General features: G+C 42.2%; 4 protein-coding genes and 1 long non-coding RNA gene across 6 annotated transcripts in view; all 5 read right to left on the bottom strand.

Annotated features, from left to right (window-relative positions):
• LOC147860663 (meiotically up-regulated protein) overlaps positions 1-97 on the bottom strand; it is a 3741-nt gene extending 3644 nt beyond the window's left edge. The window contains exon 1 of one of the 2 annotated variants that reach the window (XM_087323923.1): positions 1-97. This exon is cut by the window's left edge and continues 61 nt beyond it. The gene's annotated coding sequence lies outside the window, so the exon portion shown is untranslated. The other variant, XM_087323924.1, reaches the window with a different exon arrangement.
• Positions 98-6025: 5928 nt separating this feature from the next.
• On the bottom strand, positions 6026-9358 carry LOC147860662 (protein WALLS ARE THIN 1-like). The gene is made up of 8 exons (XM_087323254.1): positions 9077-9358; positions 8824-8886; positions 8152-8268; positions 7760-7938; positions 7549-7622; positions 7280-7438; positions 6869-7020; positions 6026-6537 (listed from the first exon to the last, which is right to left on the bottom strand). Exons 1-8 carry the CDS (start codon positions 9247-9249, stop codon positions 6138-6140), a joined length of 1317 nt encoding a protein of 438 aa, XP_087179380.1. The 5' UTR covers positions 9250-9358; the 3' UTR covers positions 6026-6137.
• A 14753-nt stretch (positions 9359-24111) lies between these two features.
• Positions 24112-26368, bottom strand: LOC147860661 (uncharacterized). The gene is made up of 3 exons (XR_015530136.1): positions 26104-26368; positions 25800-25823; positions 24112-24237 (listed from the first exon to the last, which is right to left on the bottom strand). It is a non-coding gene; the product is annotated as an uncharacterized LOC147860661 (long non-coding RNA).
• A 9438-nt stretch (positions 26369-35806) lies between these two features.
• On the bottom strand, positions 35807-45990 carry LOC147860660 (putative plant SNARE 12). The gene is made up of 10 exons (XM_087323386.1): positions 45731-45990; positions 39409-39501; positions 38344-38437; positions 38226-38263; positions 38045-38136; positions 37627-37706; positions 37487-37543; positions 36674-36766; positions 36509-36583; positions 35807-36400 (listed from the first exon to the last, which is right to left on the bottom strand). The coding sequence occupies exons 1-10, from the start codon at positions 45814-45816 to the stop codon at positions 36290-36292; spliced, it is 819 nt and encodes a 272-aa protein (XP_087179512.1). The 5' UTR covers positions 45817-45990; the 3' UTR covers positions 35807-36289.
• A 21347-nt stretch (positions 45991-67337) lies between these two features.
• On the bottom strand, positions 67338-69630 carry LOC147860659 (pentatricopeptide repeat-containing protein At1g06140, mitochondrial-like). The gene has a single exon (XM_087323996.1). It carries the CDS (start codon positions 69571-69573, stop codon positions 67597-67599), a length of 1977 nt encoding a protein of 658 aa, XP_087180122.1. The 5' UTR covers positions 69574-69630; the 3' UTR covers positions 67338-67596.
• Positions 69631-72089: the final 2459 nt, after the last annotated feature.

The raw sequence follows: 72089 nt of genomic DNA, 5'->3' as shown, positions 1-72089 counted from the left end.
ATGGCTCCGGCACAGCTTATATACGCAACGCAAACAGTGAAACTCTGTATTTGCTTTTATGTATGCGTCTTCTATTCTTTTTCTTTTTCTTCTTCTTGTATTCAGTTTACTAGAACAAGAAAAATCAAATACCCCTAACGTTTTCGGTATTTACGAGAATAGCCCCCCGGTCTCCTATGTTTTCAAATTCCACCAGACTTTACAAGAAGAGTTTGTGCTTTCCTTTGCTCGCACTAATGTGTGTGTGTGTGTGTGCGCGCGCGCATGTGTGTTAAGTTTTAACAACTTCCGCATGCGTAGACATTGCTCAGAGTACAAGGAACAATCGTGCTGCTTGAAAAAAGAGGCAAATGAAGAGAGCGGCTGATGGGATCCTGTGAAAGGCCTAAATCAATGTGAAATTTGATGAGGATGAGATAGTGGAGGTATTCCTTGGTAGCCTCTCATAGTTGTAGTTTAACATCCTCAAAACCACCATTTTCACAAGAAAAATGTCACTATCATTCTTAGATCTCTAATTACAATTATTGATCATATCTCAAAAATGCACATTCTTAGATCCCTAATTGATGTTGTAGGTAGACGAAGCCATGTCGACACATAGAGCGTGGTCTTTGAGAGCTTAATTCTCTACTCACACTTGGCTGAAAGTAAGAAGATCATGGGGTAGATGGTACAATAGTGGAGGAAGATACTCAATGATTGTTAAGTCTCTGCCATACATTTCTTGTGCCTTTTGGACAGCGTTGACTTTAGCATTGATATCAAACAGTGTCAAGTAAACACATGTCTGTGTGCTACTTGAATGAAAGTTGGGTTTCGAATGGTCGGAAAACTTGAACATTGTGGGGACTCGAACGTAGAAAGGACACAACTTGAACGTTGGAGGGGATTCGCACATAAGCGAAACAATCACTGAGTTGCACTATGCCCCCCCTCCACCAACACACACACACACAAACTTTGACGATTGAGTAGGTGGGGGATTAATGCACCATTAATGGTTTAGCATTCAATCAATAACATACACCAAGTATAAGACCCAAATCACACCATTAGGAAAAAATGAGTTTTTTTTACATATGTCAACTTCCACTTCACGAAATAACGCCACAAATCTGGTGTCCTATACAAGATTAAAACTAGAAAAAACTGAGAAATAAGACAACAATAGGTGACTTAGAGATTCTAGGAAGGGTGAATTGAGTGGACCGTTGAGATCGTGGCTACTACCAAAGGCTACGGTGCCTCGGTGTTAGACTAGTGACCCTAGCCACTCCATGTTCCGTTAAAACAGCCTGTATGCGAGCTAGTTGAATCCCTTCACGTGTAATGAGCTTGTTGATGATGAAGACTGTGACGACCTCCTAAGTAGACGAGGGGGTAGCGAAGAATAAGGGAAGCCAATCATATATCTTCATGTGAAATTGTTGAAGGACAAACATAAAAAAAAAAGTGGAAGAGTTCTTCCTCCCTCTTCCTTCTCCCCAAGCCAACAAAAATACCAAAAACTAAGAAGATTTTTTTTTTTGAACAAGAACCAAATGAGTCCTCTTCCCTTCCCTTTATAGAGAGAGAGGTGCCTCATTTGCATTATAGTGCTCTACTTACATATTTATATTTTCATATTTACATATACAAACTCTATGGCTAGCCTACTTTTGCCTTTTTCCCATGTTTTCCACCTTCGGGCATGCCACATCGCAAGAACATACAAGTTTCGATGCAAGGAAAATGAGTCAAGTCACAAAAAGTAAATCAACGAAGACCTTGTGACCACTATAATGTGAAGGCTTAAAAATGTGAAATATTATTATAAAGGTTAATTATGGTTCTCTTTTGAGTTTCTCATTCACTCATTCATTTCAAGATCTAAAGTCTCTCATCTTATCTCTCTCTAGAACGTATCCAAATGCATTGAACTATCCCCATGGGCCTTGGCACTTGAAGTTAGGTGTGGAGGTAGAATCATCACACAAGCATGAAGACATGCAATATGCGCAATGTATACAATGAAACCCTAGTGGATGATGAATGTCACTATATAATTTCTTGTATGCTCAACATATAATCTATTTTTTTAAAGAAGAATAATAACTTGTTAGACGGGCATGATGTGTCATATTGAAATGTCCACCAAGAAAGGTGAGCACATATGCTTGTTCATTACTTTCACATAGAGAGTTTTTTTACTAAAGAGTAGAAACCCTCCATCTTGGGAAGGACTCACATTCAAGGTGATGTATTTATTTTTGGTCCCATAGGTCAAAATTGGTGTCCTTGTAGACAAAAAAAAATTATTCTATTCCAAGATTTTTTCTAGTAACGTCATTTTAATTTTGTGTTAAGGCGGCAAGCTGATCAAACTTTAGTCATTCATCTTAAGAATCTAAATTGGTCACCTTTTTTTTTAAGCAAAAGAAAAACACTACTTCGCATTAGTTAGCAAACAAAATACAACGAAGTTCAAACACTAAGATTCACAAGGACTAACCTTAGAGGCATCGATATATACAACCCCTCCAAAAACAACAACAAATTCAGCAAAGCTCATGTTGTCCTTCCCCCCACAAATCTAGTAATAATCTCCACCCCCTATATTACAACATAATTATCCCACCTAATCTTTTACAACAAAGATATCCGGGTAACACGACTATGGTAACTTGTACCACAACTATACATATTTACATCCCGTGTACAATATTAGGAGCCATTGGCGGAGACAACCACCTAGGTAGTTGGTAGTTCCACTTAGGCCCTATCGAAGATTTGACCATCATGGGATAACCAAAACATTTCAGTAGAAACTTTGACCTCTCCATTTTTGCTTCATCTGATCCCCCCTGAATCAAGTCATATCGTCTACACACCTAGGCTACCAACTCAAACCAAATATTTAGCAACTCCTCACCAGTTGGGAGCTTTTACTGTTGAAAAACAAACCTGCAACGCCTGGTCCAAATGTGCTAGACCGATAAGCACGCCACCATAAGCCATATCTCCTCAAAATATTTAGAGTTTGTGCTAGGTCTCACCCCAACACATTGGAACACATTGCCACCCTAGACTATAATCCATGACCCCATGACTTTAACTGTTCTGCCTAGCCTTCCCCCATTAACATCAAACCTTGTAAGGAACCCCACACAACTTTCCCATTCACACCACAAGCTGCCATGATCCTGAGATTTCTATACCAAATGCTAATCGCCTATGCACAATTCCAGAAACAGTGACGGATCGATTCCAAAACGTGACCACATAACTTGCAACCAAACTCCCCACCATGGGAACTCATCGACTCCCCTACAGGTACCACCTTATGCCTAAGAAGCTATAGTCAAACCTTTATTTTTTCTGGTATATCCAACACACATAGTCTCCTCCAAAACGACTTCCAGAAGTCATCTAATATGCCTTTATCCTTCCAGCTATTGCGAGTCTAAACTGCAACACTGATTTGGAGCCAATGATTTGTCTTCCTAGCTTAGTATTGTACTAAAAAAACCTTTCCAGTTTGTTCGTTCCTAGTTTCTACCACCATACCTCTAGTGGATCACATACCAAATCACATAGGAGCTTGTTGTAAAAAAGCCACAATTTACAATCATTATCAAGTTTCCCTAGGCCGGGTTCACTTGCTACTTCTTACCCTCCAACAATGCCACCCACTTGGCATCGTCCGTCAAAGCACTTAGGTTGCCCCACAAGCAATCCTCATTAGTTGTGCACCTGCCACAAATCATTTGTGCAACACCCTCACCTACAAACCAACCTAAGCAGACCTCCTCTTCCGTGTTCAACTTATCTAGTCCATCAACGACCTTAAATTCGGTCACCTTTATATCATGTATGATTGATATTAGTATAAAAAACATGAAGATGTTGCATTTTGATTTCTTGAGTTTATTTGCTTTAGGTTATTAAATAAAACACATAGGTTAAGTATTAGAGTAACCCCTCCATCTTCTTTTCTAAACTATGATTGTAGGGAAGATTAATTGAGAGGTTCCCCTAAGCAAACTTATCCCCTCATCGATATACTCGCAGAAGGTGTCTACATTTAACTTGGCATATCTCACCAATAAATATAGGGTGTTTGTGTTGGCTGCTAAGAAGGTGTTTGTGTTGGCATATCTCGATTCTCTACATTTTGGATATTTGAGGCTATATTGTGAAATAAATGGGCATTTAAAGAGAAAGGGTACCTAATTAAGTCAAAGGTGATCATTGGTTAGTTGACCAATTAATCAAACTTTATAACTAGACTAGAGGATCATGGCCTCCCTAAGACACATAATTGATTGTTGCAACTAGAAATAATATAGATGTATGTGTATACTTTGATAGAAGCTTTTACATTCATATAATACTTGACTTCATATTATATGATATAAGTAGTCTATTCATATTTCATGCTCTCACAATGCTCGTATATTCATTCAGTAGAGTTCTTGCATTTCTCTATATGTGATGGCAAGAACCGTGAATCGTGTAGAGTGTGAAAGCTAACAACAAAGAATTTCATGAGATGGTTTCAAGTGTTCATGATGTAATTGTAGAAGAGAAGTTAAGCTTGTGTGAAGTATCGTGGATTATATCTCTTTGATATCCCAATTTGGGGATACATTCCAAACTCCTAATAGAAGTAAGGAGTAGAGTGAGACTACCATTGTAAATGGGGTCATAAATATTTATGCCTGCTTAAGTGTAAAGGACATCTTTCTAAATTAGTTAAATAAGAAAAGAGATATAAAGGTTCGATGTTTACATGCTAATGACAAGGGAGTAAAACAAGGTTCGATGTTTAGCATGCCAAATGTTTTGAAATTTTCGGTAATGAATTTATTCTTTTGAATAATCAAAATTCCTAGATTACAACTAAGAGTAATTTGCATACCTACGAAATAAAACATAAGACTAGACTTACAGTAATTGAAAATGCTTTAAAAACATATATAACTTCGTGTGAATAGTTTCAGTTTGTGTTCCGACAACATGAATTTTATCCAAATATATTACTACCACTAATAGTCGATTCGAGATATATGATTAAATGTCTAATGTATTTAGTTGGTTTAGATAAGAGTCTAGAGTAGTCATATGAGAACGTGAATTTTCTTTGAAGTGGTGTAGGAGTAAGTGAACTAGGTGATGTCAAAATGTCATAAAGATTGGTTTGTTCTGCATATTATTCATAATTTGGTGGAACATGAGACATTTGTACACCATAGTTTAATTACTTTGGTATCCTTGTGAGGAGTCATGACCAATGTTTTTCTCCTTGTCATAAAGGTATGAGGATCTTCTTAATGGAATAAATTTAACATAGTTTTTGCGAGAATGGGAGCATGAATTACAAATGTGAGTAACTTTGGTGTTTTACACCCAAAAGGTTTCTCATTAATATGAATATTTGATGATGATTAGAGATCTCGCTAGTTTGGGTAGGATTAATTTTTTGTAAATTTGGGTCTATGGTTCACTTTGTTGTGATTGTTTGCTTACCATAGGCGAGAAGTTAAAGAGTCATTATTAATGGAAGGAGAAACGTGTGATTGGGCCTCTATAGGTTGAAACATTGACAGAAGGTGCTTATTAAATGGCATAAATGGTCAAATTTTGTGACATGTTGAATTTCTGAAGAAATTGGTGGGTGGAGCTTGACAGGATCATCAAGAATATGGAGCAGCCTAATTGGATCTACATGTGGATCACGGCCTTAGTAATCATAGTTTCTAGAAACAGTGGGGGTAACCAGCAATGCATATTTAAGAGGAATTTGGTCTAGCACTGGCATAATATGTATATACACAGTCTAATATGTTCAGATGAAATTGTTCGAGATGGATGTAAATGATGATATATATGGAAGCCTGTGTAAGCTCGTCGGTAATTAGCAATCAGCTGCAAAATTACTAATTAAAATTTTTTTGATCATGAGAGAGAACTTGTGTACTAATATGTATGATGATATATTGCTGTCTATTAGTCATTTAGGCGAATTAGATGGATCAATCAGAAACTTAACAATATATAAGGCATGCCATGCCGCCATCATCACTAGCCCCTGGCTGGATCATCATAATTAGTTTAATTGATTCATATGTAACATTCTTGATCTAACAAACAAGCTAATTAGTCTGATCACCATCCATGAATACAGCAGCTAGGAGGGGTTGAGTAATTGCAGGAACGTCATGAGACGTCGTCGTTGTTCCTGAGAAGATCAAGCGCTCCTCCTTAGCTGTAGGATTATGGTGAGAACTAATGCTTATATGATTTCTGATTGTTTCTGGGATATAATTATTAGTGTTGTGGCCATGAGTATGGTGAGCATGATCGTGCTCAGAAGGATCCGGAATCGTGGTTGAAGAAGCATCGATCTTTATCCATGATTGTTGAGGGGGCTGCTCCTGATCCTGCTCCTGCTCCTGATCTTCCCTGCTCCTGCTATGGAAAACCTTCGGATCTCCACCTTGACCCCAGATGACGAGATAAACGCCAACAATGATGAGCGACCCACCGATCAAGCTAATTTATAAGAACAGAAGAGGCAAGCAGGGGCCCAAAGATTTTAAAAGCTTGATATTATGCTAATAATCCATGTGCCATATTAAAAATGACTTAATCTATTAATTTGATTCAAATCACTTTCTGTTTTTTTCAACTAATAATAATCAAATTTAGATTATTGCGATTCCACTTGACATCAGAAGCTAATCATGAAATAAATCAGTTTTGCAGGAGTAGTAATCATTGAATTGAATGGCAGGCAGTTTGTTTCAAAAAAGGGGGGAAAAGAATTTAAGAACAGTTTGCAGAAATGATGGAATTGGTTTAGGACAGAGGAGACTGTACATACCTTCCCAGGTAGAAGCTCTCTCTGAGGAAGAGGAGGGTGAGGATGGCGACGATGAGGGTCTGAGCAGGCTGGTAGACTGCCGTTAGCAAGGCGCCGCCCCTCTGCACGCACCACATCTGGACAGAGAAGACCAGCCCCGACACAACGATACCCTACGCACAGACAGTTATTTACAGTTACAGGTTACCGTTACAGGTTACAGGTTACAGTTTACAGGTTACAGGTTACAGGTTACAGGTTACAGTTACAGTTACAGTTATAGCAGCAGAAGATTTTAAGACAATGTGTCAAAAGCTCTCTGTTTTGTCTGTTATTAAGAAAACTTAAAAATTCTGTTTATGATCCATCGCTCTCAGAAGGAGGAGGAGGAGGAGGAGGAGGAGGAGGAGGAGGAGGAGGAGGAAAGCTTACAGCATAGAAGACGCTGAAGAGTTCATAGCCCCATGTGAAGGCCCATTCCGAGGGGTCTCTCACCCTGAACAAGGCCAGCACCAGCAGCTGCAATGTCCCGAACAGCGTCATGATGGCCGTAATGGTGAGGCGAGCAGGGTATAGCGCCACCACCGGCTTCTGCGGATCCAATCCAATCCAATCCAATCCAATTCAATCCAATCCAATCCAATCCAATCCAATCCAATCCAATCCAATCCAATCCAATCCATTCATACATACATACATACCTGAATAACCAGCCAGAAGGAGAATGCAATGCACATGCCCACCAGGAAGAGAGCACCGATCTGCCAACTCTGCACTGCCAATGATATGATCCATATACATGTATATATATATATATATATATATATATATATATGTCATTATAAGAGAGGATCGACAATGCCTCCGATGGATGTAGTAGGCTATATATATATATTATATAGTCAGTGTTACCTGCAGTTAATTGTAGTGAGTTATTGCTGCTGCCATGGCCATGAGGTGCCCACCATGATGCCACTTGGATTATAGCAGGCCCGCTATAGAATACCATCACCGTTGCACCTGCAACACATGTCAATGTGCCTGCGATCTTTGCTTGCCCATGTAAACTCTTGATCCGCACCTTCTCCTGCCTGATGATGGTAATCATGAAATTAGTGCATCATCATCATCATCATCATATCGGATTCATTCTAAATAAACTGGATGTAAACATTACAACCACATATGTTTGTGGATCATTTTGTTTATATATATATATATGCCTTGGATTATTACAGTTGCTTCACATTCTTGCGTTTTTGCTTAGGTTAAGCCTACCTCAGGGGAGGGGAGCCAGATCTTACCCAAATGCAGCAGCGATTATGAAAGTTATTGCCGGAATGGAGTTCTGGATCGCGGCTGCAAATGTCGGAGATGTGTAGGACAATCCTTCCAAGTACAGTGCCTGGCTCAAGAAGACTCTGCGCTAGGACACGCAAATGTGTACGTCTTATAAAACGGATAATAGATACTAACAGAATACATCGTGACCATGCTCTGGTCCTATATCACTTATAATTATAGTTTTCCTGAATTCAATCACAATGTAAGACTGTGTCTATATTCACTATTCATTATAAATGCTTCAAACTCTAATTATTAACAGATTATTTGGACTAGGAAATTTCTAATTATCTTTAGCTATCCTACCAGGGTCTGCATTCTGGGCGAACCAAATCTAATAACACTCGCAATTGCAATATGTATGTGATCATAGAAATTCTACCACAGTTACTAGAATGATATGCATATGTGATATAGCTCCTAATTATTATGCATAGTAGAGATTTCATATTGACGTGAATATAATACACATATAAGGAATGGATATGGCGGAAACCTTAGTAACATTTGGAATGATGATTCAAGTTTACTGAAGATGGCTGTAAATACTGACTAGTAAAATACATATTTAACTAAAAATTCGAACTATTAATGACATGTTGTTAAATGTTACGTTTAATATATGTACAGACCCTGTCAATCCAAGAAGGAAGCAGTGGCCGAGGAGAGCCCATGTAAGTGGAGGCCTTGTATTCCTGCATTCAATAGAAGTAACCTAATTTGAGTAATATATGATGGGATCGAAAATTGCACTAGTCTAGATCAGATCATTAACTGGACATGATATATAATTGAATTGATCATTATAAAGCAAAGGATATATATATATATGTATATATGTGAGTGAGGGCTTAATAGTTTCATGATAATGGTAACATTTGTAACCTCTCGACAAAGAAGGCAATGGGGATGAGGAAGCAGAGGCCAATGGCACCACGATAGAAGGCGAAGACGAAGAGGTTCATGCCGCTGGTCAGGGCTATCCTCGTAATGACCTGGTAGCCAGAGGTACCGATTTGGATGAAGACAAGGGCAGAATGAAGCAAGGCTATGGACATCCATTTCTTCTTCTTCTTCTGCTTATTGTTAATATTACTTCTACCACCATTATTGTTATTGTTAGGGGTAGCAGGAGGAGCATCAGAGGCTACAGTGGAGGAGGACGTAGCAGTACTAGACTTGGTCATGGACTGATCGGATCGAAGCTTGAATCAATGAATAACTTACTACCTTATTAAAAGTGAGGTGTATTTGGGGGGGCCTTTATAACACCCCAGAGGTTAAGAGGAGTGTAACAGTAATCATACATACAGCAAGCCACTCTCGTATGGATCAAACTGAAAGTAGAGAGCTAAGAAAATGACAATCTGATCAATCTGAAGCATATAGTATGGATGTTAAGAATCTGTTTTAAGCATACATATATGTATATGCATATGACGACAAAGACAATAATCCAAGAGATCCGATCCTAGTCTGGCGATTTGAAATTTGAACATGTATTACATATTTAACATTCACTGTTGTTTTCATAGAGAGGCACTGCAGACAGACAGTAGCAGGAGGAATAGACAGAGGAGGGAAGGCCCATCATGAAAGCAAACTACATACATACATACATACATACATACATACATAGTACATTTACCAACATGGCTTTGTCCCCCTCTCATTTCTTTTCATTTTTTCTTTCTTTCTGGAAGGGGTAGGCGACATCACCATTGGCTCATTCCAATCTGCTTCATTCCGACAAAATCAAAAACTGGAATCGGTAGCCCACCCTGTCCGTGGTCACTCCATATTTGACGCAATTGTTAGATCCGACGTTTCCATGGATCGTTACCCTAATATCTGGTCTGATTCCGACAAGTTAATCCATCGGTAGCCCACTTTGTCCAACCTATGATTCCATTTCTGATCCCACCACAGACAACTTGTTCATGCTTGATCAAGAAGACCATTCCCCATAGTATGTACAGTAATGTACATTTTTGATCGACACATATTGCAGCCATGGGGGATCCTTTATCAGTTTTTTGACCATCCGACAACATGAGCAACTTGTTCCAATCTGAAAATGATCTGATCCACATGCTCCGCAAATCAATCAACTCAATAGAATCTCTACAATGTTGTTAGCTGCGCTGCAACTTGTTGATTAAATTTGGAAAATGGTATGATCCACATGCCCCACAATTCAATTAACTCCATCTTCACATACAAATTCTAAAGATGGTTCATTTGGAAAATGGTTCATTTGTTCACATTCCTGGAATGTATAGTAAAATTCTAAAGATGGACAATGTACTAAATAATTAGTCTACATTCCTAGACCATATTGTACATTATACACATAAAAACTCGTAAAAATGTTATACTTAAAAGCAAATTATTAGGCTCTGATGATCAATTTGATTATTGTTCTCTCTTGGATAGGATACATGCACATCCCGCTATCCAAACATATATGTACTAGAGGCCCCAATTTGGCATTGTTTTAATGACTTGTCAATTGTTTTCTCTTATATGGGCAAACCCCCTACTCATATCCTTGGTATTGTGGGGCTACAAATGTCACATTAGCATTGCAAATGTCGAGCCCAATGCAATGTGACCACTCATTCATATAAATTGTGGTGCTTAATGTTGTAAAGTTAAATGCAAGAATGGTGTAGCCAATAGTGGCCAAGCATTAGATCCTAGCTATAGAGACAACCAAAAACCCATCATTGTAGCATGTCGCGGCATAGGTAGTGAGTTTCTCTACATGTAGTCACATCACTCGAGACAAATACAATGTTTGACTTTGAAAACGTGTGAAGTTATAGGTTTCTTCCACATATATCCTTGTTATCACATGGTAATAGGCCAACTCCAATTTTGTCGCCCCTTTATGCTATATTTTGTGGGTTTCTCTTTCGATGTGAAATGCTTTTCTTTTTTCCTTGATAGTTTTCCTCTTTCGTGCTACTTGTCGGTTTTCTGACAAGAATATTGATGGAAGAACATCCAAAAACATCATTCAATCACATACATACATGACATGCATATCGATGCAATCACACCAAATGTTCAATCTTATCATGTATTATATTCCTCTAATTTATCATGTATTATATTCCTCTAATTTTGGTGGCAATGCATTGGGTAATTAGATACCATGGTTAGAGCAAAGGTTTTTCAAACCATAGAATATAGAAAGTGCATGTTTACAAACAAAATGGCAACACAAAACGAGCACGAAGAACTAAACAATTAGTATGGGTTACCAATCTTGATTCACAATGACATGAAAATTAAAAAAATGACAATAAATACATTTTCTAGTAGAAATATGTGTTAAATAGTGGATGGTGTAATATGCATCACATAATCACAAATCATTGTGCAATAATGCACATTGTGAAAGCCTTGTCTTTATACATCACCTATTAGAGTTCATGGATGAAATTATAACTTATACACTCAACAAACTAGCCTAATTAACAACTGACCGTTTTAACCTAAAGGTTATGGGTTGGAGTCCCAAGCAATGTGTTAAACATCCTCTTTCAATTTGAAATAGTGGCCCAAACGTTGGAAACCCAAATATTAATACCAGCTCCTCACATGTTTAGTTTTAGATCACACTCCGTAAATCTCCATTGTGCAAAAAGACTCCATTGTTTCCTACTAATAAGGAGCAAACATTGGAAACCCAAATATTAATACCAGCTCCTCACATTTTTAGTTTTAGATCACACTCAACACATGTCCATTGTGCAAAAAAAGACTCCATCGTTTCCTACTACATAAAAGACTTTTACTAAGTCACATTTCAAACTGCTTTACAAATTTACTTTTCGAGCATGTCAAGGAGTTGGTCAAAAAAGGAATGCATGTTTTTAGTTTGAGACAACGCACACACATATAATTTGGGCTTTCCAACATTTTGCTTGCACAATTGCAAGTGTTTGTCGTTGTCTTAGAAAAGTATATTCCACATAATTATATCTCCATAGTATCAAAGAGCATGAAAAAGTTAGGAGTACGCCTCACCAAATGAATATGAATGCTTGCCTACATGATGCATGCATACAAAGAAGTGAACAAACATATCAAAATTCTAATATCTACCAATTATCAAAACGTCGCTCTCTTGGACAAGATTAATTATTTTTCGTAGTGGGGAAATTTGTTTAATCATCATTAGCTTTTAATTAGCATCAAATAAACTTAGCTTGCAAGGATAATATTTTAGACCTTCAAATTTAATTGTTGTTATCTACACAAAACTAAGCACATATTACTAATTGTAAAAGAAGTAATGTGGAAGCTTAGACAAACCGGCTCATCCAGATAGCAACAGAAGATAGATCTTAGGTCTAATGGAAAGCTTAAATTACACACACATAGAGAGTACGTGGGAGAGACAGAGATAGAGAGTAGAACTGCATAAAATTCAAATTACAAAATATTACTCTGTGTCTCTTTATACAATGTGCTCAGAGAGCAATTTTATACAAGTCCTTAAAGGATTGACAGAGTAAATGACATGTACTTCATTGCTCGTACGAGTGATTGACACTAACTCCTAGGATAACTACCTAGTAGTCTAGGAGTGTAGACCTCCAACGGCTTGCCGGTTCGCACGCGGGTCCGGCTCTCCGATCCGGTTCTCCGTATCTAGCTCTCTTCTCCAGTCATCGATCCGGTTCTTGTTCCGGATACCAATCCGGCTCTGGCTTACACAGTTGATCCGAATCAAGTTAAGCTTGTCCACTCAACACTCCACCTCAAGCTCACCTTGAGGTCGGATCTTAGTGTCAATCTTTGCCAATCCTTGCAGTCGGCTTTTCGTGGCATCTTCTCGCCTTGCTCGCGCTCCTCGACCCGTCCGGTTCCGCTTCCCATGAACCATCCGGTTCTGCACACCTCAACCTTCTCGGTGAGCTTGTTTGCTCAAGAGGCCCATCTCAACTCCTTGACTGCTATGACTTTTGCGCTTCTCGACCCATCGGTTCCTCTGTGTCGATGTCGACTTTCGTTGTCTTCTAGTCCGTTTGACCTCCTGTTGATATGGCTCCTCCGAATCGAACGCCTCTTCCGAATGGGGTGCCTCCAATTCGTTCCAGCTCTTGTCCGAATTGGATGTCTCCAATTTGTCCTCATCCTCCAAACCCTTTACCACATCAGACGAGTCTGGGTCTTGGCCTTCTTCTTCTAGTCGGTTCTGTCCTTCTTGACTCTACTACTGTCGTCGCTCATTTCGACATTTTTGGATGTGCCGGCTTCTTCAGTCGACTCAGCTTCCATTTTCTTTTTGTCTCCCCCTGTTTAAGTCTTTTCCTCCTCTTTTACTGCTGCTTCTTCGATGCCTTTACCTGTTTTTCCGGTTCTTGTTCTGGTTCTCTCCCTCAACTACGGCATGTCGAGATGCTTCAACCCAAGCACCTCTGAAAAATGTTGCAATTTGTCCAATCTGAGTGGCTTGGTGAAGATGTCGGCAACTTACCGATCCGTTCGAACATACCAGAGTTCGACTTTACCGTTTAGGACCCACTCGAACACAAAGTGATAATGAACTTCTATGTGCTTTGTCCGAGCATGGAACACGGGGTTCTTGGCGAGCTGCATGCTACTAATGTTGTCGCAATAGATCGGGATCAAAGTCGGAACTACGATCTGGAGGTTTTACAGCAACTGTCGAAGCCAGATGGCTTCACAGGTGGCGATGATAGTGCCCCAATACTCAGCCTCAATGCTCGATAGAGCCACTACTGGTTGTTTTTTGCTGCTCCACGCAACAACCGTGCTACCCAAAGAAAACATATAACCGAAAGTGGACCGATGATCCGATGCGTCACCGGCTCAGTCGACATCTGTTTAACCGACTAGCTTTTCGTTTATACCGTGTTGGTATAACAATTTCCAGTCCTTAGTGCTACTAACATACTTGAGTATTCGGTGTGCACACTGAAGGTGCTCCATGGTCGGCTTCTACATAAATTGGCTTATTATCCCGTCTCTCGTTGTAGGCTAGTCTGGAGTCGGGGTATCGCTTGAGGTTCAGTCTAGGGGTGTTGAGGCCAATCGACATTGAACAGTCATATGTCGAACTTGTACAACATATTCAACGCATAGTGTCACTGAGATAGCAATATGTCGTCGGGGGTGTGGATCACTTCGATCCTGAGGAAATAATGAAGGTTTGCCAGGTCCTTCATTTCGAATGCATCCAACAGTTGGGACTTTACTTGGCCGATTTCAGCGAGGTCGGGTCCGGTGACGATCAAGTCGTCGACATATAGTAGAATGCATACCGGACCATTCAGATTCATCCGGATGAACAATCAAGAGTCGAACTTTGAGGCCGCAAACCTCGTCTTATGCAACTGGTGTGTGGTTTTCAAATTCCAAGCTCGGGGAGCTTGGTTCAAGCCATAAAGCAATTTTTTGAGTTGGCACACTGTTGACGTGTTCATCTCTGACTGAAATCCCAGGAGTTGGATCATATAGGCTTGTTCTTCAAGATCGCCTTCAAGAAACGCATTCTTCACGTCCATTTGGTGAAGATGTCACCCCTTTTTCGCAGCAACTACTAGCACCATACGAACCGATGTCATCTTCGGTACCGGAGCGAAGCTCTCGTCGTGGTTGATGTCGTGGGTCTGCGCATATCCTTTGGACACTAATCGGGTTCGTACCGGTTGACAGAACTGTTGGCATTATACTTTACCTTGTATACCCACTTGCAGCCGATCGGTTTGCAATGTCGAGGAGGGTCAACCAAGTCCCACGTGTCATTGGCATCAATGCCCGCATTTCTTCCTCCATTTCGGCACGCCAATTCGCATCTTTCGCCGCTTTTGTGTAGCTCGCCGGCTCACGCACTTCCACCACTTTCGTCATGTACGCATAGTGATGTGCCATGTACTCATTATACCCATACCACCTGACGGAGTTCTTCTGGCGGGTAGATCAACGTAACTTCTCGTTAGCCTATTTAAGGGCCCTCTTGGCCGACTTGGACTTCATCTCTAAAGGTCTGTCTTCGTTCTTTCCAGAGTCGGATTCGCTCTGATCTGACTCATCCCTACAGTTGTCGTATTCTCACATCTTTTTCTTCCCTTTCTCTTTCCGCGTTGTCATGAAGATTTTCGGCAATAGTGTGAAAATCCCATAAAACGTACGAAATCGAGTATGAATCACGTAATACAATAATTGTGAAGATAACATTTTTAATATCTAAGTACAAAATGATGGAGGTTTCGAATGCACTTTATTACACGAGAAATGGATAACTAAATGTCAAGATATGAGGGTATAAAGTTTGTGAAAAGAAAAGAGAAAATTGTGAGATATCCCACATAGGCACGACAAATACGGCTCTCATCATATATAAGGTGGAGCAAAAGATATTATCTTTGTGTCTATGTGTGGAGCATTGAGAGTTCAAGGTAACTTGAACTTAGAGTGGAGGTGGCTAGCTACTCGAAAAGGGTTTTGGCCAACCAAAACCAGACCGGCGATGGATCCGGTGATCCGACGGCATCCGACCGCAATCCGGCGGCGGTATGCGGCACCGGTATCCGGCGACGGGGTCGGCATCCGGCGACAGCACCGGTATCTAGCGGCGGCATCCGGCGAGGCACCGGCATCTGGCGACAGTATCCGGCGAACCGGCGACTAGATAAAATAAATATATAAATATATACATATATAAGGAGGGCAAGTATGGATTCGAACCTTGCACCTCCAAGTTAGGAGTCAAATGGCTTACCATTAAGCCATGGTATTTAGTTAAAAGTATATTTCTATCATTGTACTTTTACATGTAAATTCTCATACATGAGAGCTAAAATGAGTGACATGGTTAGCATGCACCACATGTAATACTTAAGCGCCAAATGGCAAACATGCAATTTATGCATGTCTTGTACCCTCATATGCATCATATGCATGAGAGCATCTATAAAAGAGGGAAGGGGGAGAAGAAAAAAGGAGGGTTTTTTTTTATGAAAATTAAGAAGAAGAAATTCGTTATCAAATCAATCGTGTAATCTCATCTTCTCTCTTTCCCAATCTATCTTAAGTACTTTCTCGCCAAAGATTGTATCGACTCTAAATCCTTCTGGTCCAGAGCCCCGACGGTTCCGCCTCACGATCCGCGCGTAGTGACGGATCTTCACGACATAATTAAGTGGTGAACCCGACGTGAAAGAGGCGGTAGGAAGGATCAAGTCGAGATTAATACTTGGAGATGGCGTCCTCAAGCAACCAAGCAGGAGAGATCGAAAGGATGATGCTAATCGTCGAGCAAATGATGAGATCTCGGGACAACGACGCGAGCGTGGAGAAGGCTGTCGATCGTGTCGTAGAGCTCGAGGGCCAAGTCGATGGAAGGAACGTTACGAAGTTCCTTGATGCATATAAGAGGGAGATGAATCAAAGGGACGTGTCCGAGGCACGTCAAATCGCAAGCTTCAAGAGAGTTGTCGCCAACAACATCCAAAGACGCGTCATCGAGCTTCAAGAAGGAAAGACAACATGGTCTGAGTTCGAGAAAACGATACTAGCGGAGTTCGTGACTGAAGACTCAACGAGGATGACTCGACATGCCCTGATGAAGTGGATAGAGAAGAAGAATAAGAAGATGAGCGTCTTGAGGGTGTACGACGAATTCGACCAGATGTTTAGTCGTCTCCCCAATACGGACCAAGTGTTGCTTGAAGAGGACAAGACTTTGTACTTCTTGAAGGTCGTGGACATAAAGGATAGACGGGAGTTGGGGACTCTTCTCGAAGATGATACCCAAGCAAATGGGCTCGTAGCGGACTGGATCGCGGTGAAGCGGGCATGCAATAGGCTCGACAAGCGTCGCCAATGGGTTGATGACACCGACATGACGGGACCGACTACCACGGAGAAAGCAAGACCGCCGAAAGTAGTTGAGCCGCTGAGACAAAGTAACGTGGAAGAAAAGAAGATTGAGGACGACATCATCGAAGAGCTAGCGAAGAAGTTCGAGAAGGTCACGCTAGCCAACATGAATCGTCGGGGCCCTAAAGGAAAAGAACCCTTTAGATGCGTGTGGTGCGATAGCATGGACCACATGAGAAGGGATTGTGCGAGCCTTCGAGAGGCGATTCGACAAAATATCGTATACATAGAGGACAACATGATCTGCTCAAGCGAGACTAGAAGACCCCTACGGGTGAATTTCGGAAGAGGAGGAATGAAGAAATCTATGGAGGATGCCGATGCGACTCATGTGGATGCGATGCACTATGCTACGTCGGCCGGAATAAGAGTCGGGAAAGACAAGACTGAAGCTGCTAGAGCGGGAGCAAAGTTTTGGACTTCCGTTCTCGAATATGAGAAGAAGGGAAAAGTCACATCGAGCGAGGTAGAGCTTGCGGACCGAAACGTGCAAAGCATAACCGGGTGGTCGGATCCGGTGGACGACAACACCATACTCGCAGAGGTGATGTGCGACAACCACAAGGTGTTCGTCGAAGAAAAGAGAAAGAGAATAGAAGAGCAAGGCCCATCTAAAAGACATGAAACAAGGAACTCGAAAAAGAAGGACGATGCGGAGACGAGTCGACCTTTACAAACGGAGGAACGAGAATCAAGCCGAAAAGGGGAGCCGAGCATACGAGTTGAAGAAACGGTGCGGCCCGTGAAGGTTGGTGTCGAAGACCCCACTCGGAGGACAAGGACTATACCTACCTATAAGCTAAGGTCGGACATAGAGCAGAGGACGGACCTAAAGAAGATTCTCAAAGAACGAGTTCTTGATAGCCACGTAACTTTGTCCTTGAGGGAATTGCTTGGCTTTACGAAGAAGGAGTTCCATGACACGATCGTGGACCTTGTAAAGAGAAAGAGACAACAATCGGACGAGGAAGAAGAGAAGCCGCAAAAAGCAAAAACGAATGCCATAACGATGGCAAGAGACGAAATCGATGAAGATATGGTGGACAGCCACTACACTCGACCTCATTGGGCACGAGCGACAACGGAGACGCCGGTGAAGATCGGGGAGAAGAAAGAGACCGTCGTAGCCTTGATCAACCACGGCTCGGTGATCAACCTCATGTCAACCGACCTCTACAAAAAGGGAAGATGGCTAATCAATACAAACCACGGATGGAAGATTCGCGCGGCAACAAAGTCTACGGAGGACTTGTACGGAGCTTGTCCCAATGTCAAAGTCACGATCGGGGATGTGGAGATGGATCAACACTTCTTCGTACAAGAATCGGCGTCGCATCCTGTCATCCTAGGGCAACCTTATATCACATCATCTCGGATGGAGACCAGAGTGTTCGATAATGGAGCAGCCTTCGCACGAATAAAGAGTCTTGACAACCAAAGATCGATCCAATTCCTAACGGTGCGAGCCAATTATGAAAGGAATCGAGATAGTCTCGGAGGCGAATCCTCAGATTTTTAGAGCGGACTATTGAAGCATGGGGCACAAATAGTCCGAGCAATCACAAGACCCCACAAGAAAGAAGAGTGCGTGGATTGCAAGGAGAAGCAACATGTGTCACACCTAGTGGCGCATGTAAACTAGTACTACCCGACAAGAAGCACAAGCACCGGATACAAGAATTCGAGAAGATGCTGAAAGAAGAGAACATAATAGAAGAAGGGGAGTTCGTGACTCATATTATGGAAGAAGCCTCATTTAACGACACCATCGGCGAAATCGAGGACGTCGTGGACTTGAGCTATCTTCACAACCAATGCGTGATTTCGGTTAACTCCGTCAACATGTACGCTATCATCGATGAATACCGTCGTGGCATCTCGATGAAGGAAACTGACATCAACACGAAATATAAAACGGTGGATAAGAAGATCAAGCCAGTTGCGGTTCCGCTACCGGAAGATAGCTGGCAAAAGATGAAGGAAGTCGCTAACGATCCAAGCTTAAGAGATCCGAAGAAGATAGGTCATGTCTTCACCAAAGAGACGAAGGAGAAGCTACGAGTTGGAAAGGAGAATTTCCTTCTCCCTGAAGAGGACCGAATGTTTCGCGATATGCTTGAGAGACATGGGAAGGCTTTCGCATTCTGACACCGTGTTTAACACATTCTTCCCACGAGAAATCGGATGCGCCGACCCAAAGGTTATAGAGCCGATGGTGATCTTCACTATTAGAGATTAGGTACTAAAGTAAGCATAAAATAAGGATATATCAATGATAGATCTAGAAAGAATAGAGAGAAAAGAGAGAAAGAAGGGTGCCGATCCACCCGACCACCCCCGAGCGAAGGGATCGAGACGGACTCGAGCCTCGATCGGCGTCCCATACCATCGCCTTGGCGTCGAGTCGTACCTGGATGATAGCGCGCTTGCTACAAGAGTCGTTCCACTCACGGACAGAGTCTCGACGTAGTCAATGCATGATCAAATGAGGGTAGCTAGGCCTCTTATTTATAGTAATTCTCAAGGCCCCCAGCCATGTTCACACTTGGCCTCATGGGTTGTCTCAATCCCGAGGATTAAAAGTAATCCTCCCCTTCTTTAGACTCTTTGTTTAACCCTCACACTTATCCACGTGTATAGAATACTACGACAATTCTCACCACGGGATATTATATGGTCATGCCCGTAACATACTCCCCCTCTTTAAAACATTGCACTCTTGCAATGGAAAGTTAGGAAAGTTAGTTGTTAGAGTCGTTTCGCGTTCCCATGTGGCATCTTTGATTGATTTATCCATCCATTTTATTTTAAATTCTCGGATTTCCTTAGTACGTAATTTTTTTGTTTTAACATCGAGAATTCTTTCTGGTACATGTGGTTAAGAAGATAAATCTTCAGAAGTAACCAGAGTTTCAGTTGTAACTGTATTGTCGCCAGAACCTAGAAGTTCTTTTAGACGACTTACATGAAAGACTGGATGGATTCCAACACCATCGGGAAGAGCGAGACGATAGGCTGATGATCCAATGCGTTTGAGGACTGTAAAAGGTCCACAAAACCGTGGGGCTAACTTAGCGCACTTACCCATAGACAATGTCTTAGAATTGTGAGGTACACGTAAAAATACCTTCTGTCCAGGGCTGAATACACGAGGTTGCCTATGATGATCGGCATAAAAACGCGCTCTATCCTGAGCTGTTTTTATATTATCCCGTGCAATATGCAACATATCTTGCATATCCCGAAGAAATTTTTGCGTACTTCGCAACTCATCATGATGTATATTAACATCAATCGGGGCTCGTGGCTGAAATCCATACATCAACATAAAAGGACTATATCCCGTCGACGTATGCTTGGAGCTGTTATAAGCAAACTCCAAAATTGGGAGGTAACGTTCCCATTTTGTTGGTTTTGCACCAACGTATGCTCGAAGCATGTCCTCAATAATTTGATTTACTCGTTTTGTCTGTCCATCGGATTGAGGATGATCCGTGGAGCTCATGCTCAACGTAGTTTCTAACTTCTTAAAGACTTGCGTCCAGAAGTCACTAGTAAACTTTGGATCTCGGTCACTCACGATATCCATCGGTAACCCGTAAAAACGAAATAACTCATCAACGAATTGGTAAGCCAATTCAGGAGCTGTTACCGTGGTTTTAGTAGCAATAAATCTGGCCATTTTAGTTAGTCTGTCAACCACAACCCATATGGCATCATGACCTTTTTGGGTGCGAGGAAGGCTAACAATAAAATCCATGGATATACTTTCCCACTTATTATTGGGAATGTCCAAGGGATGTAAAAGTCCTGCGGCTTTAAGTTGCTCGGCTTTGTTAACCTGACATTGGTGACATTTAGTCACATAGCTATGTATGTCAGGACGCATCTTAGGCCAATAAAATTGAGTGGAGATGAGAACGAGTGTACGATGTATTCCAGGGTGCCCTGCTGAGGGTGCATCATGGCATTCAAAAAGAATTCTCTTTTTGACCTCAGGCAAATCTGGAACACAAACCTTCCCATTACGGTAGAGCAGACCGTTAGCAATGTGGAAGTATTCCTTCGAGGGTGTGGTGGTGTCTGTTCCAGACTCGACTCTTGCCCAGTATTTTGCAAAATAATTGTCATCAGGATACTTTCCTCGAAGGTGATCATAAAGATCTGATGTTATTTCAGTGAAGCTAAGCATGTTAACTTCACGGATGCGACTTAGTGCATCAGCGACAGTATTCATGGAACCTTTACGATATCGTATGGAAAAATCAAAGTCCTGGATGAGATCAGCCCATCGTGCCTTACGACCTTTCAGGTCTTGTTGGTCACAAAAATATTTCAAGGACTCGTGGTCCGTAGTTACCACAAAGCGATTTCCATAAAGATAATGGCGCCATGTTTTGAGCGCATGTATAACCGCAAATAATTCCTTTTCTTGAACGGTATACCGACATTGAGCAGAATCAAGTTTCTTACTCTCGAATGCTATTGGTTTACCATCTTGATACAAGACAGCACCTATAGCATAATCGCTTGCGTCGGTTTCAACCTCAAAAGGTTTTGAAGGATCGGGTAAAAGAAGTGAAGGAGCCTTGCATACCAAGTCCTTGAGTTCCTTAAAGGCGAGGTCTAGTGTAGCATTCCACACAATAGGTTTTGTAGACTTACGCGTTTGACCTTTTAGAAGATCAGTAAACGGCATCGTCAATTGTGAGTAATTACGAAGAGATTTTCGCAAAAATCCGACAAAACCAAGGAATGATCGAACTTCTCGAATATTCCGAAGAGTGGGCCAAAGCTTGATTTTCTCGATGCGAGAAGGATCAATTTCAACTCCTCGTTCGGTTATGAGATGTCCAAGATAAGTAATTGATTTCTTGATGAACTCACATTTTGAGATCTTCGCGTAAAATTGTTTGTCACGCAATATTTGTAAAACAAAGCGGACATGTCTAGCATGTTCTTGCAATGTACGGCTATAAACTAAAATATCATCTAAGAAGATAACGACAAATTTTCCAAGTTGTTCTCGGAAAATGTCATTCATTTCTTGTTGAAATGTAGCCGGAGCATTGGTCAAACCAAAAGGCATAACCAAAAACTCATAATGGCCGTAGCGCGTACGAAATGCTGTTTTAGGAACATCGTCCTCACTTATTCGTATTTGATGGTAGCCAGTACGGAGATCAAGTTTCGTAAAATACCGAGCTCCCTGGAGACGGTCAATTAGATCGTCAGCCCGGGGCAATGGGTACGAATTCTTGATCGTCACTTTATTCAAGTGTCGGTAATTAATACACATACGCCATGTGCCCTCTTTCTTTTTAACCAAGAGAACTGGTGCACCCCATGGAGATTTACTATAACGTATATAACCCATTCGTAAATAGTCCTTAAGTTGCTTAGCTACCTCATCCTCTTCAGATCGACTTAGGCGATACGGAGGTATACTAATGGGTGCAACGCCAGGTACAATATCTATACGATGGTCTATATTACGTTTAGGAGGTAAACCATCGGGTAGTTCACTCGGAAAAACATCACGAAAATCGTTTACGATTTCATCAAGTTGTTTTTGTTCAAAATATGTTAATTGACCCGAGACATTATCGATATTGTAAACGTGAATGTCCGGATCAAGTACACAATAAAATAACGTAGAACAAGATAACTCGGATATTGATGGACACGAGGAAACAATCGAGAGGGATTGTTTTTTTACACATTGAATAAAATGCGTACAATCGTTGAGTACAAAAGAAATGGAATGGCGAACCCAATCAATAAATAAAGAAGAGCTTTTATTATAAAACCAGGGATAACCCAGTATTACATCGGTGGTACTAAGATTCATTACATGGAAGTCTACTTCCTCTATATAGGTATCAATAGAAATTCCTAAAGAATGAATCGCCTCGTTGATGTGTTGTACTCTTCCATCAGCCAAGTGCACCGTGTAGGTGTGATCACTTACGGTGGGTTGGATTCCCCATATCTGTACCAAACGATCATTCACAAAATTGTGTGAGCTTCCCGAATCAAATAAAAATTGTACGGGAGATCCATTGATATACCCGTTTGCACGTAGTAAATCATTGGGACCCAATACATAATGAGGGAAAGAACATTGACAATTACTCAAATGATGTGTATAGACCTGAAGGACATTAGGAATCTGACCTTTATGGTCTGTAGCTTTAGGTTTGGCGTCGTGCTCTTTTCGTTGGAGCTTACGACATTGCTCTTTTGTATGACCCTTCTTTTTGCAGAATACGCAAAAAGGATGTTGTTGCTTATAATCGCGATCCATGAATTCGTTGGGTGTCTTGCGTTTCCCAACGAATTGCGACTGCTTAGTCCCGGGCGCTTCGTTGGGTTTGTTATGGTCCTTCTTCGAAGTGCGTTGATAGCGAAGAACTATCTCAACGGCCTCTTCGAAGGATTTTGGATCCTTATCGTGCACTATCCAGTGATAGTCTGAATTGGGGATGCCATTGACAAAACAAGCTATTAACCAATTGTCCCCTTCTAGACCCGATTTTTGGATTTGGGTTCTAGCATGGTGGACATAATCTTCTAGTGAGGAAAACTTCCTGCTAGAGAGGTTCATTAAAGCTTGTGCTGCCTCGGTTCGAGAGGGAGGTTGTAGAAATTGACCCTTGAAAACTGTGACAAAGTCTGTCCAGGTCTCGGGCAATCTCCCCAAAGTTCGGAGCCCACGCCACCAAGCGGCGGCCTTACCCCCTAGTTCTCGGCCGACATATGCAATCTTCGTACTATCTGGCGTGGGATAGAGCTCAAAATGAGACTCCCATCGGCCCAGCCACGTGCAGATTGCTTCTTCGGTTCTTTCCTTTTTATCTCCCGTAAATGGCTTTACGACAAATGATGGTTCACCCTGACGCTCATCAGGTCTATTAATCTCATTTTGGAGACTAATGACTCGTGCCTCGAGAGCACTTTGAGATTGCCGAAATTCGGTCAACTGCTGCGCGGTTGAACTTAGGAAATGTTGTACTTGTAAAATATACGCCTCAATGGACATTGTCCCAGGAGGATTTCCTTGAGTTCTTTCCGCTTGAGCGGAGGGCATCGGGTCGTTATTCTGAGCCATTGAATGATTATTTCTGGCAAAGAAATAAGATAAGGTCAGACAAATAGTCATAACATCTTGTCGTGGTGTAAACATATCATGGGCAAACATTAATCGATATCCTGATCTCACGTCAATACCCCTCTAGACGTATGAGATGAGGTTCAAGATCAGGTTACTATGGTAACACAGAGGTGTTTTAAAAACCATGGGGGTGACAAATGAATGCCTTTCCCTGATCTCTATATCGATTTTTTTCATGGCGGCTCCCCGAGGCTCAACCATGTATGTTCGCGTCATGAATAGTTTATACACGAAAAAAATGTTAACAATAAACTATGTTTCTGTGCCCACGTATGTGGTTTCGGCTCTTTAAGTCCTATTACGAGGACCCCGAGGTGCACTTAGACCTTAAGTCTAAACATGTGTTATAGTCATATGTATCAAGGATGTTGTATGGTCTTGGTCATATTTGAACTCGAGACCTCGAGAACAAATACATTAAACACTTGAGCCAACCAAGTAAGTTGCTCTTCTCGAATGCTTAATGTTTGATGCGTATAAGAGATATGCGAGGCAATTGATCATATATGTTTTTTTAAAAGAACATATATGTCAAGGTCCTTATTTCGCCCTCATTTACCAAAACTATGTTGGTACGTTACCTAACCTCAAGTCTCGTAATTACGATGGCATACGCCAAAGTGCAACCTAATGGTCAAGCCGAATGAGCCCTTGTGTCTTCGTAGGCTCATGTGGCCCATCACATGGTCACGTCATTACGAATGCCACTCGTAAGAACGAGCTCATGGTGGCATCGTATCCATGTAACGAGGGGAGATGTTGGATACGTGTGTCATTAGAGCGACCCTACTTGATGTGGATCAAGCCCGACGTATTCAACATCATTTTGGCTATACGAGGTTCGTTACGTAACGAAATATCAAAGTGACCAACGGGAATTTCAACAATAAAAATTGTTGATAAAAGGGATGGTGACAACGCCATTCTCACAAAAATGTGAGGACGGCCACCAAAATCCTCTCCCCAAGTAGGAAAACATTTGATATGAATCACGTAATCTAAAATATACACATATGTCCATTTATCACATATATACGATCAGAGACGTATATAAGTGACCACATATGCGTATACTAAATGAATCGTTTTTTTTATATAGCCAACAATGATGTATTCGGGATACGTAATCGAGGCATATACCTCTACGCACACGAAACATCCGAAAATAAGGTTAAGCGTAATTCGCAATTGAGGTATTGACCTCTTACGCATAGTAAATCCAACGCATATCATTTCGAACGAATCGAGGTATTGACCTCGTACGCGAACGTAACATATGTTCGTGAACGTAATACGCAATTGAGGTAGTAACCTCGTACGCATACGACACTCATCACATATGATTTATATGTCAAACGAGGTATTGACCTCGTGGACATATGTAAACGTTTAAGATAACCAATTAAATACCACGTCAACATCATTGAATATATGAAAAAAAAACTACATATTAAGTATACACATGTATAGAAGGGAGAAGAAAAATTAGATAAAAAATTAAGGAAAATTTACCGAAGTTCTTTCGCTAATCCTTGTCTGCATGAAGGCGACCGCACAACGATCAATCGCCATCCCACGCGAAGACAAAAAGAAAACCAAAAGAAACGTTAGTACATGAGCTCTGATACCAAATATTAGAGATTAGGTACTAAAGTAAGCATAAAATAAGGATATATCAATGATAGATCTAGAAAGAATAGAGAGAAAAGAGAGAAAGAAGGGTGCCGATCCACCCGACCACCCCCGAGCGAAGGGATCGAGACGGACTCGAGCCTCGATCGGCGTCCCATACCACCGCCTTGGCGTCGAGTCGTACCTGGATGATAGCGCGCTTGCTACAAGAGTCGTTCCACTCACGGACAGAGTCTCGACGTAGTCAATGCATGATCAAATGAGGGTAGCTAGGCCTCTTATTTATAGTAATTCTCAAGGCCCCCAGCCATGTTCACACTTGGCCTCATGGGTTGTCTCAATCCCGAGGATTAAAAGTAATCCTCCCCTTCTTTAGACTCTTTGTTTAACCCTCACACTTATCCACGTGTATAGAATACTACGACAATTCTCACCACGGGATATTATATGGTCATGCCCGTAACATTCACGGTGCCTCATGTGCCTTGGAACTTGAAACCGATACCGGTTCCGAGAGCACACCTTCCGAAGCTGATCGAGCTCTTAAAGGAGAAGGTGAGTATGGGAATTCTAGAACCGTCAAATGTTCCTTATTCCAATAGGTGGTTCACGGTGCCGAAGAAGAATGGATCATTGCGATTCATCCAAGATCTTCAACACGTCAACAAGGTGACAATTCGAAATGCCGGAATCGGTCCGAGCGTGGACGAATTTGCCGAAGCGTTTGCGGGCCGGTCCATCTACTCCATTGGCGATCTCTACTCCGGATATGACCAATTCCAATTGGCGATCGACAATCGGGACATTACAACCATGAGGACTCCGATCGGGCTTGTGCGGATGTGTACGTTACCCCAAGGCGCAACGAACTCGGTGGCTCATATGGTGAATGCCATGAATAAAGTCTTGAAGGATTGCATTCCGGACATCACGATGCCATTCTTGGATGATATTCCGATAAAAGGATGTTCGGATGAGGAGAAAGATGAATCGAAAGATAAGGAAGGTTGTAGAAAGTTCGTTGCGGATCATGTGAAAGATTGCGAGAAGGTGCTTCAAAGGTTCGAAGATGCAAATTTGACATTTTCGGGAGAAAAATCCGCATTTGGGCAACCGGAGATCTTGGTGGTAGGTCACTTGTGTGGAGCATACGGCCGGAAGCCCTCGCCATCCAAAGTGAACGCAATCCAAGACATGAGAGAAGAATGCGAAAACCAAACGGAGGTTCGAAGGTTCCTTGGAGCGTGCGCGTTTTATCATATATGGATTCCTCACTACGCTCATGTCGCCGAACCGTTATATGGACTACTAAAGAAAAGAATAAAGTTCGAATGGCGAGCGAGCACACAGAAGCGATGCGAGGATTAAAAAAACTGCTTCTTGAAGCTCCGGCACTAAGGAAGGCCGACTATGCCGAAGGGAAACCAATTTACGTGACCGTAGATACGAGTCCGACCGGAATCGGGTGGGTCATCAACCAAGAAGGTGAAGATAATGCGCGATATGTCGTCCGGTTCGGAGCAAAGGTTCTCAGCGAACGGCAACAAAGATATGCCCAAGTCAAGCGGGAACTTTGGGGTATTGTGTCGGCAGTGAAGACGGACAAAGATTACCTGATCGGGTCAGAAGTGATAATAGAGACAGATTGTCTCCCAATTCTCGGAATGGTCTCGGGATGTGCGACCCCAGATCTTGCTATGCTAAGGTGGATCGCCTACATCAAGTCTTTAAACCCAGAGATCCGTCACATCGCAGGGAAGAAGAACGCCATGGCTGACATGCTGTCGAGGGCAAGATTTTCAAATGGAAGTAACATGGTTTCGGAAGATGAAGATGTCGCCCTCAACTTCTTCAAGATGGCTCGATTGTCGACGGAAGACCAAGACACGCTGTCGTGCCTTTCGGCTCCGGATCGTTGCGTGAGTCGGGTGGGAACCACAGAGGTCTGGGACTAGGAGAAAGAAGTTCGTGAGATAGAGATTAATTATGAGTAAATAGCAAAGAGAAAGATAAGAAACTCGTGAATCACACGAGTATACTATATTAATTGGTACTTAGGGTGTTAAGAGAGAAGTAGATGTATAAATCGTGAATCCCACGAATAATTTTTGTATTGATTAATACTTAATCCAAAAAAATCAACAAAAACTACAATGTGCTCCCCATCCTTATATAGTGATGGGAGAGACTAAGCATAGCTACATGCTTTTTCTAATATGTTCATGCACACTAAATGTGCATGTGATGCTTTTCTAATCCTTGCTTTTATTTGCTAAATATAGTGCTCATGCACGCTAGATGTGCATGAGTCACTTTTTAGTCGCTTGCGTTTTTCTATAAAATATTCACGCACTTTTTAGTCGCTAGATAAGTTAATGTAATGGTAAGGTTGGGGTTTGTCAACGTGGAGGTGCAGAGTTCGAATCACGCCCTGTGCAGTAGTGAGTATTTCCTTTTTCTTTTTTTACATTTATGTCTCTTTATCCGGCTCTTCCTTGCCGGTATGCCGTTTTCTTCCTTGCCGGTATGCCGTTTTCCTCCTTGTCGGTATGCCGTTTTCTTCCGGTTCTCACCGAGCACTCCATTCTCTATCCCGGAGGGACAAAAATATAATTTCCACATAGTGTGCAACCTACACTACGACAACGCAAACCCTCCACGCCTTCAACGAGAACGAGTACGAAGGAGAATGGTTACTCATCGGTAGATTCCTAAGAACATTGATGACAGATGCTTCGTTAACAAAGGAGGAGGCCCTACGAATCCGAAAGAAAGCTTACCGATACTTCTTGAGGGGAGGATTCCTTTAGCGACATCCAAAAAGAAGGACAGGAATACCACGTCGAGTGGTGGTAAAGAAAGAAGAGCAAGAGACGCTGATGACCGAATTCCACGAGAGTGCTTGGGCAGGTCATAGAGGAACATGGGCGACGTTCGAAAAATTGAAGGAGAAGTATTGGTGGCCAAGCATGTATAAAGATGTACTCCATTTCGTGTCCACATGTGAAACTTGCCAAATATATTCAAATATACGTCATCGTGATGAGTTAAACCCGACATACCCACTCACCATTCACTTCAAATGGATGGTGGATCTGGTCTCGATGCCAATGGGAGTGGGACAAATGAAGTACTTAGCGCTCGCAAGGGAAGACTTGACAAATCAAGTGGAAGGACGAGCCTTGACAAATAAGACGACTTCAGCCGTTTGTAAATTTTTACTTGAAGATGTTGTTTGCCGATATGGATGTGTAGGGAAGATAGTGGCCAACCGAGGGGAGTTGGACGCGCACGAAGCGACGGAGCTCTTCGAAAGACTAGGCGTGAAGCTCTCCCTCACGACTGCCTACAATCCGGAAGCAAATGGGAAGATCGAGCGAGGGCATGGACCTATCATTAAAGCCATCGTACGGGCATGCAATGGTCGAGTCGGGAATTGGCCACGACTATTACCCTATGCCTTGTGGGCCGATAGAACGACACATAGCTCGGTGACAGGGTATATGCTGACGGAGCTTATGTATGGACAAAAGCCGATTATGCCCATCGAAAGGACGATCGCCTCATGGGTAGCGATACCGTGGGAGAACGAGATGAGTCGAGAAGAGTTATTAGCGGCGCGGATAAGGCAACTTGAAAGAAGACCTGAAGATTTAGAAAAAGCGCGAAAGATGATGAAGGCAGCCCGAGTAAAGAACAAAGTTCGGTTCGACAACACGCATCGACTTCGTCCCAAGAAGATTGAAGAAGGGGATTGGGTTTTGGTTTACGACAACACCCTTGACAATCAACATAGTACAACAAGGAAGTTCGCAAGAAGATGGTCCGGGCCGTATGTGGTGACAAGTGCCAACGATAATGCCACATACCACCTTGCGGAACTAGACGGATCAAGGTTGGCCGTACCCATTGCGGGAAAAAGAGTAAAGCTTTTCAAGAAAAGACAAGACAAGGATCCTGACCTCGATTACCTCGACGATGAACATAATAGGCCGGATGAAAATGAAGACATGGAGGAAACTAATTGATCATCGTAGCCAAAATCTCACTTCTTCTCTTCTTGGCACGTACCGGAGGACGTGCGGTTTGGTGGGGGTGGATGTCGTGAAGATTTTCGGCAATAGTGTGAAAATCCCATAAAACGTACGAAATCGAGTATGAATCATGTAATACAATAATTGTGAAGATAATATTTTTAATATCTAAGTACAAAATGATGGAGGTTTCGAATGCACTTTATTACACGAGAAATGGACAACTAAATGTCAAGATATGAGGGTATAAAGTTTGTGAAAAGAAAAGAGAAAATTGTGAGATATCCCACATAGGCACGACAAATACGGCTCTCATCATATATAAGGTGGAGCAAAAGATATTATCTTTGTGTCTATGTGTGGAGCATAGAGAGTTCAAAGTAACTTGAACTTAGAGTGGAGGTGGCTAGCTACTCGAAAAAGGTTTTGGCCAACCAAAACCGGACCGGCGACGGCATCCGGCGGCGGCACCGGTATCTGGCGACGGTATCCGGCGATCCGGCGACTAGATAAAATAAATATATAAATATATATACATATACAAGGAGGGCAAGTATGGATTCGAACCTTGCACCTCCAAGTTAAGAGTCAAATGGCTTACCACTAAGCCATGATATTTAGTTGAAATTATATTTCTATCATTATACTTTTACATGTAAATTCTCATACATGAGAGCTAAAATGAGTGACATGGTTAGCATGCACCACATGTAATACTTAAGCGCCAAATGGCAAACATGCAATTTATGCATGTCTTGTACCCTCACATGCATCATATGCATGAGAGCATCTATAAAAGAGGGAGGGGGAGGAGAAAAAGGAGGGGTTTTTTTTATGAAAATTAAGAAGAAGAAATTTGTTATCAAATCAATCGTGTAATCTCATCTTCTCTCTTTCCCAATCTATCTTAAGTACTTTCTCGCCAAAGATTGTATCGACTCTAAATCCTTCTGGTCCAGAACCCCGGCGGTTCCGCCTCACGATCCGCGCGTAGTGACGGATCTTCACGACAGCGTGAACCATCTCCTCGGTTTCTTGTGCGGGGAGAGCGCTACCAAGTCTACACTACTCGCCGGCTAATCATCTTGGTGGTCTTTCTGACTTAGCTCTTCTTTCGGCCCACTCAGCCGGAATGAGATCGGAATCTCGTCTCGAGTACCGAACTCTTCTTCTTCTTCCCCCCAGATCATTTCGGGCTCATTGGCCTCATATTCCGGAATCGGGTCAAAGTTGGGGGTTGGAGTGGGTAGAGAGTACCAGTCCGCCGACTTGTCAAATTCGAGATCTCCGCTTACTCGGATTTTCTTCGTCCGGGGGTTATAACACTTATACCCTTTTTGCTCATGTCACTAACTGCCTAATATGCACTTCTCCGACTTCGGATGTAGTGTCTTCCGCATCTCATTCGGTACATGCACATAGGCTATGCTACCGAATACCCTAAGGTGTCTTAAATTCGGCTCCGCCCGAAATACAACTCTTGTGCTGACACCTTCTCCCCAATTCGATTATGGATGTAGACGATCGTCCGAACCGCTTTGGCCCAGTAGAACTTGGGCATGCTCTTTTCTTCTAACATTGCCATTGCCACCTCGATGATCGACTTCCTCTCGGCTACGTTGTTCTATTCTGGTGTGTATCGGTAGTTGAATTCCCTTCGAATTCCTTTCTGTTGCAAATAACAACTGAATTGACCCGGCGAAAAACTATTCTTTTCCGCAATCCGACTGCAGGTACTTCATCTTCCTCTTTGTTTTCCGTTCGACAAGGCTTTGTAGGTTCCAGAAACAGTCTAAAACTTCAATTTTCTTTTCGATCAGATAGATCCATGTGTGTCGGCTATAGTCATCGATGAAGGAAACGAAATATCGACCTCCCCCAAGACTAACGCTCTGTGTTAGTCCCCATACGTCTGAATGTATTAAGTCGAGCTTGTTACGGCTCTGGTTTCTTTCGGAGGGGAATGGAAGCTGGTGTTGCTTCCCGAGTTGCCAGGCTTCACAAATTCGGGCCTTCCAGCCACTAAATTTCAGCAATCCGAACACAACCTATTTTGACTGTAGGTTCTGAAGCCTTTGATAATTGACGTGGGCGATCCACTTGTGCAACAAGTCGATATCCTTCTCGACATTCTGTCCTTTTGCGAACAAAGTGGTGCCTACATCGTTGGTGTTGAGGATAAACATATGCCTAACTTGGCGCCCTTGCGCAATGATTTGGCTCTCTTCCTCAATGAAGCACCCGAGGTGCGTAAACCTCACTTGCATCCCCTGGTCGACGATATGTCCGACCGACACCAGGTTCTTTGTGATTGTCGGGATGTGAAGCACGTTCATAAGCTTCCCTTTCTGTTTGACATGGCTAAGGGGATCTTCTCTGACATGTTCGATCGGGTGAGGAGTGTCGTCTCCGGTTTCGACGACTCCCGATTTCTCCAATTTTTTTCAAATATGAGACCCCCTCTTTGTGGCTCTTCATGTCGTTAGACGCTTTGGAGACAACATACCACACTTCCTCCGATTTGGAAGTTGTCTTCTTCATTGAGTTTGCCTTGTGCTTCATCACAAAGGTTGGCCCGTTTCCGGACTTTCCGGTTCTGAATCCTTCTGATCTTTCTGCGTAGTGCGAGCTTTGCCAATTTTCTTGTCCGGCATTGTCAGATCTAGATTTATCCGAATCGGCACGCTTTTTCCAACAATTGCTTTCCTTGTGGCCTTTCTTGCCACAATATTAGCATTCCATATCGGCCTTCGATTGCCGGCTTCCAGCACCGCCTTGACTCCCCTTGCTTGTCGAGGGTCTAGAACTATTGTCGGCGCTATCCTTGTGCCTCCGATTCTAGTAGACTTGTGGGCCGCCGCTATTGTGTGTTGCCCCACCTCGTCCTCCACGCCCACGGGGCCAATCCGCCTCTGTGTATAGCATCTGGTTGTCTGGTTGAGTGGTCCTCAATCCACTCATGTGGTTTTCCTCGACCATCAACGTCGATTGTAGGTCAAAGAAGGACAGTGGATTTTCCCGAGTGCAAATCATCATCTGGATAGGGTCGTACCTCTGCACTAGACCACCGAGGCAGATATGCACCATCTCGTCTTCATCTACCATCACATTAATGGACCCTAGTGCGCTGCAGATCTCCTTGATCTTGGTGGTGTAGTCCGTAACCGTCATGTCCCTTTGACGGATGTTGTTGAGCTCTTGCCGAAGCTGCAACTTACGGGCCGTGGTACTGGTGGTGGAAATCTTTTTCAGATTTTCCCAGACTTCTTTCGGCAACTTCGCGTCTCTGATGTAGCCGAGCATTTGATCGTGCACATAGGACGCAAGGCAGTACAACACCCTACTCGCTACTTGTTCCTATGCCGGGAAGTCCTTGTGTGTCGACTCTGGCACTACTTCATTTGCTCCGACATAACTCCAGTAACTGTGCCCCAAAAGGTATTGGTGCATCTTGTACGACCAAGATGCATAATTGTTCCTGTCAAGCTTCTTAGTTGGAAGCGAGTTTGCCATCCCGCTATCCATATCTTGTTTCTATTCTTACCGGATGTTAGGTTTGGGTTTGTCTTTGATGATTCGCTTGTCCGCAATTGAGGATTCTCAACCCTTATGCTCTGATACCATGTAAAAGAAGTAATGTGAAAGCTTAAACAAACCGGCTCAACCGGATAGCAATAGAAGATAGATCTTAGGTTTAATGGAAAACTTAAATTACACACACTGAGTACGGGGGAGAGACAGAGACAAATAGAGCAAAATTGCATAAAACTGAAATTACAAAATATTACTTTGTGTCTCTCTATACAATGTGCTTAGAGAGCCCTTTTATACAAGTCCATAAAGGACTGACAAAAGTACTAACATGCACTTCATTGCTCGTACAAGTGACTGACACTAACTCCTAGGATAACTACCTAGTAGTCTAGGAGTGTAGACCTCCAACGGCCTACAGGTTCGCACATGGGTCCAGCTCTCCGATCCGGCCCTCTTCTCCGGTCACCGATCCGGCTCTAGTTTACTCAACCGATCCGGATCAGGTTGACCTTGTCCGCTCAACACTAATTAACTCGAAGACGTGAATATCATGAATAAAACTTGTGATACTTGGTAGAGGCAAATGGTTCTTTCCTATCTTAGTAACCCACCACCAGTCATGTCTTAAGGTTTATTTAATCATAACAGACAACACTTTCATTTATCTAAGCCTAATGTCATGCTACCCTCTACAAGAAGCTCAATACTAAACATTGTGAATAAAAATCCACATTGTTGGTGTGAAGCTCAAGACTAAACATGATGAACAAAAATGTACAAATTAAGTTCTTAAATGTGATTTAAGTGTGAGTATTCGAAGAGTATAATTTGTGGATTTGTGAACTAGATGGGGGCATAGTAATGTGCATGGTTGATGACGTCTCACCCATGCCCTAATCTCTTATTTTACATAAATGAGAATGAGAACTATATTTATGATTCTCTTACTCAAAGAATGTCATGTAAGAAATATATTGGAAAACTCTTTATGAGTGGGCATGCATAAACGTCTAGAAAAAAATCCAAAATGTAGAAGCTATGGGGCCTAGAAATTGGAAGATGTTTTGACGATCATAAAACTTTTGCCACAATACTACCATGCACAAATAGCAAAACAAAATAGATTCACTAAGTCCACAAAAACATCTCTAGTAAGGATAAGTAACTTGACTATAAAGCTTGGACAAGTATTTGAATAGATGCTAGTTAAAAAGTTTCACTACCTTCAAGTAAATTGATGCAAGATGACAAATAGAACTAATTTATTTGATATTGGTAAATATGGCCATGTACATCATGTGATTTTTTATCCTTGATTCTCCTAAGACCAAGAAGATTATTGGATATAAGATCAATGAACCAATTAAACATTTCAGCTCATCTCATATGATTAAGTCAACACTAAGTTGGAGTAATTTCAGGAGTCATGTTTACCAACAATGTGAAATAAAATACCTTGACTAAGGATAGTATAGCCCTTGAAAAATCCCAAGAACACCCTTCATGTTACACCTTCTAAGTTGGTAGAGGTAAATAAAGAGACTTTACACAAGATCCAAGAGACTCGGCACAAGATTCTTTGTTGTCAATTAGTCACACAAGACAATTTGAACCTTTTGAACAGGCCAACCTCCTTCAGTCTACATAGGTTTCTTTCTTTATCGATAGGACATGCCAACGATGAGTACTTCAAAAAGGAACATGCCTGAGCTAACATGGAGCATTTCAGTTAATAAGTTAATCATAGTTGATTTTCTATGACTAGCAAATCTGCAAGTTCCTTGTTCCATCTGCAGATGATCCATTAGATCTGCCTGTGGAACATGTTGACAAAGGCAAGTTTTCTCCACATTTTCCACTTAGTTCATTGCTTTCACTAAGCATACTTAAAAACTCTTTGAGAGTGATAATGGCACTCCAACGAACAAGGCAATGTCAAAGTTGAATTACCTCAACACTACCTTGATGTCTGACCCTCAATTCATCTGTCTTCTTTGTCTTCAGAAATTCCATCTTAAGCTAACAAGTGGTTTGAAAGTGTTGTTTGAACGACATGGGTTAACCAAGGGTTGCAGTAACATCATCACTGCAGAATGACTATCACTGATTCAAACGGGACGATATATTGGCATTAATTAATGACATCTGCCAACAATATAGTTAGGATAAAAAATGGCAGAATCTTCCATATGGAAGTATGTGCTTACACAAACAACGTCAAAATAAGACAGTTATTGTCAAAATAAGGGGGGCTGAATGACCATAATACTGGATTAAATATCAGGTTGGTAAGAAAAGCAAACAACAGCAGTCAAAATCTAATGAATGGAGATTGTATTATCAACATGCTGATTGAATTGATCTACTTACAAGGGGATGGCAACAAAGACCATAGTTTTACATAACATTAAAAAACCTGTCCACCAAAAGAATGTATGCCAACAACTATGGTGGCTATTTGTGAAAGAATGTAGCTTCCAGCCAAATCCAACAAAAACAGAGACTATAGACGTACTTAGTCATCATTGTTTAAACCCTAACAATACATTCAATATTATACTGAAAACTTGCAAAAGTTCTCCTCATGCTCAACCTACTCATAAAATGTTCATTGGCAAAAACTTGATTCACATGAGGAGAACTCTCCGCCTCACATTTCCAGGAAAGATAACTTTCAAGGCTTGTGTAGTGAGGCAGGTTATAAAGAGCATCACAAATTTCACACCATCAATCTTTCTTGAGAGCAGCAGCTATGTCATCACTTGAGATTCTTACCACATTTTGTAGCTCTAGCCATCAAACTCAAAAAAGCCTGTCTGAGTCCAACACAAACAAGAGCCTACGGCTATTACCACTTGCAGGAGGAGCCAGTCCTGGGATGTCTTGAATGTTCTTGTTGTTTGGATGAACAATCTATACACAAACAAAACTAGCAAATTAAAACTAATACCACAAAAATGCCAGTTCCTTTTAACCTTTCTTTTCCTGTTATGCAAGTGCATCGAAAATGACTTACAGTACCTTTACAACAATAATGGCAATGACTCCACAAACAATCAAAAACAGAAATGCCATGATGCAGCGGTCGGTAGCAATCTGCATTTTATCAGTAGGTTACATCAGAGGATTACCTTTACATCTGTAAGACATGAAAGAGATATACATAAAATGGCTTCATATGTTTACCTGCCTACCAATCTCCCTCACAAGCTGAGATGCTTTCTTGATTGAAAACTGAATTGAGTCAAGTTCATTGACAATACGACCCATTTGCTCCGTCTGAAAGCCCATATTTTAAAAGGGATAAATTTTAACTATTTTGTTGCACCCTTTACTATTTTCTAGATGTTAAATTCATTCACTTTACAGACACTTTCATATCCAAATTCCTTATACTAGGTATTAGTTATGATAAATTTGTGTTCTTATCGATTGTTTGGAACTCAGCTACAAATCAAAAGGGCCCAGCCATGGATATCTGAATTCAAAGGCCCAAAATTTGTCCTTCATTATATAGCTGAGGCATGCTTCTCAAATTTCACCATAAATATAATAATATTATTTTACAGCATTGTAATTTGCAACCACAATTGTTTTCCTTCCTTTATTTACAATGACATGATGTTTCATGTGGCTTGTAAGATAATGTTAATATGTCTCTGCGACCATATTCTTTTTGACATAAGGCTAATAGTTTATGAGAGATGCAAACAGTAGTACAGCGTCTTATACTGCAGAGAAATCTCACTGTATTAAAGCCCAGTGCAAGTTACATTATAGGTCTTACATAGTATCTAGGCCGTTGAAAGATTTTACCACAATACAGATCTATGAATTTAATGGTCCTTGGGTGCATCTCAATGAAGTAAGCAAGAGTTGTAAGTTCTCATATCAGCATATTTCTATTGAGATATACTCAAGGACCATTACATTCATATATTTACACAAAGACTAATAAAATGTCAGAAAACAAATATTGTCACTGTTACAGTTTACTACCTGCCCCTTCAGTGACTGAGCTGTTTCAGCACCTACATTTAATGTATCTTGAACAACCTATAATGAAATTACACCATAATTCATGATCCAAATCCAGCACAGAAATTCAACTTCACAATATCCACAGAATTAGATAATACCTTCTTTGATCTTTCAATTACTTGATCAGTCTCATCCATGGTTTTTTTCCCAGTATCAATCAGCTCTTGATTTGTCATTGCTTCAGATAGTCAATCAAGCAACATATTATGTCATAAATAAGATACTCTGCATCTCACATAAACACCTTAAAAGTATATTTCATGTATCAATCGTAATGATCATCATACAAATTGCATATACAATAATGTAGTTTTTTAACATTGTGATCATGTATAGTTGTCTAGACTAACACCCTCTACTTTGTATGAAGACTATGTAGAAGACATAAGACATTGTATTTGGATCATGCACTTAATTAGACATAAGCAGTATGATTGGAGAAACATTCAAATTCACGGTGCCATAGCTTCATGTTTTTGTATATAGTTGCAATGATTCAGGCACTAGGGAACTTACTTGAAGCCATTCTCACATTGTCATCCAAGGTTTCTCCTCCACCTCCTCCATCAAGAAGCTCTGCTTTTTTGTTCCCAATTACCGCCGTGTACCTAGTAGATTAATAGATATTGTTGCCCAGATATTTTTCAAGATAAGGATTGGTTTTGATTTGACAGTGTTAAGCAAAATAAACACTTACGTCTTTCGCTTTGCCACATAGGAGTTCAGTTCTTTGATCTGCCAATATAAGCCAGCAGCTATGACTGGTGGAATCAAATAGTTCAGAAGTTCATATAGGTAACGGAACTATCCCTTACCAAAGATTGTTTTCTTTCATTGAGCTGCTTATTGGTAGCTGGAGAGTAGTTTGATTCTTCTTCTTTGATCTCACGATCAAAATCTTTAATAAGCCTAGCAACAGGGGTGCCCAACCTTTCAGTTTTCATGGCTTGCCAATCATACATGATAGAATTGTATGTAGAAAGGAATATATATGGAAACGCAAAGTATGACATGTTTGAGAGAATCTCTAGACAAAGCATATTATTAACTAGGAGCCTTGATAGTTTGAGAGCTTGGCTGTGTCTATTTTGTTCTAACAACTGTTCTGCTGCTGCTATTAACATCTTTTCTCACATTACCAAGATGGAACTAGGAGCTTAAATTAAGCAAAAAAATGTATGCCTAATTTAATCAATCCAAACTCCATCTATGGAATTACCAAAGTGTCAATCCCTAAGAAACATCCTAAGGCTATACATAAAGGATGTACCTTTAGGTAATGAGCTCCTTTCCTAAATTCTAACCATTAGCTTAAATAAATACTTCTGTGTAGAGTAGAACCATTCCACCTTATCAGAAATCTGTCTATAGAATTACATCTTATTGAAGGTTTGGCTTGTTCTCTGTGGCATCCAAATGGTCCAGGTCCCAACTACATGCAAGTTGACACTATCAAGGCTCTGCACAAAGATCTAGTGTTAACTAGCAGGAAGAACCAGCCTAAGGCCAGCTTATAGCAATGTACTATCCCCGTATCCCTTCAAAGTTTAATGCGGCAAAGAAACCAAGACAAAGTTAGTATATCTTAATAAAATGTACCCTCTTAATATGGTGTTCTCAGTCCTCACAGAAGTACAACTATTATATATACCATCAAAACACCAGAATAGTTTAGTGTTACCAATTAAATGCATGTCAATGTGAGAGAAGGAAAGTAAAAGCAATAGTCAATTCATTTTGCCCTTTGGAATTCCTCCATTACAATCCTAAGCACATGGACTATCTCATTCACATCTTACCTGATCTAACAGGCATTATTATAAGCAGTTCAAAATATTGGCTATTATTTACAAGACGGATTTTCAGGAAGGCTACTGAACCTCTTGCATTCTCGCATCTTTGCAGTGAGTTCTTCAAGTTCCTTGCTTTGCCTGTTGGGATCCTTGACTTTGTCAAGCTTTTGAAATCCATTCCTGCAAATTTCAAATTTATGAAGTTATTTTTAGTAAAAAGAAGAAAAAATTTGCAATCAAGCAAAAGCTGTTATATTTTCCAGGATAATTTGTTTCATTGTGTATTGTATTTCAACATTATCCAACTGATATGAAGGATGATTCCTGGACAATTATGATCTCACCTAAACAGTCAATCAAATGATTCAGCATATCAGTATATTCAAATTGTTTAAACAGATTCTCAGCAGATATTTTTGACCAATTCAACTTCTTGTAATTCCATTGATATTATGGTTCAGTAATTATTGCCATGGTGTCTGCATTTCCCATATGCTATCTTTCTTCTTAGAAACAATGGATCTCACTGGATCTTTCTCATTAATTCTTGTACCTCTCAAGCAACAGTTTGGCACAATAATGTTTGCAATAGGTTTTGCAATCCATAGGTAATATTTGGCTTATAGAAAACCATTTACACGTAGAATTTTCATAACAACAGTTTGACTCATTACACATGCAAATAGCCTCTACATTTTCAAAGGTGCCATCTTGTTTTTGAGAGAAGCATTTACAATCCCCAGATGCAGATTCAGACCTACCTCCCCCTTGCATCATCAGTCATAAGACATGTCTCTCTATGTCGAGACTATAATTGCCATGAGACCATTGAGGGGGGCTTTTATATAAAAGCATATCCTAGAGTTGGGAGGAGAAGCCATAAAAAACACAACTCTTTATGCCTATTTTGTTCTTATTCTTTTATTCCACCATTTGCATTTCCCTAGTCTCTGAGAAAGAAAGGAAGAAAGAAAGAAAGATATATTAACATCTATTAGAGGCCGAAATCAGTCTATGAGACAACTTATGATTACAAACATGGGTGAATTCATATTATCTTTACTGAAAAATAAATAAATGATCTACGTTTCATAAAGCTCCATGATCATGATCTTTGTGCCTGTCGTGAAATGAGATGGTTTGCAATCATGAAATGCATCACTATTATGTATAGTTGAGTAGTGGTGATTGGACATCATATTCAAGGTTGGTTCATACAGTGGAGTGAGGCTATGACAAAGTTCAACAAGTGCATCTAGGTGTCCTCATGCAGATTGAACATCGCAAGCAGTGGTCTGGTGATGGAATGTCCCATTTATCCTATCACATAATACTCGCGGTCCACATTATCACCAGCATTACTCTACTCACTCTATAGTGATTCCTTGCCAAGTTTAGTAAAGTCCTGGAGCTATGAAAGAAATCACTAATGTGTAATTGTCATTGCATCCTGGGGTACTAATATAAGAGTTGATTCCTTATCCTTTTGAACCTCAAGCAAAATTTGGCAAAGTACCATGTGTTAGCCTTCTCCCAACTAGAGGGTCAAGACAATTGGTATCAGACCACTAGGTTAGCAAGCAGCCACTGTAGCAATCTACCCCAGCATTTGTTGCAACCACCATAGTGATCCGCCACCATGTATATTGCAGCCATCATGCAAATCTAACACCATGGCATCTGTCACAATCGTGACCACCACATCAATATTTGCCACATAAGTTTGTGTTAACGGGCTACAGATAGGATCTTTTGCATGTTGAAAAAACAATTGTAGGACAGAAGGAATTCTTTTCATATGTTGAGGGTTTGATGAGGAAAAAGTGTCCATGGCTTGTTCTCATTAAATTTTTGTTCTTCTTAAACTAAAATACTAGATAGAGTTCACAGGGAAATGTGTGAGATGTCATACCTTCATAATGATCGTCCATTGATGTCAAACAGAGGTGAATATCACCCCTAATGACAACAAAGACATTCAGCACTCACGAATTTCGAAGATTAACTTCCCATATTACAAGAATCATTACTATTGTATCGAGATTTCTCATATGTATCTACATAACAAACTTTGAATGTAGGTTATCTGTGTATAAGTATTATTTGAAATATGAATAGTAACATTAATAAAATTCTTGAACTATGTACATACTATGAGTGTTGGTCTGAGGATTCATAGGTATTTGTTTGTAGTGATCTGCTATGCTATGATATGATTGTGGTTGGTAGCATCAACATTTCTGTCAAATATCTGAGTCTTATGGCTGTTAATCAGTGTGACTGAATATCTATCACTAAACTCTTTAGTGTATGGACTGTATGTCACTACCATTAATGATTAGATTATAAAATTGATCAAAGATGGCTTTGAAATGTGGTAATAGAATCCTCCAAGATAGTGAGTTGTTAGCCATAGCATGTGTCTTAGTAGAATTGTTAAGATTCATCGAATGGATAACTGAGACTGAAAAATAGAACCTATGTATAGTTCTGACGAGGTCTTCAAAAAGATGACATTGGACATCATCTCTTGTACTTTGTCTATCGCTCTCTGAAGGAATAAGCTTAGAGTTTAGTCATGGTGAATAGCAAAGTTAGAATACTATGACGAAATTGTTGTATCCCTGACCATAAAGTCCATGGGCTGACTAAAGATCATATGTTGTATCCTGACTAAACTTTAGACCATGAAGGTTGGGAAGGGATATATGGAGCCTCCATCGCTTAGATCAAATAAAAATATCTCGCTGGTAAGTCAACATGAGGTCTTATGTAGTTCTCCTTATCTAGTTCAGATATTCGTCTTGTGGTTGTCTGGACATTTGCCTTGCCACTCATGGTGTTCAATCTATGACGAAAACACAGCCTTTGAATGTACAGAATGTGCCTATTGTCAATGTGATAATTGTCTTGTAATGTCTTGGTAGATAGATATTTGGATTGAGACACGTGTAGGATAGTGTCTGAGCAATGTAAGTTTGCATGGCATTTCCAAACCTATTGAATTAGTCATTAAGCAAAAGCTAAGCTAGTTAGAGATGCTTGTGACTTAGTTGAAACCATGTTGACTATGATATGCATGTGTTTCTGTAGGTTGCGCTGATCCCCACGGTCATGAATGGAATACATGACATGTCTACTAGATTATTGACCAATAATCCATTAGAGGATAGATGATAGATTGTCAATTTTTTACCAGATGTCTGAGACTTAATGAAATGTAGTGAGTTTATTTGCATCCGTGAGGTATAGAACACATGAATGCATTTATATGGATCTACTGTGCAACTCCGACTGAAAATGTTATCATTCTTATCTCATACTGAATCATGCCCATGCAGTTTGCATTGATGTTAGATCTTATGTGATTCCATCATCTGGACCACCTTGCTCACTGACAATGCGTTTGAGCTTTGTGAGCCAGCTCCATGAATAGATTGATCTTCATAGCTTGAAGCTCTAGATAAATGTTTCAGAAAGAATCTCTCTTGTTACTCATGTTGGGATCTGCTCCTTGTCGAAGAGCAAAGTCTGATGGTCTGAATCTGATCCTAACGAGCCTTGTGTAGTTTCTCATGTGGAATACATGTATATCCCAAGGATGCTATGGTTTAATCAACCATTAATTGTGGATGTACTTTGCTACTATGGTAGGAGTAAGAATGTTTCATATTTCCTGAATTCATTAACATAAATGTGCTTAGAGAAGTGATACTAAAATGCTTGTGCAGTCGTGAGACATGTTGTGGTATATAGTGGATGCAATGATATTCTGTCAGTTACCATTTGACTCGTGTAGGTGAAGCATAGGAGGCACTGTGAACTTATTGCTCATCTTAAATCCCATTTTGGTATACTGAAACAGTTCATTCTTATTTATCTCGTAACCAAGTTCGTATAAACAAGTGGTCATAAGCACTAGAAATCTATTTGTATGGATCGGATGACTGAGTATTCATAGCTCTTGCATGAGTGCCCAAGATTGAGTTAGTGAATCAATAATGAAGTATTGTGTTCGATATTGGGGAAATTTATTAGACTTTCTGGATGATATAATGGTTTCAATAAAACTCTAAACGAACAAATTAATCACTTACATAGTGTTTGGAATTTTAAAGAACCATGCATTATATGTTAATGAAAAGAAAACCTCTTGTGCCAAGAGGTCATTGACTACTTCGGCCATATGATATCTGCTAACAGCATGAAGATGAATCTTTTAAAGTCTCTGTCATCCTGAATAATAAGTAATTTATCGGATTTGAGATTTCTTTCAGGGCTTTCTGGTTTTTATTAGAAAGTCATTGAGAGATATGTTCCTTAGTCACACCTTTCCCTGATTTGTTGCAGTTCGATGTAGCCTATGATTGGAACTCTTATTAGGCAGCAAGCATTTGATCAGCTAAAGAAATTTGTAGCTCCGGCACCCATGTTAAAAGTGGTCGAATTGCAGTTACTCTATATCCTAGAGACTAATGCTACTCATGTAGCTATAGGGGCCATCTTATTCAACAAGGCAGACCAGTGGCAGTTGAAAGTAAAAAGCTCTCTACATCCTACTGGAAGTGACCCACGCATGAGCTAGAGTTGTGTATGATCATACATTCACTCAAAACATGGCGTCAATACCTGTATGCAGCCGAGTTCAAAGTCTTGACCAAAACGCCACTCTGAAGTACTTCTAAAGTTCTATACTTAACCTAAACTCAAGCTAGGGTAGATATGGCACAACTCCAGCAGGATTTCCATATAGAAATTCAATATTGTAGAGGGAAAGATAGCTTAGTGGCCAATGCTTTGGCTAGAGCTATGTACCAAATGAGTTTCATTATTTCCAAAAGTGAGCTATCATATCCAATATGGGAAACTTAAAAGCGAAGATATTTGTTTAGAATAAGTGGTTTGAGGCTAGCCGCATGGAAGATGCTAGTGAGAGCAGTTCATCCATTAGACTACTGTCCTTGAGGTCCTTCATAGAGCCATGGTTGCTCACAAGAAAAGAAAAGATATGTGTGCCACAGATTCCAAGTATTAGGAACCAAGTTATGAGGGATTGCCATGATAGTCCTTGTGATAGACATCCGAACATGAGGAAAACTCTAGAGCTGATTAAGTGCTAATATTGGTGGCTGAGTATGGGTAAGGATGTGCTTATGTGTCTCAATGCATTCCTTGTTAGACCTCTAAATCTTAGAGAGTCTGTCATCTAGGATTGTTGTAACCTTTGCCATCTCAGATATAAAATAGCAAAGTGCATCCATGTATATTTGCTGTGGGTTTGCCTCATACTTAACATTAACATGATGTGTTAGTTGTGGTTGACAAGTTGATTAAAATGGCACATTTTGTTTCCACTAAAAGGAAAGAAATTGTTACATACATGGATGATCTGTTCATCCAGCATGTCTTCTGCATTCACGTATTGCCTAAATCTATCTGAGACCAAGTTATTACTTTCACAGGACAATTCACACAATTTTGTTAGAAAAGCTGGGCACTAAATTGAAGTATAGTAGCAGGGACCATTCTGAAATCAATGGTTAAACAGAAAGGAATACCCAAATGCTGGAAGATATATTGAGGGCATATGTGCCTGTTGTTTGTCAGATAGATTTTAAAGTTAGTTTTCGTTGCTTGAGTTTCCGTATGGATCATGGGAGCATTCGACAGCTAAGTTTTCCTTGTTCAATTTGAATTTTGGGATTTAGCTAGCATGTCCATTTTCCATAGAATTATATAGTCGTAATCCAAGTGCTTCAAGACATTCAAGGGATGTGAGAGACGTACTGGACATAACTAAGCGAAAGATTCAATTGGCAATGAATAAGAGTATGGGTTTTGCCGACAAAAAGTGTAAGAGATCCTTTGAGGTAGGAAAACAGGTATACCTGTAGGCTAAAAAAACATTTAAAAAGTGGATTTTGGTGGATGTTTCTGCCGTGATCCTCCAGCAACATTTGGACTGAATTAATATTGCCATAAAATCTATATTTTCAAAGATATTTTCTTTCTGTCTGTCTAGAAAATCTAGATCTTTTAATATTAATTCCACTGCCCCTCTTTCTCTATCAACATTTCGACTTAGAAATCCGAGCGTAGGTCTCTACATTTCACTATCTTTGCTTCTAAAAAATCTAGAACTTCCTAATCAATTCCAGTGGGTACTATCTTATTTTCATACAAAATTTATTATCACAATCCTATATTTACTGAGATTTATCTACAATTTAAACAGCATTTCTTGCGCACCCATTAGTAACAGATCAGATCTTCCTGTCAGAGAGGAACACGTTCACTAAGGTCTTTGCTTCTTCTTTTTTTTACTTTTCTGAAGGTCCATACAAAACTCTGCAAGTGTGATCAGCCCATGTAAGGCAAAGTGAAATACATTGAGAGAGAAAGGACTTACTGTAGAGCTCTGAAATGATCCTGAAGCTGTCCATCGATGTCCGCGAGCCGCGGTGGGAGATCGTCGTAGGGAGAAGAAGAAGCCATGGGATCTCTGCGCTCTCGCGCTCTCTGACTCTCTCTCTCTCTCTTTCTTTCTTTCTCTCTCTCTCTCTCTCTGTCTCTCAGAGATCTGCACCCACGCGCCTTTTTCCTTCCATTTCTTCTCCCATCTTTTTGATTTCGTTTGTCTTTCCTTTTATTTATTTTCAGTTCTCCATTTTTCTGATTGGGTCCTCTGTCTCTCTCTCTCTGTCTGTCTGTCTGTCTGTCTCTGCCATTTCTTATTATTGAGGCCGTCCGTGAGAGTTCTCCATTTTCTTCTTTCTCTTCTCGCTTTCCATTCATTTTGTTTTCCGTATTTGGATTTATATGTACATATACATAGATAATAAAATACATCAAATGTTACATAACTCTCACAAACGGACTTCACTTACTTCATTCTTCTCCACTCTCGTTGTACACATATACGCAGCATCCTATGACCAAAAGTCAACACGCTAACAAACGGACTGGACTATAGGGAACAGATTTGACGCTCTCCTCCGATGACAATATGCCCCAGATTTCCTATCTCGCAAACTGACATTGTTTTATAATGCATCCTATGATCAAAAGTCGAGACACTAACAAACAAACTGGGGAATAGATTTTGACAACACGTTGCAGGTTTCCAATCTCAAAAACTGTCAGTCAAGCATTTGTCCTAAGCTCCAAACCCATTGATACAACATAGCGATTGTAATGACACGACAAAATATCATAGGTTTTAGGGCATTGATTGAAGGAAGTGTGTGATTAGTGTAAATAATTAGCTACAGTAATTATGTTATGCGGAATAGATTAGAGATGTGTGTGTGAAAGAGGAGAGAAGAGACACAAGATAGATAGGAAATAAAGCGCTCAAATGTATGTTAACAATGAGTAAGAAATACAATAGAAAACAACCAACGGATACAAAGGAAGGAGGGTGCTTTATATAAAGTCGCCCTCTCTCTCTCTAGTAAGTATAGAAGCTCGTGTGTCATGGGGAATGTGGAGCCTCATTAGTTATATGTCATAGAATATAATTCAATTACACATAGTTAATGTTGAAGAGTTAGTGGTGACCTTTGACTTTTGAATGCTCATACATTCTCAAAAGGTGTGTTCACACACGAGACTAGGTTGTGATTGATTCTCAACAATTAGAGGCATAAATAATAGTTTATTTAAACCTATTTTCGAAGAATCAAGCACCAACAATTGTATATGACTAATAACCTCATGAGTATGACTTAATGCATGAACAATTGTATTGACAAATGATTTGAAGCTATGTAATGGAAAATCAAAATCCTTAATGAGCTTCGCCCATTGTGCCATTTGATCCATGAGGTTCTATTGGTGATCACAAAATATTTCAAGGACTACCAGGTCGTATTTGCTCGAAAAAAAAATCCATTAGGTAGTATCTCCCTATTTCTTTTTCTTTTTTTTCCCTAAAGAGATACGCCTTGGTATTATAAAATCATATGAAATACAAAAGTTGTGTTGAATAAAGGAGTATATACCAACCGACTCCATTGTGCTCACATCATAGCCGATTTGATGTGTATATACAAGAACTACATGTATTTGTACACCATATCTCCAAGATTTTTATGGTCTACTCCTCCCAGACTGCAAGTGAGCATGCAATGTAACCTATACCACCAATATCTGTAGCAACAAAATCCATAAATAAAGTTAATAGACATTGTTTCCCAAAATGACAAGAACATTATACATCCATATTATGTGATCTCCATCTTCCCTAAAAATGAGCATTGAATTCCATAACCTTTTAAAATGCATTTGCTTCCTGAAAATGACATTAGCATTGCTTGTAAAACATTCGTACTGACCACGTAATGTATGAATAAGTAACAACTAGAATTCAACAATTATACCGTAAAAAATCATGAGTGACGTTGTCAAAAACTGATGTACATCACAATCGCGCCTTCCAAATTACCCACATCAGAATAGATGAAATTGTCTTCCAAATAATATCATCCCTAATTTGCAAACTATCAATTAGAAAAGGTTGAACCATATGTATATGAGGAGGAACTATGTGAAAGGCTTGCACTATATCCTCCTTTTCATATAACAATAGTTGTCTCTCTAGAATGCCCCACCTAACCGCACCCCAAGCGATCACACAATTAGCATGTATCAATATCAACAGCCTTAATACTCTCTTCCATACTTGCATAATTTTACGACAAGACCACAATACATGCTTAATTGATTCCATCGTATATCCACAACCAAATCCACATGACTTACTATTTAGTTGTCGTAACTAGGCCCAAACTGGTAGTGCATAATGGATTAATAACCAACGAAAAAGTATGATCTTCCTAGGAATCTACATACTCTATAACCACTTCCAATATTTAGATGCATCCACTAAAAAGACACTCCGTCCAGTTTACATTGGAAGTGGTTATAGAGACTCGATTCCTCTCGTGGTTTCATTAGATCCACGATGGAGTCGTGGAATTCTTTCCTTGAAATTCCCAACACTTCTCTCAACGAGAGCTCTACCTTGCTATCAAGGATCCGTTCTTCCAAGCCCTTTCATAGGTCTGTCGCCCTCTCTATCTCCGAGCTCAATCGGAAGCCCTTCAACTTCGTTCTTTCATGTAGCCTGACCAGGCCTCCATCATTCTTCCTTGGCGCGCTCCGAGTTTCATACCGGTTTGAGGGTTCAACTCCTCCACTCTTCCCGGCCTGTGAATGTTAACGTGCGGAAGCGTTAGACAGAACCGGCTCAACCGAATAGCAACAGAGAATAAGATGAAGGTTTAATGGAGAACTTTAATACACAGAGAGTATACACGGGAGAGATAGAGAGAGAGAGTAGAACGTAAACGTAGATTCAAAAATCACTCTAAAACTCTTTTTATACAATGTGCTATAACAACACTATTTATACAAGTCCACAAAGGACTGACAGAAGTAATGGCAAGTACTTCAATATTCCTATGTGCGACTAACACTAACTACGAGACAATGATTACTTAGTAGTCTAGGCTACTACTAGGCTTCTGGTTCCCGCTCGAATCCGGCTCCCCGATCCGACCGGTTGTTTCCGGATACCGATCCGGCTCATCCTTCCAGATGCCGATTCGGATCTGGTTGAGCTTGCTCGCTCAACACTCCCTCTCAAGCTCAACTTGAGGTCAGATCGTGGTGTTAGTGTCCGTGGCAGCTGGTTCTTCTACCTAGCTCCTTTTGGCGTCGCTCAGCCTTGCTCGCGCTCCTCGTCCGGTCTGGTCCTGTTTGTCGCGACCCTTCTAGTTCTGCGCACCTCGACCTCCTCGGTCGGCCTATCTGCTCAACAGGCCCATTTCAGCTCCCTCGCTGATGCGACTCCGATGCTTGTCGATCCATCGGTTCCTTCGTGTTGGTGTCGACTTCCGCTGCGTCTGTGTTCGCTTGGCCTTTAGTTGATCCGGCTCCTCTAAATCTAATTGTTGAAGCGAATCGGCGGTCTCCGATTCCTTCCCGCTCTTGCCCAACTCTGTGTTCTCCAACTCGTCTTCCAGTTCCAGGCCCTTCACCACATCAGACCATGTCCGAGTCTTGGCCTTCTCCTTCCGGTCGACTCTATCCTTCTTGACTCTACCACCGCTGCCGCTCATTCCGACTTGTTCAGATGTGCCGACTTCCTTCCTCGACTCGACTTCCTTTTTCCTCTTGTCTCCCCCTTTGTTGGTTCTTCCCTTTCCGATTCCTTGTCTAGTGCCGTCAGCAGTTTCTTTGCCTTTGCCCGTTCTCCCCCTCAAGTGCGGCATGTCGAGATGCTGAACACCAAGCATTTCGGTGAAGTGTTGCAACTTGTCCGACCTGAGCAATTTGGTGAAGATGTCGGCAACCTGCCGATCCGTCTGAACATACCAAAGTTTGACTTCACCGCTCAAGACCTACTCACGCATGAAGTGATAATGCACTTCTATGTGCTTTGTTTGAGCATGGAATACAGGGTTCTTGGCGAGTTGTATGCTGCTTATGTTGTCATAGTAGATTAGGATCGGGGTCGACACCTCGATCTAGAGATCTCGTAGCAGTCGTCGAAGCTAGATAGCTTCATAGGTGGCATTGGTAGTGCCCCGGTATTCAGCCTTGGTGCTCGACAGAGCCACTGTTGGTTGCTTTTTGTTGCTCCATGCAACAGCTATGCTACCAAGGGAAAACATGTACCCGGAGGTGGATTGGCGATCCGATGCATCACCAACCCTGTCAACATCTGGGTATCCGACTAGCTCTTCAGTTATACCATGCCGGTATAACAGTCCCCGGTCCTTCGTGCCGCTCACATACCGCAATATTCGATGTGCGCACTGAAGGTGCTCCATGGTTGGCTTCTGCATGAATTGGCTTATCACACCGACCAGATAACTAATGTCGGGTCGGGTGATTGTCAAGTATATCAGGCTTTTGACTATTGGTTGAAACTATTTATCATCTAGGCCAGTCTGGAGTTGGGACAGAGCTTTTGGTTCCGGTCCAGGTTTGTGGAGATCGATCGGCACTCCGTCATGCCGAATGTGTACAACATATTAAGCACATAGTGTCTTTGTGAGAGCAGTATGCCATCGAGGGTTTGGATCACCTCGATCCCAAAAAAATAATGAAGGTCCCCCAGGTCCTTCATCTCAAATGCTTCTGACAGCTGGGCCTTGACACGACCGATTTGATTTAGTCCAGGTCTGGTGATGACTAAATCATCTACATAAAGTAAGATGCAAACCGGACCATCCAGACATTTATGAACAACGATGAGTCGGATTTAGAGGTCACAAACCCCATCTTACGCAACCGGTGCGTGATCTTCGCATTCCAAGCTCGGGGGGCTTGTTTCAGACCGTAAAGCTACTTCTTAAGCCGTCACACCGCCAACTTGTTCATCTCTGACTGAAAACTGGAAGGTTGGATCATATAGACCCGTTCTTCAAGTCACCTTGAAGAAACACATTCTTCACGTCCATCTGGTGAAGATGCCACCCCCCTACCGTAGCAATTGCCAGTACCACACAAACCATCGTCATCTTCGCTACCGGAGCGAAGGTCTCGTCGTAGTCGATTCCGTGGGTTTGTGCGTATCCCTTCGCCACTAACTGAGCCTTGTACCGGTTAACCGAACCATCGGCATTGTACTTTACCATGTACACCCATTTGCAACCGATCGGTTTACAATATCGGGGAGGGTCAACGAGGTCCCATGTGTCGTTGGCATCAAATGCCCACATTTCTTCTTCCATAGTGGCACGCCAATTTGCATCCTTTGCTACTTCTGCATAGCTCTCCAGCTCATGCACTTCCGCCACTTTGGTCATTTATGCATAGTGATGCGCGATGTACTCATTGTACCCGTACCGCGTAACGGGGTTCTTCTGGCGGGAAGACCGGCGTAACTTGTCATCAACCGGTTTGGGGCCCTTCTTGGCCGGTTCGGACTTCGTTCCTGAAGATCCTCTTTCATCCTTTCCGGAGTCGGATTCGCTCCGATTTGACTCAACGTTGCCAGTTTCGTGCTCCGACATTTCCCTTTCTCTTTGTGCATGAACCGTCTCCTCGGTTCCTTGCGCAGGGAGAGCACGGTAGAGTCTCCACTACTCACTTCAAACTGTCACTGACACACCAAGCACGGACTGGGACGGAGCACAAATTATGGGGCTACGAGCAATGGATGAACTTGGAGCTAGATGTGACGAGACTAGGAACTCTAGATGTTGTGAGTGACATGAGGGGGCATGAAGACAGAAATAAAGATCAAGGAGACAAAGATGAGGTGAAATGAGAATACTAGATTGATGTGTCAATTGACTGGTGTTGAATCCCTTGAAAGGGACCAAGGATGTTACAAGTATTTATACAATTTTCGAGATTGATTATCTCTAGAATATACTCGAGAAATATCTCGTGAATATACCCGTTTAGAATATACCACATAATAATTCTAGAATATATTAATGACTAGAATATTCTTGAATGTACTATACACTAGACTCTACAATATATACAAGTTCACAATCAAATGTGGATAGTTCACAAGAGTTTCCATATGGTTAACACAACACAATGTACTATCTCTCATCTTCCGTTGCATTGCAATCACCACAGACTCAATTCTTAACATGGTATCAGAGCGTGTGGTTGCCCGATCAAGCATTTTCGACCGTGTTGTGTTGCACGTCGACGATCAATAGAACCGGCCCATCAATAGAGAAGAAATCACCATGAATACTCAAATGGGAAGCGCTCTTCCCACCAAGAAGCTCAATAGAATGAACTTTGCATCTCTGGGAATACAAGATGCATCAATATCTTGTTGGACAAGGCTACAGGAGCTACATCGAAGGAGCTCACGAATCACACCCCAACCCAACACACGCCGATTATCCCACTTGGGAGCAGGCCGCAAGCCGTGTGTTGTATTGCCTTGCATCATGCGTTCATGATCACATGCTTGGCTACATTCGAGAGGTAAAAATGTTGAAGCAAGCATGGGGAAATCTCAAAAAGATTTTCGCAGCCAACACGGCCGCACGCAAGCTCCAGCTTCGTTAGGAGCTGAATAGCATCCAATAGAGGGACATGTCAATCTCAAGCTATACCTTGAAGATCAAGGAGTTATGTGACGCCCTCGGATCGATCAACGTTGTCATTGACGATGACGAACCGGTGCATATATGCCTCAGAGGCTTAGCACCGCGTTTCGGCGCGATTAGATCAGCTATTCTCGTAAGGGAGAATCCTCCCTCCTTCTTCGACCTTCAGTCGATATTGTTGGTCGAAGAGAATCACGTCTGGCAGAGGAGCAACACACTAGATGGTCATATGCTCTACTCCCAGTCGAATGATAGAAGGAATTTCGGCCGATGTCATAGAGGTCGCTTCGGACAAGGTCGTAATGATCAGCAAAATCAAGAGCGTAACTCTCACCAATGGCAAACGGATAGAAATGGTCCTAGAGAGTTCGACGGAAGGGGGAGTCATAACGCCGGACCAAGCAATCGCCGAAACCCAGTCGAGTGCGGGTATTGCCGAAAACCCGGCCACTACGAAGAGGAGTGCCGGAAGAAGAACCGTGAGGTAGGCCGACAACTGACAAATTACGCCACGAACTCCGACTACAACGACCGTAGCAGAATGTTCATAATGAAGCACAAAGCACACTCGATGTCTGCATTTGCGACAACCAGCGCCTACGCTCCTAATAGTGTATGGTTTGTCGATTCAAGAGCTTCCAATCACATGACTTCCCATGAAGATTGGTTTCGGGAATTATGGAAGCCCGAACGTCCCGGATATGTCGAAACAAGCGATGATATGACTCATCCAATACAACATATCGGGAATGTCCCATTCGGAAACGACGGCGAACAGACCTACCTCAAGAACGTACTGCATGTTCCCACCATCACAAAAAATATGGTCTCGGTCGTCCAGATTGTAGAACAAGGAATGCAGGTACGCTTCAACAATGATGCATGCTTCATTGAAAAAGGCGATCAAATCATAGCTCACGGCAGACGAGAAGGCCGTATGTTCATCCTCGAGTCAAGCGAAGTAAAGTTGGCTATGTACGCAAAGGGCCAGAAAGTCGAAACCGACTTAAAATTGTGGCACAAGAGAATCGGCCACATCAATCTCCAGAAGCTTCAGAACATGCAAACAAAAGGAGTCGTAATCAGACTCCTGAACTTTACGGCAAAGGAGATCAAGAGCGTGTGCGAAGCATGCCAATTCGGAAAACAACGTCGTCATCCATTATGAAAAGAGCGGAATGTAAGCAAAGGGATCCTAGATGTTATACTTTAGATGTGTGGGGACCAGCCCAAATAGCTACTTTCGATGGACGCCGTTACTATGTCACGTTCATCGATGACTTCTCCAGAAATACCCGAATTTATCCAATGAAGCAAAAGAGTGAAGTGTTCGGCCACTTCCAGAAATTCAAAGCCGAAGTGGAAAAAGCCACGGGCCGGCATGTACGTTGCCTTCGATCAGATGGAGGCAAAGAATATTTTTCGGATGAGTTCTCGGCGTATCTCTGCAAGGAAGGAATCCGACGAGAGTTCTTGTGTCGACATACACCTCAGCAAAACGGCGTAGCTGAGCGTAAAAACCGCCACATAGTAGAAGTCGCACGAGCCATGATGAATGAGAAGAACCTGCCAAAATCGTACTGGGCAGAAGTAGTGAACACAGCCGTATTCCTCATGAATAGGTGCACAACCTCAAGAGTACACGACATACTCCTCATGAGAAGTTATTTGGAAAGAAGCCGAACTTATCACATGTCCGCATTTTCGGCTCTATCGCCTACATACATATTCCCGACGATACGCGACAAAAGCTCGATCCGAAGTCGGAGAAATGTATCCTCGTAGGATACTCACTCAAACAAAAGGGGTACAAGTGCTACAACCCATCTAACCGAAAAGTTCGCATCAATCGAGATGTAGTCTTCGACGAGTCCGCATCCTGGTACGCAACAGAGAATACTTCGACTCCGCTCAACGTGGATGACTCCGAAATAAGAATAGAAGCCGAAGATCGTCTCACACATATACATGAAGAAAGTTCAATTTCGACATGGTTAAGCGAACCACAAGAGTCCCCAAGTGATCAAAGCACATCTCGGCCAAGTCCACTACTAGACAAAGGCAAGGTGAAAATGCAAGAGTATGAAGATCATTTCGATCTCGACAGTGAGTTCGAAGGCCTTGACATCCACACGGACGGCGTGAAGAAACCTCTGGAATCCGCAAATGACAAGCCACACCGATCCAAGCGCGAGAAGAACCCCGTAAACCGCTACGGCTACGACGAGTACATGGTGTATCATTACGCATTCATGATGAAGGTAGCGTCAATATGGGAACCGGAAACGCTTTCCGAAGCCGCAAAGGATCCGCAATGGGCCAACGTGATGAATGAGGAGATGGAAGCGTTATACAAAAACGAGACATGGGATCTCGTTCCTCACCCCCCCGAACAAGAAACCAATTGGTTGCAGGTGGATTTACAAGGTGAAGCACAATGCGGATGGTTCCGTAAATCGCTTCAAAGCACAGGTCGTTGCAAAAGGCTACGCATAGACACACGGCGTAGATTACGAAGAAACCTTTGCCCCGGTGGCAAAGATGACGACAGTACGGACCGTAATCGCGCTAGCAGCAACAAAAGGGTGGCACCTCCATCAGATGGACGTGAAAAATGCATTCCTCCAAGGAGAGCTAGAAGAAGAGGTGTATATGACACAACCACCCGGATTCGAATCGCGTAATCATCCGCATGTCGTATGCCGACTCAAGAAGCGACTCTACGGCCTCAAACAAGCACCGCATGCTTGGCACTCGAAGATCACGTTGTATCTTCACCAAGTTGGATTTCGGATGTCAAAATCCGATACATCTTTGTACATCCGAAATGAGTCGAATAGCCCGATAGTCATCATTCTATACGTGGATGACTTGGTTATCGGAGGAAAGGATCTCGCCGAGATTAACAAAGTTAAATCACTTCTTTCCAGCAGATTCAAAATGAAGGACCTATAGGAACTTCATTACTTTCTAGGTATTGAAGTAATTCGGACACCAGTCAGGATAATGATCTCACAACGACACTACATTCTCAACTTACTACAAGTTCGGAATGACAGAGTGTAAACTTGTGACTACCCCTCTTGAACGTAATCTCAAGATCGATGCCAGTTCCGGCACGGCAGTCGACTCAGTATCGTCAACTGATCTTCAGTCTAATCTACCTAACCATTTCACGACCCGACCTTAATTATTCAGTCGGCCTACTTAGCCAATTCATGCAGAATCCAAGAAACCTTCACCTCGATTGCGCTAAGAGGATACTACGATATGTCAGCACAACAATGGATTATGACATCTTGTATAAGTCGAATACGACCATTCGACTTGAAGGGTACACAGACGCGGACTGGGCAGGATACAAAGCAGATAAACGATCCACATCCAGATTCGTCTTCTCCCTCGGCAGCGGAGTGATCTCCTGGAGCAGCAAGAAACAGTCGACAGTCGCACTGTCGAGCACGGAAGCTGAATACAAGGGCGCAACAATCGCCGCATGCGAAGCCATATGGCTTAAGCGTATACTAAAAGATCTAGGCATACCCATCAAAGTTCCAATATGCATGTACTGCGACAACATGAGTAGTATCTACCTCGCGCGTAACCCCGTATTTCACGCATGGACTAAACACATCGAAGTACACTACCACTTCATCCGCGAGCGCGTACAGGCCGGAGAAATCGATCTCCAACATATCAGCACACATCTTCAGGTTGTTGATATATTTATGAAGGCCTTAGGAGTAGACAAGCTCAGGCAATTCGCATCGGATCTTGGTCTTTTGCCACATGCATTGCCGAGCTTGAGGGGGAGTACGCAGAATACGCATTGATACGCAGATATGTACGCCGAACTTCAAACCGAAAAGATGGAAGTTGTGTTCGAAGGGGTGTGTTGAGAATCGAACTCAACTTCCCATAGGAATAGGTTCACACTAGCCCATGGACATACCATACTAGTTTTGTGTTGGGAGACAGGTCCCTCCGGATGGGAAGGGAGAAGAACAGTGCTGACGAACAATCTCGGCCGAAACCGGATGAGGAGTACCCGGCTACAGAGAGCCGGATGGTGCAGGCCCGGTGTGAACCAGATGAGGAGTACCCGGCTACGGAGAGCCGGATGGTGCAGGCCCGGTGTGAACCGGATGAGGAGTACCCGGCTACGGAGAGCCGGATGGTGCAGGCCCGGTGTGAACCGGATGAGGAGTACCCGGCTACGGAGAGCCGGATGGTGCAGAACCGGTGAGAACCGGATGAGGAGCACCCGGCTACGGAGAGCCGGATGACGCAGACCCGGTGCGAACCGGAGGAAGAGACATATTCGTAAATATGTTTTTGAGAGCCCATCGAGGCTACATTTGTAAATAGCCGAAAAGTCATATTAGTATAAATATGACTTAGGGCAAACTTTTGTTGTAGTTGTTGTCATTTTCTTGTTGGTGCAAGAAGTAGAGAGAGCACGTAACAGTGTACAGAGAGAGAGAGAGAAAGAGGTCGTTGCCTCTGTTGTAACCGCCGCCTGTGGCGAAGATCGTGAGCACGAGCTTGTTGCCTTCGTGAACTCACTGTTTTGTACATTCCAACTTAGTGATAGTTTGCAGCCTGTGGGCTGCCGTGGTTTTTCCCTCTTTGGGTTTTCCACGTAAACATTCTGTGTACCCTTTTCTCTCCTTTGTGTCGCGTGTTTTCGTTTCCTGTTTCCTGTGTATGAAAAGAAGCTCGGTTGTGGCCGAGCGTTGTGTATAAGGAGCGTTGAGTTCCCTTCATTTTGTAAATAGCAGAAAGGGCGCTTGCCCTAGCTTAGTTGGTATATAAACCAACTCATTGTAACTTAGTGACTGTTGTTAGATGTATTTCGTCTTGTTAATATCATATACACTTTTGTCTCTCTCTCTCTCTCTCTCTCTCTCTCTCTGTTGTTACACACACACACATAGTCTTTCATCTTCCGTTGCATTGCAATCACCACAAACTCAATTCTTAACACACTTATACCCCTTTTGCTGATGCAAGTAACCAACTAGGATGCACTTCTCCGACTTCGGATCTAGCTTCTTCCACTTCTCATCCGGTACATGCACATATGCTATGCTACCGAATATCCGAAGGTGCCTCAAATTCGGCTTCCGCCGGAAATACAACTCATGTGCTGACACCTTGTCTCCAATCAGGTTTTGGATGTAGACGGTCGTCCAGACTGCCCCAACCCAGTAGAATTGGGTCATTCTCTTCTCCTCTAACATTGCCCTTGCCACATTGACAATCGACCGGTTCTTCCTTTCGGCTACACCGTTTTGCTTCGGTGTGTATCTACATCTGAATTCTCTCTGAATTCCCTTTTGCCGCAGATAATGGATGAATTGGTGAAAAAATATTCTTTTCCGCCATCCGACCGCAGACACTTGATCTTCCTCTCTGTTTCCTGTTCAACTAAGCTTTGAAGGCTCCAAAAACATTCGAAGACTTCGCTTTTCTTCTCGATGAGGTAGATCCACGTGTGTTGGTTGTAGTCGTCAATGAAGGAGACGAAATACCGACTCCCGCCAAGACTAATGTTTTGTGTCAGTCCCCATACATCCGAATGGATTAAATCGAACTTGATATGGCTCCGGTTTCGTTCGGGGGGGAATGGAAGCCGATATTGCTTCCCGACTTGGCAGGCTTCACAAACTTGGCCCTTCCGACCACTGAATTTCGGCAAGTTGAACACAACCTGTTTCGATTGTAGGTCCTGAAGCCTCCGGTAATTGACGTGGCCGATCCGCTTGTGCCAGAGATCGATGTGTGATTCAATCTTTTGTCCTTTGGCAAACATGGCAGTGTTGACGTCATTAGTCTCGAGGATGAACATCCTCCCTTCTCTGTGCCCTTGCACAATTATCCGGCCTTCTTCCTCGATGAAGCACCCAAGGTGCGTAAACCGCACTTGCATCCCCTGGTCGACGATTTGTCCAACCGACACCAGGTTCTTTGTGATAGTCGAAACGTGTAGTGTGTTCATTAGCTTCCCCGTTTGTCCGGCATGGCTTCAAGGGACTTCTCTGACATGCACGATCGGGTGAGGGGTGTCGTCTCCAGTTTTGACAATCCCCGGTTGTTCCAGTTTTTCCAAAAAAGAGAACCACTCTTCATGGCTCGTCATGTGGTTGGACGCTCCGGAATCAACATACCATACTTCCTCCGATTTGGAAGTAGTCTTCTTCATCGAGTTAGCCTTGTGCTTCATCACGAAGGTTGGCCCCTTTCCGGTCTTCCCGGTTCTGGATCCAGATTTGTCCGAATCGGCGCGCTTCTTACAACACTCGCTTTCCCTGTGGCCCTTTTTGCCACAATACCAGCATTCCGTGTCGGCCTTTCCTTGCCGGTTCCCGATGCCGCTTTGACTCCCCCTGCTTGTGGAGGGTCCGGAATTACTGTCAGCATTGTCTATGTGCCTTCGGTCCTGCTCTTGCCGGCTGCCTCCATTGCGTGCCGACCCACCTCGTCCTCCACGTCCACGGGGCCGATCCGACTCCGTGTACAACATCCGATTGTCCGATTGAGTGGTCCTCAACCCACTCGCGTGGTGTTCTTTGACCATCAACATTGATTGTAAGTCGAAGAAGGACGGTAGCTTCTCCAAGGTGCAGATCGTCGTTCGGATTGGCTCGTACCATTGTGCTAGACCACCGAGGCAAATTTGAACCATCTCATCTTCGTCCACTGTCACGTTGATGGACTCGAGCGCGTCACAAATCTCCTTTATTTTGGTGGTGTAGTCCGTAACCGACATGTCTCTTTGTTGGATGTTGTTCAGCTCTTGCCAGAGCTGCAACTTACGGGTTGTGGTACTCGCAGCGAAAATATTCCTCAGATTTCCCTAGGCCTCCTTCGGCGTTTTTGCATTCTTTATGTAGTCGAGCATTTGGTCGTGCACACAAGACGCCTGGCAGTACAATACTCGGCTCGCTCCTTGCTCCCATACTGGGAAGTCCTCGTGTGGCGGCTCCGGCGCTACCTCGTTTGTTCTTTCCACGAAGCTCCAATATCCATGCCCCAACAGGTAGTGGTGCTTCTTGTACGACCAGGACGCGTAGTTGTTCCGGTCGAGCTTCTCTGTTGGAAGTGAACTTGCCATTCCTTTGTCCATATCTTCTCTCTGTCTGTTGTTACCGGGTTCAAGGGTTCGTCTATGAAAGCAAGTGTCGGCTACAGAGGCTCTCAACCCTCGCGCTTTGATACCATGTGAATGTTAACATGCGGAAGCGTTAGACAGAACCGGCTCTGCCGGATAGCAACAGAGAATAAGATGAAGGTTTAATGGAGAAGCTTAATGCACAAAGAGTATACACGGGAGAGACAGAGACAGAGAGAGTAGAACGTAAAAGTAGGTTTAAAAATAAGCCTAAAACTCTTTTTATACAATGTGCTATAACAACACTATTTATACAAGTCCACAAAGGACTAACAGAAGTACTGACAGGTACTTCAATATTCCTACGTGCGACTGACACTAACTACGAGACAATGATTACCTAGTAGTCTAGGCTACTACTAAGCTTCTGGTTCCCGCTCGAATCCGGCTCTCCGATCCGTCTCCCCAATCCGGCTGGTTGTTTTCGAATACAAATCTAGCTCATCCTTCCGAATGCCGATCCGGATCCGGTTGAGCTTGCTCGCTCAACACGGCCCATTTGTCTTCTACGCGAAGTTTTGGCACGCGGCCTCCATGAAGCCAGTCTTTTCTTCGACCGGGTTGTTCCACCTAGGGACCTCCTGGACCCGCCTCTCCGCGCAATCCGCCTCTTCTTTCCTCAGTCTTACCCCAGACAATCCCTCCAACACTAGCGACCAGAATTCGGAATTGGTGCTCCTTTCTCCTCCTGCCCGGATCCCAGCGGAAGTCGAGTAGTGAATAGTCTCAACATGTCAGCCTGCAGCCTCCTCCATCAGCCTCTTCATTCCGCCTCGGCCGATGTTCACCCCTATGGGTCTCTGTGTCTCACTGGCATGCACCCGACCGTCCAAAGGTACACCACGTTATTCTTAGGTGCCTTTGTAAATTCAGCACAGTTCCTCTGACCGTTGACTGACGACGTCACACCATATACACTTTTGTTCGAACGGCGGCCTTGGTCGCGTGATTGACCCTCGTTGTCCCTCCCAACCTGTGCAATCTAGAGGTCCCGCACCATCTTGGTCCGCTCTTCGAGTGTTGCGCCTCCGGCTGGTCCGTCAACCACGTTAGCTAGAATCATCCCTGACTTAAGCCAATTCCTCATCTCTTCCGATTGCGGTGGGACTGCTTCTCCTGGCTTTTTACCAGCAACCGGTGCAACCACAGACGTCACCTCATTGGTGCAACAAACCCTCTTCATCGCGGCCCAGTTTGTCAAGAGACCCTCGTCTGTCTCGAGTAGAAGGCCCACCTTCTCTCGATCATCCACATCAACAAACTTGATGAATACCACTCATATCGAGCATTGTCCGATCCAACACTAAGAGACGAGCAAACCGCATCTCGAAGTCTTGGAGGATCGTTGAAGTGTTCCTCCCCTTTTCGGGGCTCTCGACCCACTCCATGAATTCGCGCTTCGACAACTAGAGCGAGTAATCGAATCCATACTTTTCTAGTAGTCGTTTCTCGAACTCCACCCAATTCTGGCACACTACCTGCACTTCCACGTGGATGCCCGGTGTTACCACCTGTGAGAATCCAGACAACCGACTATCCTCCAAAATATCTCTTATTATCATTTCGGCCCGATAGGCCTCTAGGTAACTTGTCACATCTTTCCCATTGAACCGGCCTATCATGCCGACTATCGCCTCTATGGCCTTGTCAAGGGTATCTGTACCCTCCCCCGCATTTACTATACGATTGACGGTTACCACCATCGCCTCTGCTAGTTCACTTCCTTTCATCTTCGGACACCTCTATCACCCCTATTCACGTCGGGTTCACCAAAGATGTCGCGGAAATCCGCGCGTGCATGTCGAAACGGGGCAGGGCCACCGAGGTCACGGACCAAGGAACCGGTCGAAGTAGGATGCTCTTCGAGAGTTCTTCAGTAGATCGATTGCCTATTGCATATCCGATCCGGATCATTCTCGGGTGCCGGACAACGAATGCAAGGGAACTGGGACAAAAATGTTCCCATCCGGTCGTAGACAATAAATAGTGAGAATGTAGGCTCGTGACTCAGGGAACCACGAGCAACAAGTAGGAATAAGTAGAAGCAGTCTTGACACGGAGAAGGCAAAGGCACAACAAAAGGGAAATGGATTATAAGAGAAGTAAGTATAACCGGACTCGTCCGGTGACAGAGATGCACGCTCCGAGGACACACACACACACACACACACACACACACACACACACACACACACACACCGAAGATGACCCTCTGGTCGAGAGTGCACGGGCTTCCTGAGCGAGCAAAGACGTCACTCATTCAGCATAGAGCACACAGAGAGAGAGAGAGAGATCTGAGCTCTAACCAACAACACCTTCTCCTCCCCATACATCGATCCCTAAAACAGTCCCCAAACCTCCCCTTTTATAGGACAAGGGGAGATCATTACATCACGATTAAAGGCAACCACGGCTGTCAGGGATTTCCCTAGATTTCCTCATACTAAAATATTCTTTCTACGTGTGGGGACATAAAGTACCCCTTTAACTAGCCTACCTAGTACATAAGTATTTAACATCTATTTACAATTTAGCCCTATGGCCCTTGTTTTTGTGCCTATTGGCACACTCCTATTCCCACACTTTGCCCGATCGGTCCTCCATCTCGCATCGGAAACCTCGTTCACACGCTCTCGACCCCTTTTCCTTCGTCATGCCGGGAATCTTCACGACACCGGGTTCCGAGCTAGATAAATATTCCTCATGTTGTCGCAGTAGAGGGGAATCAGATCCTCGATGGGAACGCCCGTATCCTTCAAGATTCACTTCAACCAAACGACTTCACATGTAGCCATAGGTGCACCCCTGTATTCGGCCACAATGCTCGAAAGTGCAACAATCGGCTGCTTCTTGCTACTCCACGAAATCGCTCTGTTGCCAAGGGAGAAAACAAATCTGGAGGTCGATCGTTGATCGGCTCTATAGCTGGCCCAGTCGGAATCTGTGTACCCTTCGAGTCGAATTGGTGTGGTTGATTCGTATAGAATACCACAATCCATTGTGTCACTCACGTATCATAATACTCACTTAGCACAATCCAAACGGATATCACGTGGAGTTTGCATGAATTGGCTAAGGAGGCCGCACGGATCGCTCAGGTTGGGTCGAGTGATCGTGAGGTAGATGAGACTCCCAATTAGTTGTCAATATTGAGTCGGCTTGCACTCTTTCGTGCCGGAGTCGGCATCCAATTTGAGGTTTCGATCGAGAGGGGTTGCCACATATTTGCACTCAATCATCTTGAACTTGTATAACAAGTTGAGGATGTAGTGTCGTTGAGAGATAATAATGAAGATTGGAGTCCGAATTACCTCGATGCCAAGTAATGGAGCTCCTTCATGTCCATCATCTCGAGTTTGCTAGAGAGGAGGGATTTGACCTTGTTAATGTTGATTAGATGTTCACCTCCAATGACCAAATCATCCACATACTGAATGATGATAATCAAACTTCCTGAATCGCTTCTTGTGTAGAGGGAGTTGTCGGATTTCGACATTCGAAAGCCGATTCAATGAAAATATTGTGTTATCTTTGAATGCCAAGCACGTGGTGCTTGCTTGAGGCCATAGAGAGGCCTCTTGAGTTGGCAAACGGCTTTCGAATGAATGTTGGATTTGACGCTAGGTGGTTGCACCATGTACACCTCCTCTTCTAATTCGCCTTCAAGAAAGGCATTCTTGACATCCATCTAATGGAGGTGCCACCCTTTCGCCACAGCAAGTGCAATCACGATTCGCACAGTTGTCATCTTGGCCACCAGGGCAAAGGTCTCTTCATAGTCGACTCAATGTGTTTGTGCGTATCCTTTCGCTACAAGTCGAGCTTTGTAGTGGTTGATGGAACCGTCGACATTATACTTCACTTTGTAGTCCATTTGCAGCCGATTGCCTTCTTTTGCGGTGACTGGGGGACGAGATCCCATGTCTTGTTTTTGCATAGTATATGCATCTCCTCGTTCATTGCTTCGACCCACCGTGGATCCTCCGCTACTTTGGAAAAGTTTTCCGGTTCACGAACTATCGCCACCTTTATCATAAAGGCATAGTGGTATGCCATATCGTCGTTATAACCGAATCGGCTAACAGGATTCTTCTCATGGGTGGACCAACAAAGTTTTTTGTTTGCAGTGGCAATGGCTTTCTTTACACAAAGTGTCCTCATGATAGGTACATCGAAGCCACCGCGCTCAATGTCGAGGGAGTGAGTCGATTCGTTGTTGTGAAATTGATAGTCTTCATATTCCGGCATTTTCGCCTTCCCTTTGTCCATCTTCAGACTAGGCGGAGATGTGCTTTGGTCGCTCGGGGGCTCTTGTGGCCCACTAAGCCTTGTCATAATCGGCTTTCTTCTGTGTTCGTAAATGGTTCGGAAGGAGTCGGTTCGGGTTCATACCATGATGTCAATTCGTCAAAGACAACGTCTCAACTTACATGAACCTTCCGAGTAGAGGGGTTATAGCACTTGTACCGCTTTTGCTCCAGTGAGTAGTATCCTACGAGGATACACTTCTCCAACTTAGGGTCGAGCTTGTGTCGCTTTTCGTCGGGAATGTGCACATATGCAAGTGAACTAAATATCCTTACATGGGATAGATCCGGCTTCTTCCCATAGTGCTTTTTGTGCGGGGTAACCTCGTGCACACCGAATGTTGTGCACCAGTTCATGAGGTAGATGACAGTATTTTGCTGCTTCGGCCCAATATGACTTTGGCATATTCTTTTCATTCATCATGGCATGTCCTACTTCGAGGATGTGTCGATTTTTGCGTTCGGCTACTCCGTTCTATTGCAATGTTCGTCGACACGAAAACTCTCGCCGAATTCCTTCTTTCTAAAGAAAAGCCGAAAATTCATTGGAGAAGTACTCTTTTCCTCCATTCAACCGAAGACATCATACATGACGACCGGTTCTCTTTTCGACTTCTCTTTTGAATTTCGACTTCTCTTTTGAATTTCTCTTTTGTCGCATGGGGTAGATCCAGGTGTGCCTGGAGAAGTCGTCGATAATGGCCACGTAGTATCGGCATCCGTCAAATGTATTCATTTGGGCCGGTCCCCGTACATCGGAATGAATTACATTGAGTACGCCTTTGCCCACGTTCCTCTCTTTTAGGAACGGGTGCCAGTGTTGCTTGCTGAATTGGAAGGCTGCACATACGCCTTCAATCTCCTTCTCTTTGAAGATCGGGAGCCCGATGACGACTCCTTTAGATTGCATTGCCTTGAGTTTATTGAGATTGATGTGGCCAATCCTCTTGTGCCACAACTATATGTCTATGTCGGCTTTGGTGCCTTTTGCAAACATGGCCAATTCTCATGCAAATCGAGAATGAACATTCGACCTTCCCTTCGATTGCAAGCGATGAGTCGACCCTCTTTTTCGATGAAACAACCACCTTGGTAAAATCGAGCTTGCATGCCTTGCTCCACTATTTGGCCAACTAAAACCAAATTCTTCGTGATGGTCGGTACACACAAGACATTCTCAATGTAAGTTTGGTTACCTTCTTTGCCAAATGGAACAATGCCGATGTGCCGAATCGAATAAGTAGTGTTGTCTCCGGTTTCGACATAGCCGGGTCGATCCGGCTCTCGAAGGTCTCAGAACTATTCTTGATGAGACATCGTTGTTATCGTACGAGAGGTACAAAGAGTCAAGTATGATGAGCAAGGGTGGAATGCTATAATGTTGTTGATGTGTAAGTGTAAATGTGTAAGTGTAATTGTGAGTGTGAATCAATACGTATGTGAACACATGCACACGTGTGTGCATGTGGACATATACGAAGAGGTGTGAGTGAGTGATTAGTGTGAATGGACAAGGGGGCTTGCACCTCTGTGTATCTACCCATTTGCAACTATTTAACCCCTTATGGGGAATGAATGAAGAATGAACATTTCTCTCTCAATCTCTCCCTCTCTCTCTTGTCATCTCTCTTTCTCTCTCTCTTCCTTGTCCTTTACGTTGAACCCCTTGGGAGGGGGTCGTGCCTAGAATGGCTCCACCCCCACCCCTCGATGCTTGTCAACGTCTTCATGATCTCTCTCACCATCATACCATTCATCATCATCACTATTACACCATGTCTATCTTCATCATCAATCATCATCATTATCATTATTATTAACCCTAACCCTAAAACCTACAACATGACCCATTTAGGGTAGGCCAAGTTCACACTGAACTTGGCCCAAAAATAACGAAAAAGTGATAAGTGACTTTTGGCCTTTATAAATAGGCCTATACACACGTGCACACTATAAGGGGGCCATTTAGGTACGAGACCTCCCACTTGAAGGCATAAATGACGCCTTTAAGCTACGTGACTCCCACCATTTATATACATATTTGATGTTGTGCTTCAAGTAAGCACTTGGTCAATACATCCATAGGGTTGTTGATGTGTGGACCTTTATGAACGTGATAAGGCCATCCTCAAGCACTTCTCGAATGAACTGATATGGCACATCAATATGTTTTGTGCGTGAAACATAGCATTCTTTGCCAAACTGATGGCACTTTGGCTATCACAACCAAGAACGGGTGCCTTTCAGGCAAACCAAACTCACTGTATAGACGTGCTAAGCTCTAACCATATTGCTTCCTTGGAAGCCTAGGTGGTTGAGATATATTCTGCCTCGGTAGTGGACAAAGCAATAACCTTTTGCAGCCTACCACACCATAATATTGCACCACCTACATGTGTGAATACATAGCCACTTGTGGATTTCCGTGTATCCACATCACTTGCCATGTCAGAGTCACAGAAACCCTTCAGCTCTAATGGGTCTTTTCCATAACAGAGGCATTTATTTTTAGTCCCTTTTAAGTACCTCATAATGGGCTTTATTGCATTCCAATGTGCATTGCCCGGATTAACCATGAATCGGCTTACAACTCCCACCGCATAGGCAATATCAGCTCTAGTAGCAACCTTAGCATACATAAGTGAACCACAAGCTAAAGCATAAGGTACACCTTGCATGTCATTGATTGCTTCTTGAGTCTTAGAGATTTTATCATATGGCTGTAATGGCACTCTAAGCGGCTTTGTGTCAGCCATACAAAATCTGTCCAGCACCTTGTCAATGTATTTTTCTTGAGCTAAATACAATGTGTGCTGCTCCCTTTCTCTCCTAATTCTTACTCCAAGTACATGTTCAGCTTCCCCAAGGTCTTTCATTGAAAATGCAGATTTTAGCTACTTTTTAAGGACATCAACAAATTTCAGCTGCTTTTCTTGGTAGCAATGGGCATATCATCTACATATAGTACAAGAATGATTGGGTTGCCAATTTCATCTCTTTTAGTATACAAACAGTGATCGATCGGCATGGCTTCTTTTGTACCCATATTTGAGCATAAAAGCATCAAACTTTTTTTTACCATTGTCTAGAAGCTTGTTTCAGCCCATACAAGCTTCTATTAAGCTTACATACCAAATGTTCCTTTCCAGGAATAACAAAGCCCTCGGGCTGTTTCATGTAAAGCTCTTCATCAATGTCACCACGCAAAAAAGTTGTATGTACATCCATTTGGTCTAATTCCAAATCAAGTGCAGCCACTATAGCAAATAGCACTCGCAAAGTGGTCATTTCAACGTTTCATAACCTTGCCTGTTGGGATTTTTCTTATATTTCATGATTTTGTCAGAAATTGGGAACACAAGAGGGAAGAAGGCAGAGGGGGAAATTCTATTTTAGAAATTATAACAAATAAACCATGTTTCCCTGCGCTAAGGACAATTTGCAATCATTGTGATATTGTTGCAGATAATAGGAGGTAGAAGAGAATCATTCTAAAGAGACTAAATCTATTCATATTGTAATGAATCTGATGTTCAGATACCAATTGTTGTTGTTGTTGTTGTTGTGTTTTGTTATAAGTAATAAGCATTGCTAGATTTTCAAACATCTACAGCTGAGAAGTGATATCTTTATCCCCAATGAGTTTCCCTTTGTAATATTCTTTCAATGACAATGATTATTGAAACTTAGCAGCATTCTTCTATCCACAGTGCCTTCTTTTTCTGTGTGCTTTCCTCCTAACTCTCATTGCCTCAATGCATTGTGCTTCCTCATTCATGTTTGCATCAACAAAGATGTTGTACATACAAAGGTAAGCTGAATCATCTTCTTTGTCCATTCTTATTACCTGCTGAAATGCATGTCTCCCAAGCTCTACATTACCCCACTTTCTGCAACCTGCCAACACTGTTAACCACATTACAATACTTGGATGGAATGGTGTTTTGTTCAACATTACTACTGCCAAATTCAATTGTCCTGCACGACAAAGAAGATCAACCATACAACTAAGGTGCTCAAGAGTCGGTGTGATACCATATGCTTTGCTCATGGCCTCGAAGTATGTCTGGCCCTTATCTACCCAGCCCACATGACTGCAAGCATTCAGAACACTAACGAAGGTGACTGGATTTGGTTTACTGCCTTCATCTCTCATTCTCTGAAAGACAGAGTTCACGTTCTCAATCTCTCCAAGCTGAGCATATCCTGTCATGAGTGAAGTCCATGAAACTACATTATGCTGTGGGATACAATCAAACACCTCCTGGGATTTTGTTAGCATCCCACATTTTGCATACATATCTACCAATGTATTCCCGAGTATGAGGTCAGCTTTCAATAACCCCATTCTAGCAATCTCAGCATGTATTTGTATGCCTTTTCCAGCAGAACCAGTCATGCTACAGGCTTTGAGGCTGCAAGCAAAGGTTACAGCATTGGGAATGATCCCCTGCGACTGCATCTGTTCGAAACAGTTGAGAGCATCATCACCTTGGTCATGTTCGACATAACCTGCGATCAATGCAGTCCATGATACTACATTACGGACTTGAATTTTGTCAAACACTTCCTGTGCCTTAATTAGCAATCCACATTTCGCATACATATCCAAGAGTGCATTATTAAGTACTGTGTGTCTTTCCAACAAGCCTTTTCTCAAAATTTCAGCATGTAGCTCTTTTCCTTTCCTTCTATCTTTAATACTTCCACAAGCTTTTAAACAAGAGGAATATGTAACAACATCTGGAGCATAACCTTCAAGCTGCATTTGTTGAAAACAATTCCACGCTTCCTCACCATGGCCATGTTGTGCATATCCTGTGACTAGTACATTCCATGAAATTCCATCATGAATTGGAAGGCCATTAAACACTTCCCGTGCTTTTTTTAGCATACCACATTTAACATACATATCAACTATTGCTCCAGCAAGAACAAGGTCTTTTGCAATGAGACCTTTCATGGAAATCTCCTCGTGTATCTTGATGCCTTTATCTTTGGCCCTGATGATGCCACAAGCTTTCAAGCTGCAAACATATGTAACAGCATTTGGAAGGACACCCCTGCATTGCATCTCCTTGAAATGATCCAACGCTTCCTGCCCACGTTTTTGTTCTACATAAGCTGCAATCAATGCAGTCCACACAACAACATCTCGGTGTGGAAGGTTGTCAAAGACTTCTTGTGCTTTTGCAAGTGCACCACATTTGGCATATGTATCGACTAAAGCGCTGGCAATGAAGAGGTTCCTATCTAATTCCTTAGCTGAGAGGTGAGCATGAAGTTGAATGGTCTGCTGAAGATCTTTCAACGTACTGCAAGCCTTCAATAATGCGACGAATGTGTGTGCACTGGGATGGAGTGACTTTTCTTTCATCTTTTCAAGCAGGGTGAATGATTCTGAGATGTGGCCACATTGGAGGTATCCAATAATGAGGGAGCTCCATGCTGATTTGCTCTTGGAATCTAACATATCAAAGCTTGTTTGTGCATCAGGAATGCTTCCAATTTCACAAAACATCGACACGAGACAATCAGCAATCAATGACCTATTGGCATTTAAGAATCCATTTTCATGTAGGAAATCACGCAGTCGCAGAGCAGAAGCTCTGTTTTTGTCTCTTGAACTGTTCTGCATGTTGTACACTAGGTTCCTGGATGAAGGCTGAGGCAGCATCGTTATCTTGTTCTTTCACGAAAATTACAATGGTGTGTCTTCCTGCAACCGATCATCGTCATCGTGGGGTCTTTTGTACATTTTGAAGAGTATCTGCGGATAATGAGAAAGAAACCCACTGCATTTTTCTCCATCATCTATGTATTAGACAACAGAACAGAACTCTCAAGGAAGATTCAGACACAGAGATTCGGAATCGACTTCATTATCATTCTAAAATAATCCCCAATCTATAAAGAAGGCAGTTTGTAACATTTTGATAGATCCCATAAGTCATGTTTGTCACTATTTATACATTATTCTTGGTTACCTTGTCTTTCCTCCTCAAAGTGGTTATCAAATTTAATACTTAGTCTTCTTCTCTACACAACATTAGCATTCTAGAATAACTTGTGTTTGGCCCAAATTATCTCCTTTATCCAAATTATTTAAGGTTTTGCCAAAACATTGATTGGAAAACTCACCTTTGCCAAAAAGGTTCTATAGATGTCTCCTTTATCCAAGTTATTTAAGGTTCTATAAGCCTACTAAATAAAAGCTTTGATGCATACGAACTCACTGAAAATAAAAATTATCTGATGAAAAGGCTACCCAAAATGTATTGGCATGTTCTTGTGATGAGAGAGTAAATATTTCTACCTGATATTATATACTTATTCAGAAGAGGGTGAGCCGAGTGAACAAAAATGTGTCCTTCACGAATACTCATAATATAGAAAAGCTTCCTTGCTAATGTTGCACCCCTGCACAACGTGGAACCAATCTACATTTGCACAATAACAAATAACATGTAACATAATTAGGCTTCATGTATTATGGAACATTGTTAATCCCGCTATTTGGTAGTTGAATAATTGACTTGGGTGAACCGAACTAAATTTACAACATGCTAGGTTTGCATGTGCGTGCCGCATACTATAATGTAGTAGCTCACTATAGTTGCTTTTTGGTAGTTGAATAATTGACTTGGGTGAACCGAGCTAAATTTACAACGTGCAAGGTTTGCATGTGCATGCCACATACTATAATGTAGTGGTTCACTGTGGTTGTTCACGTAGAGCCAAATGTCTATGCTATGGTGATTGCAATTATACATCTTGCTAAGAATAAAAACAAGCCATCATAATGTAAACAAACTTTGCTTGTGTTTCTAAAATGGAAACTACTTTGCTATTGTGTCCAAATTAACAAAATAAATAATATCTATATTGAAGAATGAGTATAAGCCATTAGAAGTTGTTGAGTGGAGGGGATACATACTTTGTCAACTACAATGTATTTTATGTGGCTAAGGAGATTTCTTTTGGTTTGTTAATTTGAATCAAGCAATAGTTTGATCTTATGTTGGCTTGCATTGAAATTCATGGTAGGTGGATGTTCATCCTTCATACCATGGATGGAGAAATCTATGAGTTCAGTGTTTTTTATGCATCAAATACTTCAAATTTAAGAGTTGACACATGGCAACAAATCGCTAATTGTCCATGGGTTTAGAATGCATGTATGTGGAGATTTCAATAACACTCTAAAATTTGGAGACAGTAGCTGAAGATTTATTTTATGTGAAATATGATGCATGAAACATTGTCTATGGTTGACTTATGGAAGCAAATATATACCAATGTGGTTGACTAAAATTTCCATCATCACACATCCTCGACTTTCAGATCACCCACCAATATGGATTCGATCGCAATACACATGTGGTTGACTAAAAAATCCATCTTTATGCGAGAAAAGGTTGTTTAAAGTAAACAAGGACAAACTATCACAAAGATGAGACATTTAAACCAATAGGCCTTAACGCAATTCTTCCATTGATATGCAAATGGATATATATGTTGTTTGGTGTCATCTTGTTCATAGCATACAAGCAAATTTTGATGAAATTCCCACAATATATACAATGGAATAGAATGGGATCAAGATCACTAAATTCAATGCCATAAGAGTCATATTTTCCCTTCTACATTAGTGGATAAAAAGAACCTAAAAAATTGTACTTTATTTCCCAAAAAGGTGTTTATTATAGGTGAAGGATAATGATAAATGATGGACATTGGATCCCATTCACCATGGGAGCCCATGGAGGAGCATACTACACCCTCTCTCAAATAACTATTTGCAAATCCTTTCGTTTGTTGTGGTGTTCTTCTTTTTCTTCAAATGACACAAGTAGAGAGCAAGACAAAGATATATGCACAACAACAAAAGCAAGAGAAATTCAGGGCTGGTGGGAATCGCAAAGAACAAGGGAAAAGGTATTCTGAGAATTTCACGAGCAAACGAGCGAAATGTTGGTGAAACTTCCCCGGACATGGATAGTATATACGTATTTGATACATTTGTAGCTCAAAATTTTTCGCGTCCATTTTTCTGGTTATTCATGATGATAGGCAAAGGCAAAGGCAGACATCCAAATAAACATGGTTGAAACAAAGAGGGTTTTTTTTGGAGGGTGTGTTGGGTGGGGGGCATTTTGGGAAATTTGAAAAGTACAATGGGAACTTGGGAGT

The sequence above is a fragment of the Azolla caroliniana genome, unplaced genomic scaffold (genome assembly GCF_043228905.1).
Source record: "Azolla caroliniana isolate FFs.n. ecotype wild unplaced genomic scaffold, voAzoCaro1.0.p SCAF_8, whole genome shotgun sequence".
NCBI lineage: Eukaryota > Viridiplantae > Streptophyta > Polypodiopsida > Salviniales > Salviniaceae > Azolla > Azolla caroliniana.
Note: the sequence above shows the minus strand (reverse complement) of the source record. Positions and strands in the feature narration are given on the sequence as shown.

Coding starts and splice junctions, on each gene's coding strand:
- LOC147860662 (XM_087323254.1), bottom strand. CDS start 9,249: ATGTCCATAGCCTTGCTTCATTCTGCCCTTGTCTTCATCCAAATCGGT. Junction 8,269..8,823: donor TTCCTTCTTGGATTGACAGG/GTCTGTACATAT, acceptor GTCCTAGCGCAG/AGTCTTCTTGAGCCAGGCAC. Junction 7,439..7,548: donor CCTTCTGGCTGGTTATTCAG/GTATGTATGTAT, acceptor TTGGATCCGCAG/AAGCCGGTGGTGGCGCTATA.
- LOC147860660 (XM_087323386.1), bottom strand. CDS start 45,816: ATGGCTTCTTCTTCTCCCTACGACGATCTCCCACCGCGGCTCGCGGAC. Junction 37,544..37,626: donor TAATTGAAAGATCAAAGAAG/GTATTATCTAAT, acceptor ATTTCATTATAG/GTTGTTCAAGATACATTAAA. Junction 36,584..36,673: donor TGAGGGAGATTGGTAGGCAG/GTAAACATATGA, acceptor GATAAAATGCAG/ATTGCTACCGACCGCTGCAT.
- LOC147860659 (XM_087323996.1), bottom strand. CDS start 69,573: ATGCTGCCTCAGCCTTCATCCAGGAACCTAGTGTACAACATGCAGAAC.